Source organism: Chenopodium album, chromosome 9, assembly GCF_948465745.1.
Source record: "Chenopodium album chromosome 9, dcCheAlbu1.1, whole genome shotgun sequence".
Lineage (NCBI taxonomy): Eukaryota > Viridiplantae > Streptophyta > Magnoliopsida > Caryophyllales > Amaranthaceae > Chenopodium > Chenopodium album.
Genome location: NC_137842.1, coordinates 53,490,040 through 53,562,128, shown reverse-complemented (window position 1 = coordinate 53,562,128; position 72,089 = coordinate 53,490,040). Strand labels below are relative to the sequence as shown.

The 72,089-nt window shown below is 35.6% G+C and overlaps 3 protein-coding genes and 1 non-coding gene across 7 annotated transcripts; 2 read left to right on the top strand and 2 right to left on the bottom strand.

Annotated features, from left to right (window-relative positions):
* Window positions 1-34,790: 34,790 nt before the first annotated feature.
* Window positions 34,791-42,816, bottom strand: LOC145558572 (chaperone protein dnaJ C76, chloroplastic-like). The gene is made up of 9 exons (XM_081619855.1): window positions 42,458-42,816; window positions 42,022-42,150; window positions 41,782-41,911; window positions 41,527-41,647; window positions 41,291-41,372; window positions 40,595-40,645; window positions 40,334-40,372; window positions 40,063-40,162; window positions 34,791-35,107 (listed from the first exon to the last, which is right to left on the bottom strand). The coding sequence occupies exons 1-9, from the start codon at window positions 42,698-42,700 to the stop codon at window positions 34,977-34,979; spliced, it is 1,026 nt and encodes a 341-aa protein (XP_081475981.1). The 5' UTR covers window positions 42,701-42,816; the 3' UTR covers window positions 34,791-34,976.
* A 3,854-nt stretch (window positions 42,817-46,670) lies between these two features.
* LOC145558571 (large ribosomal subunit protein uL5z) lies at window positions 46,671-49,021 on the bottom strand. Its single transcript, XM_081619854.1, has 5 exons — window positions 48,876-49,021; window positions 48,397-48,504; window positions 48,258-48,300; window positions 47,447-47,642; window positions 46,671-47,004 (listed from the first exon to the last, which is right to left on the bottom strand). Exons 1-5 carry the CDS (start codon window positions 48,876-48,878, stop codon window positions 46,806-46,808), a joined length of 549 nt encoding a protein of 182 aa, XP_081475980.1. The 5' UTR covers window positions 48,879-49,021; the 3' UTR covers window positions 46,671-46,805.
* A 4,757-nt stretch (window positions 49,022-53,778) lies between these two features.
* LOC145561065 (small nucleolar RNA R71) lies at window positions 53,779-53,884 on the top strand. Its single transcript, XR_014093649.1, has one exon. It is a non-coding gene; the product is annotated as a small nucleolar RNA R71 (small nucleolar RNA).
* Window positions 53,885-59,813: 5,929 nt separating this feature from the next.
* Window positions 59,814-62,855, top strand: LOC145558570 (pentatricopeptide repeat-containing protein At5g46680-like). Of its 4 annotated transcripts, none has more exons than XM_081619853.1 (5): window positions 59,814-59,986; window positions 60,423-60,667; window positions 60,830-61,087; window positions 61,232-62,404; window positions 62,542-62,855. In XM_081619853.1, exons 2-4 carry the CDS (start codon window positions 60,454-60,456, stop codon window positions 61,822-61,824), a joined length of 1,065 nt encoding a protein of 354 aa, XP_081475979.1. In that variant the 5' UTR covers window positions 59,814-59,986; window positions 60,423-60,453; the 3' UTR covers window positions 61,825-62,404; window positions 62,542-62,855. The 4 variants fall into 4 exon arrangements, with proteins under 4 accessions (XP_081475979.1, XP_081475978.1, XP_081475977.1 ...); XM_081619852.1 differs by having other exon boundaries at window positions 61,226-62,404; window positions 62,542-62,854; XM_081619851.1 differs by having other exon boundaries at window positions 60,830-62,404; window positions 62,542-62,854.
* Window positions 62,856-72,089: the final 9,234 nt, after the last annotated feature.

Below are 72,089 nucleotides of genomic sequence, written 5' to 3'. Positions count from 1 at the left end.
TGGGATTCGTGAACCAGGATTCGAGGTGTTCCTCGATTGTGACTTCGTTGACGAAGACGAAGAGCTCTTCACAACCGAGAAGACAGCTAGCCTGAACTCTGATGATCTAGGAATTAACCTTCTTTTTAGAATGGAGAAAAATGAGTCCAAGACGGTCCGCAATGATAACTCCGAGCTCGTTCAAGCTGTCATAGCGAACAAGGATTTTGACCCCTCCGAGTTAATCGTCCAAGCTGACAACATTTCAAGAGGATGGCGTAAGACATTGAGGATCACTACGCCGAGTGGAGAGAAGTTGGAAATAACCGCTGGCGAGGGTCCTATGTTTGATGAGTCTGAGTCGTCTGGGTCCGAGTCCGAGTCTGAGTCTAAGTCTGTAGACGAGTCCTTAGAGTCTGAGGCCGACCCTCTTTCTGCTATAGAGTTCAACCCTAAGTCTCTTGTTGAGTCCTCTCTTTCTAGTCCTAATAATTCTGGTGAGGTCGCAGCCGACCTTGCCTCTCTTGATGTATTAGCCAGTGAATTCAATAAAATGAGTACCTTTGCTTACGATGTGTGCCATTCCCCTAGCCCTGATCAATATTGCTTTGCTAATGATAAAAATGACAAAGAAATAATAAAAGCAATGGAAGAACACGAAAATAAAACAGCAGTTATTGAAGATACAGAAACAGTTAACATTTCCAATGATACGACTGTTAAAGAAGTAAAAATTGGATTAACACTAAGTCAAGATGAACGCAAAGAGCTAATTAACTTGCTTAGTGAAATTGTTGATGTATTTGCTTGGTCATACCAAGATATACCAGGAATTGACAGGGATATAGCTCAGCATACGATACCACTCAATCCAGGTATGAAGCCTGTCAAACAAAAGCTGCGCCGAATGAAACCAGATGTGGCTCTCAAAATCAAGGAAGAAATCAGGAAACAATTGGCCGCAGGTTTAATCAAAGTATCCAAGTATCCGGAATGGATAGCAAATGTGGTTCCAGTTCCAAAGAAGGATGGAAGGGTCAGAATGTGTGTTGATTACAGGGATCTCAATAAAGCAAGCCCAAAAGATGGGTTCCCTCTACCTCACATTGACATTCTGGTCGATAATACAGCAAACCATGCACTCCTGTCATTCATGGATGGTTACGCCGGATATAATCAGGTATTGATGGCCGAAGAAGACATGGAGAAAACCACATTCATCACGCAATGGGGTACATATTGCTATACGGTAATGCCATTCGAGTTGAAAAACGCGGGTGCCACCTACCAAAGAGCAGCTACAGCATTGTTACATGACATGATGCACAAAGAGGTGGAGGTCTATGTCGATGATATGATCGTTAAGTCTAAAGATCGCCCAGGCCATATTATTGCCCTTCGCAAGTTTTTTGAAAGACTCCGCAAGTACAACATGAGATTAAATCCAGCAAAATGTGCATTCGGAGTCACGTTAGGCAAATTACTTGGATACGTGATCAGTTCTCGAGGGATTGAAATAGATCCTACAAAAGTAAAAGCGATCATGGCCATGCCACCACCTAAAAATGAAAAGGAGATTCCAGGCTTCATTGGAAGGTTGCAGTACATAAGTAGGTTCATATCAAAGCTCACAGCGATATGTGAACCTATATTCAAGAAGCTTAAGAAGAATGTCCCAGTCACATGGGATGATGACTACCAAAAGGCTTTCGACAAGATCAAAGAGTATTTAGCAAACCCACCCGTGCTAGCGCCAGAAATACCTTACTTTCCTCTTCGACTCTACCTTATGGTCACAAGAGAAACGATGGGGGCAATGCTAGCACAAGAAATCGAAAGCAAGGAGAATGCAATCTATTACTTGAGCAAGAAACTTCAAGGATATGAGACGCGATACACACCACTTGAGAAGTTGTGTCTCGCACTTGTATGGGCCGCACAGAAACTAAGACATTACATGCTCACTCATACAGTGCATGTCGTGTTCAAGATGGATCCTCTCAAATACTTGTTCGAGAAAGCAACACTCAACGGCAGATTATCAAGGTGGATAGTCAATCTGGCTCAATTTGACTTGAGAATTGTGCCACAAAAATCCATCAAAGGTTCTGCAATTTCCGACTTCTTAGCAGACTTTCCGCTAGAAGAAGCTGAAAAAGAAGAAGATGAGTACGATTTCCCTGACGAAGATTTACTCATGACCGAAGATGATAGCTGGACGCTCTATTTTGATGGAGCTTCAAACCAAAAGGGATGTGGTGTAGGAGTCTTGCTCGTATCACCCAATGAAGAGCACATCCCAATTTCCATGAAGCTCGACTTTGATGTCACCAACAATGCCGCAGAATATGAAGCATGCATTTTGGGGTTAGAAACAGCTGTCTCCTTGGGAATTAAGAAACTCAGAATCTACGGTGATTCTTCACTAATCATTAACCAAATCTCCAAGAGATGGAAAGTGAGAAGTGAAAGTTTCGCTACGTATCAAGCTCATTTAGAAACTCTCACGGAGCAACTAGATGAAGTGGAGTATACGTATTTGCCAAGAGAAGAAAACCAATTCGCCGACGCACTAGCTATATTAGCATCAATGGTGCGAATTCCAACTGATACAATCAGAATGCCACTGACCATAGAAAGAAGATATGAGCCGGCTTATGTTCATGCACTTGACGATGAACAAGAACCACAAGAAGAAGATGAAGAGCCATGGTATACGGACATCCTTAATTATGTGACAAGAGGAGAATACCCTCCTAATACTGATAAAAGGGCACGCCGTGCTTTGAGGCTCCTGGCCTCACAGTATGTGCTCATCAGGGGAGAACTCCACAAGAGAACTGCAATGGGAAGAAATCTCTTATGCATAGCCAAGAAAGAAGCACATAAAACCATGGAAAACCTTCATGCTGGTATATGTGGAACACACATGAATGCAAAGATGTTAGTCCAAAAGATTCAACGACAAGGTTACTATTGGACTACTATGGAGAGAGATTGTCACAAATACGTCAAGAAATGTATAAAGTGTCAAGTCTATGCAAACTTACAGCATGTTCCACCTTCGCTTCTCTACACGTATACTTCTCCATGGCCTTTCTCCACTTGGGGCATTGACATCATTGGAAAAATAACACCACCAGGACAAGGGGGGCATGAATTCATTCTCGTAGCAATCGACTACTTCACCAAATGGGTCGAGGCTGCCTCATTTGCCAAGCTGACGACAAAACACGTAGCTCAATTCATTGAGAAAAATATCATATGCCGCTATGGGGTACCACATGAGATGATCAGTGATAATGGAACACATTTCCAAGCCGAATGCGCGGAATTATTACAGAAATATCATATCAAGCATCACCGATCATCACCTTACAGACCACAAACAAACGGAGCAGTCGAATCGGCCAACAAAAATGTGAAAACTATCATCGAAAAGATGACAGAAAATTACAAGGATTGGCCAAGTAAGCTACATTTCTCCCTTTGGGGTTATCGAACCTCTGTTCGTACATCAACAGGGGCTACCCCTTTCTCTTTGGTCTATGGAGTTGAAGCTGTACAACCAATCGAGCTCGAAATCCCTTCTCTTCGAATCGCATTGGAAAGCCAACTAGATGAAGTCGACTGGATTAGAGCAAGATACGACGAACTGGTCTTGCTTGATGAAAAACGCTTGGCAGCTTTGCATCATGTCCAAACCTACCAACAGCGTATGGCACGACATTTTAATAAAAAAGTCAAGACCAGAATTATCAAAGAGGGTGACCTAGTGCTTAAGGCACTTCGTAAAAATGTGTTAGATCCAAGGGGAAAATTCAGACCGAACTGGTCAGGCCCGTACATTGTTAAAGCCATCCTGTCTGGCGGAGCGGCACAATTGGTAGACATGGACGGTAACGGCTTCCATAATTTAACCAACTTGGATCAACTCAAGAAATTCTATGCCTAGTCGCATGGGTTCATGACCCAATAGAGCTACGTTTGGCCTGATTCCTTTTTAGGATACGTAGGCAACTCCTCAAGGGGGCCCGACCACTTTAAAATAAAAAATCCTCCCTCTGTTGATCAAATATGCGCGTCAGTTCAGCATTGCGTCACGGCCAAAAAAAAAAAAAAAAAAAAGGAAAATTGCCGCGACACGGGACATCCCACCGTGTCACGGTACTGTTCTCCGTGACATGGTGGGCCTGAACGAAAAAAAAAGGAAGGGAAATTCCCGTGACACGGGATTTTATCCCGTCTGACGGGAGAAGTTCCCGTGCCACGTCACCTTTTGTCGGCCAAAAAAAAAAAAAAGGGAAAATTGCCGTGACTCGGGAATTTGTACCGTGTCACGGGACCCTTTCACCGTGACACGGTGGAATTTCAGTTTTTCCGTTTTATTTTTAGAATAGTGGCGCATTCGTTGCGGATTCATTGTTCGAGTTTTTATTTTCGTTCTTCCATTGCGTCCGACTCCTTGACTCGGATAAATAAATAATAAATAAAAGTCATTGTAATTTTTATTTTTAAGGCTGAAATAAATGTGCTATTATTATTAAAATAAATGCGACTACAAGTATTGGCATCATATGCCTTATTTTAAATAAAAATTAAATCATAAAAAGCAAAGCACTATTGATCTAATCTCTCTTCTCTTTAGGAACATCCTTCTCTTGGTCAATTAGGTCGGCCTTCACCATTAATGTGTCTTTCGTAGCCCGAACCGTCACACCCCTAGTCGAACTTTCACCCCTTTCACCTTTCTTGAATTTTTTCGGTTGTTTCTCCCTATAAACCATCTTTTCTTTACCCTTCCCTTTCACATAATTCTTCTTTCTTGGCATTATAGGAGTCTTAAACTCAATCCCTTGTGTTGTCGGACCTAGAAAATCTTTAGGAGGAGCTTTCTTATTTCCAAGACGACTCTTCACATCAGACTTGCGTGATCCGAATCGTTCCCTCCTACTTCTAGGGTTCAACCATGCCTTGTATGCACTAGATAAAGGAGGAGGAGCTTGGTCACTTGCAGAAACGGTCCACAAAGGTCTTCCAATCCAATAAGCCTCGTACTTGTGAACGTTACTTTCATGCAACGATACTTCACGAGGACTATCGTTATAGTGTGGAATTACTTGTTGAAGTCCATACTACCGCATCAGTCGAGAGGGACAATAAAAGGTCAGTTTGGAGATACTAGGAACACGACAATATGGAGTTTCATTCGTGCCAACCATCCTAGTAAGCCTCCACCAAGGCACCACCCAACGAATGGAAAATTCCCTCTTTGCAAAGAAATTTTTCCAATCTTCATACGACATGTTCGCAGAGTAATTCTTTTTCCTGCGGACTAGGTCGTTAGGGCCATATTTTTCAGTATCGTCGGGGGCTTCAAATAATTCCAAACATTCCATCAACCAAATCTGCCAAAAAAAAAAAAAATTGCAGATTCCCGTGACACGGCAGGGTTAACCGTGTCACAGCAAACACCCACCGTGACACGGTGCCTGTTTTGTGTCACGGGGGCTATTCGGAGCATGTTTTTACCTGCAGCAGTACCCGAGAGCCCTTCCTGATGGCTTTTCGGTCAGCTTTTGCCTCGTCAAGACCACGAAATGTTTCTCCAAGGCACGTCGGCATAGGAGATCTTCCGGATTCGACATGCTCAAGCACAGACGCTAGACAAGCATGTCCTACCCTACCGTTTGCAAATAGAAGCTTGCTAAACATGCAAAAAATATATGCCCTTCTACGATACACATGATAAGACTCAGAGATAGGGCGATTAAAATATAAATTAGCAAGTTTTTCTAAGTCTACTTCATTACCACAAACAATTCTATTTAAATCCGGATCTGTTAGATTCAGATGGCGTTCAAAATCTTGGTAATAATATTCACGTAGGGTAGGCATGGCAATAAGATTTCTAGCAGGAAATCCAAAGATTGCACCAAATTCCTCCGGCAGAGGACAGATTTCATCATAATCAAATTTAAAACAGTGTGTTTCTGGACTCCAATAATCTAATGCTGCCCTAAGAAAATCATGTTCAATAGCTACGTGTCGCAGGGCTAGCAAACCCCTGACATGAAATAATTCTAACTCTCTTTTTTCAGCATTGGTCAAAGAATAAGACCAATCGCGGAATGTATTATCAAAATTCTGAGACATGATTATTGAAATATGAAATTCTAAATTATTTTGTGTTTCGTAATTATGCATATCATGAATAAACTGGTCTTATTTTATAGTAAAAGCGCTCGAAACTGCCCAGAATTTATCTTTTCATACGCGTAAAACACACCGCTGAGTAATACGCGTCCCGTGACACGGGAAGTTCCACCGTGTTACGGGAACTTTTTCCGTGACACGGCAAGTTCTGCCGTGACACGGTACACAGTGCCGTGTCACGGCACTTCACGCGTTTTCTTTTTTCATCTTTTCCCGTATCTATCCGGATTTTTATAGTATTTTATCTTCACCGTCTATTTTTCAGTTTTTCTGAGAGTTTTATTTCTAATAAAATTCTCACTTTTTTTTTATCTATATTCTTGTTATTATTATTATCTTTATTTTATTTATTTATTTATTCATCACTTTAAGATTTTATTTCTTTATCACTTTATTTATTTTTTGTCTTTTTATTTCTTTTTATTTTGGGGAAGGTAATTTCATTTATTTTATTTCTTTATCATTTTATTTTTTGTCTTGGGGAAGGTAATTTCATTTATTTTATTTCTTTATCATTTTATTTTTATTTCTTTTTCTTTTGGGGAAGGTAATTTTATTTTGCTTGTCTTTTTATTTCTTTTTCTTTTGGGGAAGGTCGGTACCCTCCATTACTCCACTTATGTTTTTTCGTCGCGTCGTTAATAAATACACAATCACACACAAGGAGTTTCAATCACACACTAACACACAATAATAAATACATAAACTGTGTACAAAGAGTCGTAATAAATAAACATGTCAAGTGTCATCATAGTATGTACAAATAAAAACCCTCGGTCAAAAGTCTCTAGAGCCAGAGTCAGTATCATCTCCACCCTGCGCATATGGGAACGGTGAGCCGAAGAGTCCCTCCACCATCCGAGTACGGGGAGTAGTGTCCCTATTAGTCCCTGTAACCCCAGCAGTAGTCAAGCTCAAGGCAGGACCCGTCCAGCCGGAAAACGGTGTAGACTGGCCCAAAGACACTGGAATCGTCGGTGAAGGCATCGTCCCATACATCGGAACTGAGAACAAGCCCGACACCGGTGGAGGAATCCCGGACAATGGAGCTGAAAATGAACCAGGATACAAGGGAGTCAAAACAGACCCAAGCTCAGGCTGCGGAGGCTGTGAAAACGACTGTCGCTGCCCCTGACTCTGGCCCGGAAAGCGCTGGGAAGACTGAGGCTGCTGCCACTGAGCCTCCTGAAATGGTTGAGTAGTCTGAGGCTCTCGCTGAGAATGAGAACACCGGCGAATCTCAGGAGATCGTCTACCACGACCAAGCTCCTCCTCGTCCGAGCCTCTAGACCTCGAGCGCGAGCGGGACCTCCGTCACTCCTGAAAGATACAAAATCAAAAGGTGTCAACTGAAGGAGTTATGTCTTCGATAAGTGCAATTACTAGATATATCAAGGATCACTATTATGGAGATAATAAGTTCGTTCTCTTGGGGCGTCATCATCTGTTGCTAGACTATGAGAGATGATCTTTGGGCTAGTAAAATAGCCCAAAGCCCGCTAGAATGGATCCTATGAGGTCACACACAAAGGTATTGGGTTAAGCAAGTAAGAGGCCCATTATTGGGCCTTATGAGTATTTAACTAATCATGAATAGGATTGGGCTAGTGTAGTTTGATTGGGATTAGGAATTGGGTTTGGTCATGGACTCTTATTTATGGATATGATCTATAAATAAGATCTGTGCCTAGGATTGCATATACAAGAGTCACAATCAACTTACAGTGAATTGTGAATCAAGGCAACCAATCCCAATTCCCTCATCTCTCTCTCTCTCACGGCACCCCTCTCCCCCCCCCTTGGACTTGCGGCCGACAACCCCTGGTGGTGTTCGCGGTGGTTCGTGACTAGTTCGTTGCTCATACCTCTCCGTAGAAGGTCGATTGAAGAGTTCGATCGCGACTAACTAGCATTAGTGGAGGTCTTAACCTGTGCCTGTGGACCAAGTAGAGGAATCACGTTTGAGGTTCTTTGTCTCCCTTGTTCTTGCTCGATTGCTAGTGGAATCACGCTTCAAAGGTATAATTCTTACTCTTTATGTGTTATGCATGAGATCCTTGGTTAGGTGCTATATGAATATAATTCATGACTATTTCCGCTGCGTAGTACCTATAATCCCCTGCAGTGGTATCAGTTAGCCTCTTGCAATTACATATATTGAGTATTAAACCTTTGTTAATCCACAATTTTAATTCAATTAGGAGGGAGAATAATTTAATTATGGGTCAATTATTATATTAAATGTGATTTAACAATATAGAATCATTAAAGTTGTTTAATTTGCTCCATATTAGCCCTAATTTGATTCGAAGATTGCCCTATGAAGTTAAAAAAAAAAAAAATTCGAACCCCCCCTTTAATATTTCGAAATTTTCGAAATCATTAACCCTAATTTGTGAAATTTGTGTTTTTGATTTTGATTTAATTCGAAAGTTTTATGTTTAAAGAATTTAATCTAATTGATTTCATGATAAATTATGAATTTTTCATGATCAACCTATTTAATTTAAAAGTTAAATTGAATTGGGATTAAATTCATGAAGAACCCTAATTTTAAAATTGAATATGATTTAATTTTAAAATTGGATGGACCACACTAATTTTAATTTTAATAAAATTGTTTTGTTTTAAATTAAAAATCAAATAAAAAAAAATAATAATAAAGGGAATTTAGGTGCGGCAGCCACGGCGACTGCCGCACCGGTGGTGGTCCAGGAGGGAGGGCGGCTGGGCACGGGTCAGAACAGCAGCAACAGCAGCACCGTGCACCTGCAGCGCGGCACTGCTGCTGCTGCCCTGCGCCGCTGCACTGCAGCGTACACCTTGCGGTGTACGGCCACCGTGGCTGGCTTTGGCTGGCCACACCACGGTGGCTGGCGACAAGTTTTTCAAAAAAAAAAAAAAAAATTATTTTATTTATTTTGGATAAAATCAGTTTTCAAAATTAAAATTAAAAGATAAGTTTTGATTTTGAAAGGATAATTAACAAAATTAAAGTTGTTGATTTTGTTAAGATAGGATAATTATGGAGCAAAAGATTCTATTTGGATAATAATTGATTAAATAATATGATTATCTCATAATTATTTTAGGATATTAATTGATTTAAAATATGTGATTGGCAAGTAATTAGGATAGAATCTCCTAAAAGTTAGGATAATCATGGAAAATAAATATGATTTATCTTCCATAATTAAAATAAGATTTGATTCTATCTCATACCTAAATTAAAATATATGGTATTTTATAATTGGTCATGAATAATATATGACATTATCTAATTACAGTAATTAATTAATTAATTAAAATATGAGATATTTTAGGAGCCATGTTTCCTTTACTGTGAACATTCGATGTTGTAGTTTAGGAAAGCATGATGAGTGATTTATTACATGGCAATTTTATAATATATGATGTTATATATTGCTATATAGACTAGTATGGCCCATAGATTTTAAATACGATCTGCGCATCGTTTCGTATTTTTGTAATCTAAATACAGTATGCGTACCGTTAAGTATTTTTGTAATTTATTTTATTTTATTAAGTAGTAGATAGAATAGAATAAAATTACAGGTTGCAGTTAATCCAAGAATCCATGGAGTGGAGGCCCAAAGGAGCAAGGTGGATGAGATCCATGAAGATTCAAGTGGGAGCTTTTGCTTTATTAGTTTTCTTAGGATTAAGGGGCCATACTATGTCATGTTTTATTTATGCATTAGTAGATTATGCATGTTAGATTTTATTTATGTTGTTTGATGATGCGCTAGAGTTCACTAAACAATCACCACATAATGAATCTAGGTCCCAGTAATATTGAGGTTGCTTTCCCAATCAAAAACCCGATGAAACCTTTGATATTTATGATGGGTCATGCCAAAGCAGGGTGTCATATTATATCTTAGGGGAGTGGGGGTAAAACAAATTTTACACTTTTGATTGGTTATACTCAACAAGGTTACCTAAAGAGTTTAGAACCTTGAAGCTAAGGGTAATAATTAAACATGTGATGGTTGATTATTCAACCAAGAATTACAAAGAGTTGTAATCAGTAAAGAGTTTACTCACCTTGAAAATGTAATAGTTGATGGTAGGGCCAAAGTCCGGTCAATTATTGCACAATAAAGGATCTTGGAATCATTCTATTCAATAGGGATCAATTAAATATTGAATGAATGTTTTAAAGTTACCAAATTTTATAATCGTTCATGGTACTTTAATTTGAAATTAAACATAATTATTAAACTTTGCCTTATTTTGACATAGATGGGTAACCGTAATCACAGTGACAACAACGTTTACAACTTTCGGCCATTCCTTGAGAAGGATAGGTTGACAGGGGAGAAATTTTCCACTTGGGAAAGAATGCTAAGACTTGTTCTGAAATCTGAGGGTAAAGAGGATATTATTGATACCCCATTACCAGGACCTTTGCCAGAAAATCCAACTGCGGCAGAGATCAAGAAGCACAAGGAAGCTCATGACAGAGCTATACCTATCACTTGCTTGATGATTGCTACCATGGAGCCTAGTCTTCAAAAGCGTTTTGAGGACCAGGATGCCTACTCAATCATGCAAGAACTCAAAGCTTTGTTTAAGAAACAAGCTAGAGTTGAAAGGTATGAGCTCCATCGTGAAATTCTGGATTGTAGAATGGAGAAGGGAGCCACAGTTCATGATCATGTTTTCAAAATGATCGGCCTAATTCAAAGTATGGAAAAACTGGGGCACCCATACAGTGATGATTTGGCAACAGACATCATTCTCCATTCACTACCAGAAAGTTTTAACCAGTTTATCATGAATTTTAACATGACTGCCACTGCAAAGACTATGAATCAATTGCATGCAATGTTGGTTAGTGCTGAGAAACAAATCCCTAAGGAACCTAAGAAGGAAGTTCTTATGATTCAAAAGGGAAAGGGGTTCAAGAAGAAGGGGCAAAAGGCTAGTGCCAAGAGCAAGGGCAAGCAAGTTGCCAAGGCTCCTGAAAAGCCTAAGACGACTCCAAAGCCCAAGGCTGCAAGTGAAAGTGAATGCTTTTACTGCAAGAAGAAGGGGCATTGGAAGCGAAATTGCCAGAAATACCATGACTTCCTCAAGAAGAATGGAGCATCAACCTCAAGTATAATGTTATAAACATTTAACTTTCACTTAGGTATATGATACCAAGTTGCAGTGCTTAACATAGTGATGTTGCGCAGGAACTGCAAATAAGTGAAGCTAGCATGGAAATGGAGCTTAAAGGTTCACTAGAAGTATTTGAGTGGCCAGAGATAGCTTCATAGTTTTAAATTTTGATTAGTTTATCATGATTTTAGAACAGTTTCCAGTTTTGATGAGACAATATTTCGGTTTTCTTGTTTTGAATACTGAATTTGGTTTACTTGGCTTGGACAAGTGTTGATCCATGACCAAGGTAATAAATTGTTTTCATTTTGCTAGATATGAGTTAATTTTGTTTTATGACATTGATATAAGTAGATCACAAAATAATTTAGATGATTTGAAGTACACTTACTTATAACAAAGTAAGGTTGAGTCACATAAACCATTTGCACATCCAAAGTTTTGGATGGACTCTCATTCTTATATGATTATGAATCACTTGATAATTAGTAGTCATGCTTGATAAGTTAAGATTACCAAGTTGCCTTTTAGTAGAAAGGGTAAAAGAAGCTAGAATGACATTTTGGTACTCATACATATGATGTATGTGAATCAATAAGTTCAAAACTAGCAAAGGGATTTAACTATTTCATCGCTTTTACTAACGATTTAAGTAAATATTTCGATAATTACTTAATGAAGTAAAGCTTGGAATAATTGAAAAGTTCAAAATTTCCAAATGAAATGTAAAATAAATTTGAGATAAACAATTTAACACCACAATATGATTGTTGTGATAAATATTTAGCTCAAAAACGAATGATCATCTAAAGGGAATTGTTGAATTAATTCACAATCCTGAAACATTACAATTAAATTGTATGTTTATGAAGAAAATCAAACTTTGCTTGCCATTGTTCGATCCAAGATTTAATGATTTACAAATATCGTTTTGAGGATATGCATTAAAACAACAACAATTGCGAATACACTAAACAGGAAACTTAACCAAAGCAGTAGAAAAGATGTCATAAGAGTTATGATTTGGAAATGTTCCAAAAGTTATCTTTTCTAACAGGATTAAGGGTTATGAAATCAATGTAAAATGTTTACAACGACAACATAACACACCCTAAATCAGAAATGTAGTTCTTCATGGGTCTTCTCATGGAAACTAAGAGGTATTATTCCTACAATCGCGTAGAAACAAAGTGTTTGTTGCTCGCGATAGTGTCTTTATAGAAAGAATGTCTTCCTACAAATCCAAGTGGGAGTAAAGTTAGATCTCGATGAGATTCGAGACGAGCAACAAATGGATGTGGATAACACTACATCAGAGACGAAGGCATATGAAATCAGCTAATTTGATAAACCATGTGTCGAAGCAAGCTAATTCCACTAGCGAGGCTTCTGTCGTCCCACTAGAATTAAAGACTTCAAAGAGTTGAAGAGAATGATTCTATTGTTGCTCATACCTATCGTAGGTCACTTGGGATCAAAACAAACAGTTTGTTGAAATTCTGAGAAAAGGTGGATTCTAAAATTTTCCTATTGGAATGTTTAGAATCCATGGCCTACAAGCAAGCTTTGGATAAATTTCAACTCAGGAAATGGCTTAAAACCATGAAATCCAGTATGGACTCCATGTTTGCAAAGATGTGTTGGTCCATAATAGTCTTACAAATAGGGTCAAACCTATTAGTTGGGTAAGCCTATTCGGATTATTCTAGTTATGGATATCAAAATCACTTTCATGAAATGTTCTTGATGGTTAGAATGTATATGATACATCCTAAGAGTTTTGAAATTCAGAAATTCCTGGAAAGTTTTGCAAACTTCATAAATTCATTTATGGATTGAAGTAAGCATCAGGGAGTTGGAACATTCGTTTTGATTAGGCAATCAAACAGTTTGATTTCCTTAGTAGAACGAAAGAATTCTTATAGAAACAAGAAGTTTAATGGGAGCAATTGGTCTTTTAGTCTAGTATGTAGTTGACATACAGTTCATATGAAATGATATATCAATGCTTGAATAAGTCAAGCAGTGATTAGAAAGATTGTCTCAATATGATAGACTTAGAAGATGTTGAGTACACATTGGGAATTAAAATCCATGAAGTGAATCTTGAAGAATGGCTGGAATGAATCGAGAGACTTATGTTGATGAGGACCTTGACAGGTTCATGAAGCAAGACTCTAACATAGGATATCTTCCCATGTTTCATGGTAATACACTCAGTAAGACTCAGTGCCTTCAAAAGCTAATAGAGTGGAGTTGTATGGATAATGTACCTTATGCTTCTGCAAAAGGATTCATTATATGTGCCATGAAAAGTACAATACAAGATGTTGCATATGACTCGTGCATATGTAGCAGAATTCAAGCAAATTCAGAATAAGCATACAGAGAATTACCAAGAAAAGTCCTTGAGTGCTTGAGAAGCACTAAAAGGAATTCTAGTAATTTAAGCAAGTTGTCAAAAGGTTACACGAATGCAAGTTTTCCAAACAGGCAAGATGATTCTAGATGGTGATCTAAATGCATATTTGTGTCTGGATGGAAAAGGACAGTGAGCTTGAAGAGTTCAAAGCAGAGCACTGTTGCATACTCAATGTCAGAATTTGTGTATTAAACTATAGTAAGATAGTTAGAGGGTAAGTTTGGATTAAAATGTTATGTGACTAACAGGTCACCTTTGCCCAAAAACAAAGGAGCCAGAGTCACATCACAAATCCAAACAAAAGGATATGAAATATCACCTCAATTATGAGATCATTGACCTGCGGAAGGTCGTATTCTGCAAAGTTTAAATATGAGTGAGAAATCACTAAGCCCCTTCCATGGACTAAGATATGAGAGTCATATTAAAGTCCTAGGATTGAAGCAAGTTGTGTAATTTAAGTTGTATATGTTTTGAGAAAACATATTACATGAGAAATGCATCAATTTGCAGAATTATGTTTAATCAGAAATTTTATTATTTCTCTTATTTAATGATGGTTTTCAATATTAAATAAAATGTCCAAAATAATTATGGATTGATGGGCTCATCAGGTTGATGACCTGGTGAATGAAACCCCACAGGTGAACAAAATCCATGTATTATTTAAGTTCCTAGTTCAGAATCATTAAATTGGACATAAATGATTTCTAATAATGTACTAGCATGTAAGATTGATTGGATAGCGCAGTTTCATGGGCTATAGGAGCGTAGTAGCTCGGTCAATCACATGGATATGCATGAATGATGCATGATCGAACTATAGACCTACTTTGAAGTTCAAGTATAGAGCTTCCGGATATATTAGTGGATTCCTTTGACATGAGTGGAACATTGATTTAATTCAATGGATGTTATGGCTGTAGTACACTCAAACGTCTGCCCGTAACTGGAGATTATAAAGGGTGTTTCCCGGTTATTTCTGAAATTGAGTGGGAGCTTTGGTTGCCACAAGATTGGATTGAGTCTACCTATTTAATTAGGAATGTGTCATGGCCCCTTGAAGAGGGAGAATTCAGAAAATGCATGGCCGTGCTCAAATGGATTACACAGTAATCATTTGTTTTGTAATTCTCACTCAGTTTTCAAGAAAAGATTTGTGGACTAATATGATCACGACATGAGATGCAATCATATTATCAAATCGGCACACATTGACTTAAGGAATTTGAATATTGCGCACTTGTCTCAGACAACTGGGAGATTGAAGGAGTTATGTCTTCGATAAGTGCAATTACTAGATATATCAAGGATCACTATTATGGAGATAATAATTTCGTTCTCTTGGGGCGTCATCATCTGTTGCTAGACTATGAGAGATGATCTTTGGGCTAGTAAAATAGCCCAAAGCCCGCTAGAATGGATCCTATGAGGTCACACACAAAGGTATTGGGTTAAGCAAGTAAGAGGCCCATTATTGGGCCTTATGAGTATTTAACTAATCATGAATAGGATTGGGCTAGTGTAGTTTGATTGGGATTAGGAATTGGGTTTGGTCATGGACTCTTATTTATGGATATGATCTATAAATAAGATATGTGCCTAGGATTGCATATACAAGAGTCACAATCAACTTACAGTGAATTGTGAATCAAGGCAACCAATCCCAATTCCCTCATCTCTCTCTCTCTCACGGCACCCCTCTCCCCCCCCCCCCCTTGGACTTGCGGCCGACCACCCCTGGTGGTGTTCGCGGTGGTTCGTGACTAGTTCGTTGCTCATACCTCTCCGTAGAAGGTCGATTGAAGAGTTCGATCGCGACTAACTAGCATTAGTGGAGGTCTTAACCTGTGCCTGTGGACCAAGTAGAGGAATCACGTTTGAGGTTCTTTGTCTCCCTTGTTCTTGCTCGATTGCTAGTGGAATCACGCTTCAAAGGTATAATTCTTACTCTTTATGTGTTATGCATGAGATCCTTGGTTAGGTGCTATATGAATATAATTCATGACTATTTCCGCTGCGTAGTTCCTATAATCCCCTACATCAACAATGCAAAATAAAACAAATGGTAGAAGTGAAAAAATGAATGATACCTCAAGAACGTCGCTAGAGCTCCGACAACTCGCACTACGCCGAAGCTTGATGATGCAATACTTCAGGGCGTCAACCAGCTTCATGAATCCCATCATCTCCGGGCGGTTAGGCTGAGGATAAAACAAAGAAAAGTCAGTAACAAGCGGCGTTAAAAAGATGAATAACGCATCAAAGAAAACTCACCGGCTCAAAGACCTCGGGCAGAGACTCCTGCGCCTGTCTGTAACCCTCTGGCGCGTCAGCAATATGATCCTCGGTGATACCAATCGGCCCTGGATAGCGGACAGACTGAGGAGGAATCTCGATCCTCCCCACAGGGCGGATGGTCGTCTGAAAATATGATCGAATAATCAAGTTATTCGACTATTTAAAACAGAGACTAGTAAAGAAGATCCTCAAAAGAAATCATAACTTAGGAAGACGGGGTGGAGGAGCCAGAGAGGGAAGCAAGTCCCGCGCATAGTCACTCTCCATGTGAACAAGCTCCTGCCATGGAAAAGTATAGCGCTCTCCCCTGTTGATCAACTCTCTGATCAAGCGAGAGTCCAGCATCGACTCTGGTGGAGATGAGGGCACCAAAAAACGATCGCCGCTATGCTGACGGACGACTCGCTCCCCCAAATACCAGACAAAGCGTCCGGTACCAACCAAAATGGTACGGTACGCTGAAAGACGCAGGGCCTCAGGTAGATCAGTCATCCCGGCCCAAGGACGATACTGGACATCAATGGCAACCTGGAAACCATAAAAAGTTGGCATGAAACAACGGAAACAACGTCAGAAGGAAAAGCGCAACAAAACTAATCCTTACGCCAACAGAAGAGGTGCCTCGGCGTAGTAGCCCACGCAGTGCAGGGACGGACTCCACCCGCGACTCTCCTCGATCACGCCAGCTGGCCCCGACAGGGAAATCATGGACCGCTCCACGACGCCGGCGAGGAGCCAAGCCTGGGAAGTACTCGTAGAACCATAGCTGCAATGAAAAGTAATCTTTAGCACATGAGTCGAACAAGCTAAAGTGAAATAAAAAGGGAAAAGATCATCACCTCTACGACTCTCCACAGACCATGGACGGTGATGGGAGACTCGTCATTCAGCTGCCGACAGCCATGACGTAGCGATAAGAGGAGATCGGCGTATCCAAGGCTGGCCCAGCTATAGGATCCTATCTCATGGATCCTGACCAGAGCGGGGAGGTAGCAAAGGAGTACACGTGAACTCCTATCGGGAGAAAGGGTCATAGAGATCAGGATCAGGATGAAGATCCGCACTCGCTGCTCAGCCGTCGTATCCTCCATGTCGAAGCCACGAGCTAAAACTAAAGCCAGCTCCGATCGTCCGCTCCTAGGACCACCTCGAGACACTGGTCGGGTCCTGATGTGCTGAACGATCGGACCCAACAAATCAGCTGTCTCAGCCGATCCCCAAGACAGATCAGACATCTGAGCTACAGCCCGGTTGGTGAAGCGCAACCCGCTGATCATACTGAAGTCTAGGGGGGTCACCTTCATCTCCCCCCAAGCAAAATGAAAAGTGTTGGTAGTATCCCAGAAATACTCCAACAATGCGCGAACGACCGTCGCACCGCAACCCCGGGGGCTGCGAAACCCTACAACCGCCGTATAGAAATCTACTAAACCAACCGATTCCCATAGGGCGCTCGTAGCAGGACCCCTCGTAATGATCTGGTGAAGTCGAGGGATCAAATCACTGGCTCCAGAACCGTGGTGGCGAAGCGTGCCATCGACTATGCCGGAGAGTGGGCGATGAGAGACATGGTTTTCACGGCAGAAAACCAACTGGTCTGGAGTCCACGGAGATGGAACCCACCTACCTCTACTCGCGGATGCCCGAGGCTCGGACTCTAAGGCATCGTCGTCCATGCCCTCAGGAACGGTGGGAGTGTCCTCCCGAAAAGCCCGACGCCGGCCGTGGGTAGAAAGATCGCAATCTCGTCGCCTAGGCATGCTATTATAAAAATCTAAATGCTTAGCATCATTTCCTAAGACATTTAATTCAAGTTGCATATTTATAAAAATAAAAATCTAAATACTTAGCATCATTTCCTAAGTTATTTAGTTATTTATTGAATTATATGCTAAATTTTTACCTCCAGGCTAAAAATTGGCAAAATTATGGTATTTAGTTTCTCCATGACAAACTAATACTACAATTCTCCTAGCCGCATGATACTATGTTCTCCATGACAATATAGTACATATGCAAAATATGAATCAACACACCATTTCACAAGGTTCACCACCATTTTTTCACCATGAACATCATTTCACAAAGTAGTACCCAAAAATGTGATTTGCTCAATTCTCCATCAAATCATGTAATTTTTGTCTCAAATTTCTCACAAACACACATACATACATATACAAGTAAAATCATAGCAAGAATTTCACCATAAAACCTCAAAATTAAAAAATCCCCAAATTGATTTTTTTTTAAGGTTTTTTTCATGAAATTACTTGAAGCAAATTTGGGATAAAAAATTAAGAAGAACTTACATAGATCTTTGTAGAGGTTCGAAAATGTGGAATATGGCGAAAAATTGGAGCAAATTCAGTAGAAAATCGAGCAGCAAAAAGACTTAAAAAAATAAAAAAAAAACTCCGGCCACCAGCAAGACCGTCGCGACACGGTCAACTGAATCCGTGACACGGCGAGGCTGTCCCGTGTCACGGTGAGCTTCACAGGTGACGGAGCTCCGGTGACTCCGACGGCCGCTTCAGGCAGAAGACACCAACAGCAGCAGCAAAAATGAACAGCAGAAACCCGCAGCAAAAATATAAAAAAAAAAAAAGAAAAAAAAAAGAGAGAATGCAGGACCGCCGCGACACGGTGGTCGTAACCGGCCGACGGGAAGACAAGCCGAGCGCCGATGAGCAGTCGACGAGGCGCGGCAAACCAAGAAAATTTTTTTGAGCTTTTGAGTAAGAATCAGACGAGGAAGAGGATGGCCAAAATGAGAACAAATGTTGATATTTAAAGTCAAGAAATCCCGTGCAACGGACCCCGTTCCCACGTAACGGTCAGATTTTTGTGTGGTGCACAAGCTTTGACCGGTCAAAGATGCTCTTTTGACCGTTTTTCAGCCATTCGGTTCCCGTGACACGGGACCCCCTTGCCGTGTCACGGGAAGTAGCTCCGCGTGACGGGGGTCCCTGACCGTGTCACGGGAATATTTTCTTGTGACACGGCGATTTTTGTTCAAGTTATTTGCGAATATTCTGATGTTTTGACTGAAGTTGCACGATTTCTTGCATAAATCGAACAATTATTTTTCGCTGGAATTACGCGGAAAATTGTAATTGATACTTAAAGGGGACTAAAATTACCATTTTACCCCCGGCAAGCATCAAAGTCTATTTTTCGGCATTTTAAGCACTTAATATGGTCGGATAATCGGCTTAAAATTGTGAATCATCTGCGGCCCACGTTCAGGGATAATCGAACCATCATACACTTACAAATTTCAGCAATCGTCGGCTTTCCTCAGGCTTGGAAAGCGTTATCGGTGGATTTTTCTTCAAGTATAGAAAACCGCCAAGTCGGCTTTCCTCAAGCATGGAAAGCGTTATCGGTGTATTTTTGTTCAAGTATAGAAAACCGCCAAGTCGGCTTTCCTCAGGCTTGGAAAGCGTTATCGGTGGATTTTTCTTCAAGTATAGAAAACCGCCAAGTCGGCTTTCCTCAGGCTTGGAAAGCGTTATCGGTGGATTTTTCTTCAAGTATAGAAAACCGCCAAGTAGTCGGCTTTCCTCAAGCATGGAAGGCATTATCGGTAGAATTCTTCAAGCATAGAATGACACCAAATTCATACGTTGACTTTCCTCAAGCATGGAAAGTGTCATCCGGTAGGTTTCTTCAGGCTTAGAAAGCTACCAAACTCATCTGTCGGTTTTCCTCAAGCATGGAAAGCATTTCAACATACGTCATCCGGTGGATTCCTTCAAGCTTAGGAAGCTGCCAAATTCGTTTGTCACCGATACACTGGTGTCAGATACGTATTCTATCCCTTTACTCCTTTTATCTGTAGAACTAACATTTTTCTGCAGGTATCGGCGTATACAGAGTGATTTAGGATCGCAGAACGTCTTAAATCATTCTCCGTCTCTATCGGCTACTTTGACTATCGTTTTCGAAACTGATGTTTCTACAAACTCAGTCAAAGTGGGGGCTTCTGTAGACACCTAAAAATGTCTCCCCAAAACCAAACCCGATGATGAACAACCTTTCACCGCCACTATTGGTCGGGTTTAATATTTAATCCCGAGAGTGCTTAAAAATCGTATTTTATTAAATTAAATTCATATTTTTGAACAGTCCATGGATTAGTCTTGATGTTTGGTAAAAGCATAGTTTTAATTTCAGCCCAAACTTATTAATTAATTTTTAGCCCAAACCTTTTTTATTTTATTGTTTTATTATTTATTTTTGGCCCAAACCTTTTATTTATTTTTATTTTATTATTTTCTTATTTTAGCCCGAATAATAAAAGTCAGAAAAGGCCCGAAATTATCAATCGGCACTTAAAAAGCCGAAGGAAATTAGGGTTAAAAATGTATTTAGACGGCAAATGGACTGGAAATTCCCGCGCCACGGCAGACTGCCACCGTGTCACGGGAATCCTTCCCGTCTGACGGTGGGATTTCCCGTGACACGGGAGGTCTGCCGTGACACGGGACTTTCCGTGTCTTTTCCGCGTAAACCCTTGACGCGTTTTCTATCCCGTTTTCTGAAAATTTCCCGTGTCACGCCAAAAGTGTACCGTGTCACGGGAATGTGTGTCGTCTGACGGTGGGGCTTCCCGTGTCGCGGTACAGTTTGACCGTGTCACGGGATACTTTTTTAGGGTTTTTATCATTTTAGGGTTCCGTGTGCTCCCTCAACACATTTTCCCTATAAATACCCCCTCATTTCTGATGTACGGGGCACCGAGTAATTCTCTGATTTTATTTTCTCTCTTCTATGCTATTAGCCTAAACACTAGCCTACCCTTTTCACTTCAAAATTCCTTCTTCAAACTCTCAAAGGAGTCCATATTTTACTCGAGGTTCTGTCCTTAAACCAAGGCGTGAAAGGTAGAATTGTTTGAGGGTTTGGTCCCAAAATCAACTTTATTTTATTTAAATTAATTTAGTTATTGTTTTATTTATTTCCTTGAAGTTACTAACTCGTTTATTATTTTGTAGTTGCAAACAAACAAAATCAAAGTAAGGATCATGCTCCTTTTATTTTTATTATTTTTCTAATGATGTTATGTTGTTGGAATTGTGATTAAATTGGTTTTAATATTAATGTTGTTTTATTATTTTGATCACCACATTGCATGTTTAAAGGGAATATGTAATTGAAAATCACGCCTAATAAGATAATTTGGACAACCGGTTTAGGATCCTTTTTAATCTTATTATTAATTGAAGTGATCACCAATATTTTAGAATTATGTGTGCATTAATCTTAAACCAATTTAGTTAAATAATAGTTTGGAGCGAATTGAATTATTGTTTGTATGCCTTTGAGATCGCAGGAATCACTTTTCACTATAAGAATCGAGTAGAGGCCAATGCGGGCGAATGTGGCTCCATGACTCAATTCGTACCATCACCCCCGATCCTCCTTTCGTGGTTCCGAACCATATGGAGTTAGTAATCTCATGGATTATGAATGGGGTGTAACCTTCACGGGTCAATCGTTGTTGCCTATCGTTGTCCCTTTATCATGGTTGCCTTTTATGATCCGTGAACGGTTTACAAGTTCCTTAAAAAACTTGTTGGCGGCTCCCTACTTTCTTTGTCCCTAATCGTAATGTCAATTCCCACTTCCTATGAGTGCCAAGCATATTCACAACATGCTTTTAACGTAGGCGCACTTCGAGCGACGCCTACAAGTAGAAATAAGTTTTAATCGGATAAAATAATTGTAGTCTAGTAAATATGCTTTTAGTTCAGTAAAATAATGTAAGTTCAATAAAAAATAGTTTCAAGTCAATAATAATAATATATATTATTTTTTTTAAAAAAAAAGAAACACACTTTTATATTATATAAATGAGTGTTATAATATCGTATGTCTAAGTATCCTGCATTATCCAAAAGGAATATACAATTTTATTTAATATTCAAGTCAAAAAGTTTATACTAAAATTTTATCGACCATATAGACATCGCCCTGGCACAAAACCAGTAAATGATATAATGCTACATATCTTTGGAATATGACAAAGATTTAATATTCTGATTTAAAAGAAATGACAATATACCACATTTTAAATTTAAGGGTAAAATACCAAAATTTTAATTTAAGAGTTATGTTACTACTTGACGTTGGTTTAGAATAAAAGAAGAATGCATGGAGTATTTTTATTTTGTATTTTATTCCGTTGAGCAATACTCCATAATTAAATTATATCACATATTCATACAAACTACAAGCCAGTGTAGCATAACTGTTAAGGTCTTCTGATTCAGAGAAATTAAATTCAATAAGGGACAGAAAAGGACTGTTGCTTCTCAAATCTCATCAGATATCAGTTTGCAATGAATTACTTGAGAAGAATTTTGGCCCCAATTTGCAAACTACACCCTCAGTCCTTAAACTAGATTTATATTTTATTTTAATAAAAAGGATCTTATAATGAGAAAAATTTTTGACCGTATAAAAAAATCCAACAATTCACATTTCACCTATGCAAAATTGATACAAATACTATGCACATTTAATTCAGAAATTATGCTCAATTATTTTTCACTTTAATTTCCCTCTAGTGACAAATTTTATCTCTCATTCTCTCTCCTTCTTTCAAAAATTGTAGCTATGAACAACTTGCAATTCCAATAATAAGGATTAGATAATTGGTCAAAGTTTAGATCATAAATAGAATCTGATAAAGAATATAAAACATATTCTCGGCCTTAACTGTCAATTTAAGTTTTTGGTTAAGTTGGTCCACTATTCTGCCTGAAAGTCCATATTTTTATAAGATTGTGTACTCCTTGATTATCTATTCCTTAACTATTTATCTAATAATAAATTTTTAAAGCCATTGTTAATCAGACATATTTTTTTGGAGGTATAAAACCAAAGAACTTTTGTATAGGTTATCCTAACCATTATTCAATTATACTTATGCTTGTCATGTACTACGAGGCACAAGGGAATTTTAGAATTTGATTAATTGTGTTAATTACATACTTGTATAACTAATTAAGATCTCCAAAATAATTAAGCACTTTCTGTTGAATACTTATCCAATGATGTAACTGGTAGGAAAACGAAAACCACAGTATTCTTTCTGACCAAAAGCATCTTTGCTTACTTAAACCATTAAAATAAAACGACAACTAATACTAATTCGTGGTTGGTCAGAAATTTTTTTATTTGTTGTATCATTATTTGTTATATCATATGTTATATGTATATGTATGTGACAGTGAACTGATTCCTTAGCAAGACCTATTCTCTTGAATTAAGAAAGAGATAAATTTAAATTAAATATTTTGAATGACTTATTCTCATGTTTTCACGACAAGGATGATTCGTAAGAATTGTTAAGATGATCACAAATCTTGATGAAAATGATTTATACCCATTTTTTGCTGAATTAATTTTGATGTGTGAAAATTGAAATGGTCTTATTATAGAGATTTGTAATTAGATTGATTTAGAAGTGGCAATATCTTGATTGTTTGGATTAAATTTGGTTCAAATGAATTCAATTTGGATGATGAATTCTCAACTTAGGCCATATACAAATCTATTATCACTTATTGTATAGGTTTATTTAGTTTATTATATTAGATCATGAAATTTTGAACATTTTTTGTTTTTTTTTTTTTTTTTCAGCAAACGTTAGGGGATTTTATATCATCAAAGTAAATTGTAGGGAATAATTTCAAGCATTAATCCCTTAACTTGAACCCCACTGTGATCATACACTAAAGTACGGTGGCGTCCAAAAGGGAAGAAGATAGAGCAAAAGAGTCGCCAACAAGTTTTACGAACTTGTAAACCGTTCACAGGGTGAAGGTAACACCCCTTAACGATCCAAGAGATCGTCAACTCCATAAGGTTTTGAACCAAATAAGGGTTCGGGGATAAAGGTACAAATCCAACCTAAAAGAGATTGAACCTGCCCTAATAATAGGCCTCTACTTTATTCTGATCGTATTCATGTGCGCTTTCTGATTAACATGCAATCAATAGGATTAACCCTAAACCTGTTTAATCTATGTTGGTTGAATTTAATGCACAAATAAACTATTATTGGCGATCACTTGAATTATAATTAAATTAACCCTAAACAAGATTATTAATTATCTTATTAAGCGTGATTACAAGTACCAAATTCCCTTTAAGCATGCATAAAAGGCGTGATCAAGCAATAAATATAAATAATCAAGCAACATAATAATAATCAAAAATCATAACAATAGTTATAACAATTATAATCATGAATCATAAAGTATAATCATAATAATAATCAAAACAATAATCATCATAATAACAATCATATTAATAATCATGTTAAAGCATAGCAAGATCCTAGGCATGATACTAACAAGATTAATAACAAACCTTAGCATGTCACTAAGCAATAAAAATCAAATCTTTAACCTTACATGATACTAACATGAATATTAGAAAAGAAAATAGGAAGCATCGCAGGAATCATAATTATCATATTTGATATTATAACCTTTTCCCTAAACATAATACTAGGAATTATTGTTGTCATTCAAAACATCAAGCATCCTAACATGATACTAGGAATCATAATAACAACCTAAGCATAATAATATAAATTAAACAATTAAAGCACTTACTTGGATGCCTCGTATCTCTTTCTAATAACAAAATACACACGTTAGTAGCTTCAAGGAAAATAATAATCAAAACAATTAAATTAAATAATGGAAAGAGAGATTTGGGACCAAACCCTCAGAAATTAAAACCTTTCACGTCTAGGGCGAAGGCAACTTCGAATATGGCTAGGTGTTTCTAGATCTAATGAATGCGGAATTTTGTATTTGAGAGAAGCTAGTTTAGAAAGGAGAGAGAGAGAATAATCAAGAGAATCTTGATGAGAGTTGGTAGATGATTATTGAAGAGAATGAGAGAGAAGTGATGATTGTGAATGAATATTGGTTGTAAGTGAATCAAAACGGAGTTTTTACGACGTTATTTATAAAGAAAATCAGTTAAAAAGATAAAAATATCAAAACAGAGTCTGGCGCACGTAAAACGAGATTAGCGCCAACGCTGGCCATTGGCGCCAGGCACGTTAGCGCCAGGCGCCAACGTTAGCGCCAGGCGCCAAGCGTAGCGCCAGGCGTTTGGCGCTGATCTGGAATTTCACGTGTTTTCTTAAAATCAGATAAAAATTTCCGTACAGGAGGATAAAATCGTATTTCCCTCAAAAATGCTCTTTGATTTTAATTAAAACTCTGAAAAGTCAACAAAAGTCAATTTATCAATGCTAATTGAATTAGGAATGAAAAGAACCTTCTAGAAGAATCTAGAAGACTAAAACCTTTCCTAATTGCATTAGGAATGATAAATCTATATTAGGCCCTCCCCTAGATCATTGGGCCGCATATAAGGCTCAAAACGGGCCCAGTTTAGTAAATTGGCCATAATTTCCTCAATATTCATCGGAATTGGGCTTATAATATATCGTTGGAAAGCTCTTGTCAAGCCCCATCCAACTACACTACTATTGGACTCATATCATGGACCAACCAAACTGGATTGGCTATTTTATTAAAATAAGTTTTCAAAAACAGGGAGAAGATAAAAGAAATTAACACTACGTGAAAAAACGCATTTGGCACCGGTTCAAACCCAGCCTAAGGCACCGGTTTGAACTCGTGCCTATGTGGGGGGTGCCAAATACCCCCCTTTTTGGCACCAGTTCAAAACCGGTGCCATAAACCGGTTTTGGCACCGGTTAACCGGTGCCTTAACTAATTCCGCGAAATAAATTTTTTTGGTGGAAGCTCTTTTAGGCACCGGTTAACCGGTGCCTTTTTGGTATTATTATTATTATTATTATTATTATTATTATTATTATTATTATTATTTTACTTTTTTCTTGCAATAATAATAAAAATAATATACAAACAAGTTAATAAACATCAGAAATACGAACCAAACAAAATGGTAAAATACGGAGTCTTGATCGAAATTGTTATAACATCAAAACAATTGTAAATCACATTATATTCAAGTAAATTGTTATTGTACAATACAAAAAAAAAATTAAAAAGTTACAATAAATTATAATGAAATTCAACTCAGAAATTGAAATTGTAAAACAATAAAAAAAAAAAATTACAACATCAAAACAATATTCCAAAAAAAAAGTCTTGAATCCTTGAATTGTAGCATGAATTAACACCTGCATCAATAATAACCCAGAAATTATTAAAACTCAAAAAAATAAAAAAATAAAAACAAGAAATATAGAAAACCCAGAAAACTCATGCATGCAAGAGAAAGAGAAAGAGAAAATCAATATAGAAAACCCAGAAAACCGCACAAACATTGAATTAACCCCAAAACTTTCGAAAATCAATTAACCCCAAAACTTTCGAAAATCAATTAATCCAGAAACTTTCGAAAATCAATTAACCAAGAACAACAATTAACCCCAAAACTTTCAAAAATCAATTAATCCCAGAAATTTCGAAAAATCAATTAAGTGCAAATTTAAAAAAATTAAGGCAATGAATTATAATTACACCAATAAATTTTGAACAATATTACAACAATCAAACCCAAAAAAATTAAGGCATATAACATAAATAATTAAACCCAGAAATCCTTACCAATTAAACCCAGAAACATGCACTAACCTCAAATTTGACCAGAAAATAAGTTGTATCAGTGGTGGTGGTGGTTAGTGGCGTCGGTGGTGGTGGGCAGAAGACAGAAGAGAGGTGGGAGATCTAGACAGAAGAGGACAGAGAAGGGAGAGAGGACAGAGAAGAGAGGTCGGAGAGAGAATGAGGGGAGGAGAGGAACGCCGGCGATCTAGATCAGAGGAGGAAGAAGATAAGGGGATCGTGATTAGAGGAGAGAGAAGGAGAAGCGCCGAGGGAGAGAGAATGAGGAGAGAGAAGGAGGTAGCTAGGTTAGGTTATATTAGGGTGTATTTATATAAAGGAAAGGCCGGGTTTTTTTTTTTTTTGGAGCAACGGTTCAGTGGCACCGGTTCAAACCAGTGGCCATTTTATTTTTGGCACCGGTTTGAGCTGAACCGGTGCCATTGTTCTTGGTCTAATTCCCCGCCCAATTGTAGGCCGGTTTTTGGCACCGGTTTGGCCCGGTGCCAATTGGGGGTTGCCTTTTTGTATTTTTCTACTAGTGTAAAACTATCCGCAACACTAAACTTTCCACACTTTCACTTCATTCGATTATGATTCGACGTGAAAGGTACTCATCACTGGGTTTGGTTTTGGGGAGACACAAATGGGTGTCTACAGAAGCCCCCACTTTGACTGAGTTTGGAGAAACGCAAGTCTTGAAAACAAAAGTCAAAGTATCGATAGGGACGGAGAATGATTCTGAACGTTCTGCGATCCTAAATCACTCTTGTAACGCCGATACCTGCAAAACTAGCGTTAGTCAAACAGATAAAAGAGTTAAGAAACGCGTATCTTGCACCGTCGAGCACACGTCTCTAAAAGTAACCGATTTGTTGTGAAGATCTTCCGCAAGCTAGAGAATACCGCCTGAAGACTGCTACGCATGTAACTGCCTACAATTTTCGCTGTGATAGTCTTCGATCTCAATTCCGATGTCATAAACGGCCTTGAAAGTATTCAGATTGTGTTGATATTTCAAATGCTTCGAATACTTCTCTTGGATATTCTTGATAAACATCCTCACATATTCTTTTTCAGTGGGCACCTCAATCATCTTAGCGAAAGTTTCCCTCCATTTATTAAAGAAAGAAGTAAAGCCTTCATTCTCTTTTTGTCTTAGCATCTCAAGTTGTCTATGGTCGGTTTCAACTTGAATATTGCACTTGTACCTATCAATGAAAGCGTTTACTATCGATTCCCAGGTAGAGGTTTTCTCTTTGTCAAGGGAGAAGAACCATTGTTGGCAAACGGTTTCAAGAGATAGTGAGAACATAGAGGGGAAAACCTTCTTATCGATACCCTTAATGTTTATTATGGTTTCGAAAGCTCTTAAATGAAAGTAAGGGTTATCTGTAGCCTTGAATTTTGGGATGTCAGTGGCGTTAAACTTATGCGGAAGAAGTTCCTTATCCAGCGAGACCCCTTGTGAACTCATGCCCTGAAATTTATAGTCACTAGATAGCTTCCTCAAGCTTTCTTGCATGAGGTTCATTTGTTGTTGCTTCACAGGGTCATCAATTTTGAGAGTTAAAGCCTTTAACACCTCAGTCACGTCATTCAATTGACTCCTAAGTTCATTGACTTCTTCTTGACTTGTCATTATCTTTTTAGCTTTCCTCTTTTGACGAATTGGTTTATCAAAAAGTGAAACTTGAATAAAGAGGTTGTCCTTGATTAATCGCCCTTCTCTCCTCGACCAAGTACTGTGGAAAAGGAATTTGGGGATATTCATTATTAATTATTTGACTCAAACTTTATTCAACATAGAAAGTGGGAATTGACATATACGATTTGGGACAAGGAAAGTAGGGAGCCGCCAACAAGTTTTTAAGGAACTTGTAAACCGTTCACGGATCATTAAAGGCAACCACGATTAAGGGACAACGATAGGCAACAAAGATTGACCCGTGAAGGTTACACCCCATTCATAATCCATGAGATTACTAACTCCATATGGTTCGGAACCACGAAAGGAGGATCGGGGATGATGGTACGAAGTGAGTCATGGAGTCACATTCGCCCGTATTGGCCTCTACTCGATTCTTATAGTGAAAAGTGATTCCTGCGATCTCAAAGGCATACAAACAAAATATTCAATTTGCTCCAAACTATTATTATGTTAAATTGGTTTAATATTAATGCAACACAATATTTTAAAATATTTGTGATCACTTGATTAAACAACAAGATTAAAAGGAACCTAAACCGGTTGTCCAAATTATCTTATTAGGCGTGATTTTCAATTATATATTCCCTTTAAACATGCAATATGGTGATCATAATAACAATAATAGAATAAACATTAATATTGGAAGCATTTTAACAATAATAGCATTAGTCAAATCAAATATAAATAAACCTAATCATGATACTAGCAATATAAAATAAAATAAGAGTAATTAAATAAATTAATTACTCACATTCCGCGTGTTCCTTAAAATTGCTACATCATGAATAAATTGTTAGTAACTTCAATAAAAAAAATATAAATTAAATGATAATTAAATTAAATAAATGTAGAGTTGATTTGGTCCAAACCCTCAGTTATTTGTACCTTTCACGCCTTGGTTTAAGGACGGAACCTCGGGTTAAGTATGGACTTCTTGGAGTGCTTAAGGGAAGAATGGTGTAATTAGGAATATAGGTTTAAGGCTTAGAATATGGGAGAGAGAGAATAGAATGATTTTTGGTGTAAAAGAGAGGAAGAGAGAATGATTTGATGCTCCGAACTGCAGAAAGGAAGGGGTATTTATAGGGAAAATGAGTAGAGGGAACACACGGAACCCTAAAAAGATAAAAATAAAATAAAAAAAAATAAAAAAAAATAAAAAAAAAAACCCTAAAAAATTAACACCGCAACACGGCAGAGAACACCGTGACACGGTGCCAGGCACCGTCAGACGGGACATATTTGACCTACAGGAAGTGAAAGCGCGTGAAGGGTTTACGCGGAAAAGACACGAGAAAATTCCGTGACACGGCACACGTACCGTGACACGGCAGTGTCCACCGTGTCACGGTACAGTACACCGTGTCACGGTATAAGGGAAACGCGGAAATTACACGGAAAAAGCACCGTGTCACGGTATAAGGGAAACGCGGAAATTACACGGAAAAAGCACCGTGACACGGTGAGAAATACCGTGTCATGGCAGCAGGTACTGTGTCACGGCAACAGGTACCGTGCCACGGTGGAATTTGACGCGAAAAAGCTTCGAAAATAGCACCGTGACAAGATGTAAAGCACCGTGTCACGGCACCAGGCACCGTGCCACGTCATCAGGCGCCGTGACACGGTGCTTTTGCACTATGCGTGGTAATTCCAGTTTTTTACCCATTTTTAAAATTGCAATAACTTTTGATCCGTAACTTGGAATAAGGCATATAATATATCATTGGAAAGATTATAAAGTCTACCCAATTAGAATCAAGTCAAAATAATTTGTATATTTTAAGATATGGTCGTTTTAGTGGAAGGGTGTCGGTTTTGGGCCGAGTTTAGTGTTTTGCTCATGTCTTTTTCGTTATATCTCGGAATTGGGCTTATGATATATGGTTGGAAAGCTTATTTCAAGGCCTATCCAACATAATAATAATTGGATCAAAATCATATAGCCATAAAATCAGTTCAGCTCGGTTTTGTGATGTGGACACGAAAAGTGGATAATAGGTTATGGTTTAGGGAAATGAACTAGAAATTGGATTGATTAATGAAATATATTGGATAAAACATGGATTTAAGCACTCCAAAGATTAAATACTCAACCCGACAAATAATGGCGGTGAAAGGTGTTCATCTTCGAGTTTGGTTTTGGGGAGACATTTTTAGGTGTCTACAGTAATATCATAAATAATCAAAGCAATAAACACATCATATACTTATAGAAACTGGCATGATTCGCTCTTCACTCATGCTCATTCATGAATATGCTTCATCATCTGAAAAGCTTATCTCTACTTGTTTCCACTACTCTCTATTAAAAATGGGTTATCATAGGGCCAAGACAAAGAAAAGGCTAACAAACACACAATCAGCAAAGCTGAGTACATAAGCGTAATTAACACACTAGCATACAATTCCCTATTAACATACAACTTACCTCGTTGCACTTGTTTTTCAAGCATACAATATTCAATAAAAGTTCTCACTATACACTACGTAATTTATTTAATGTTGACTACGCATCGAACGGGTTTCCCCACTAACCTCCCCCAATAAGTTGAGGTTACTGACACGGGAGCTAACCGTGTCAGCATCAATAATCACTCGTAAGTGGCGGAATTCCTGCGCATAATAAAAATAAAAGGAATGTATAGTATCCTGTACTCCAGTAGAAGTTATGGTTAAATTTAAAACCCCATAACTCCCTCCATATGTTCATACTCAAGGTATATACGTTCCAAGAGTTTTGGTGTGTAATCTCTTTCACTTTACGTTATTTATATATTATTAAACTTGGTGATGACTCTCAAACCATAATCATTCAATCAACAATAATTATTTAAACAATCAAACATACCAATTTAATTCTTGAATAATTAGTGACTACATAATATTTAATGTTGAACCCTTTTTAATTCTACCTCGGTGCCAATGACACCTTGAACGCATAACGTGCCACAAATCCCATCCCTCGGTGTTAAAAACACCTTAAGTGCACTAAGGCACCAACATACAATTTATTCCTTGTGTACATAGACACTTATATAGCTCTTTTCTCATGCTTATAGCATCAATAAAAATTATATGAACCATAATAAAATTCCTTTTCAATATTCCAAACCAAATTAAACATTTGGTTTAATTAAACATGCTCTCTAACATGCCACAAATAAATATGTGGTTCATAAACAATACTCCAAACTATAATTTTCCAACAAATAATCCATCACAAATAAATCATGCCTCGTTATTCAATCACCAACAACAACCAATTCATAAATTCCATTCCATATCTAGCATGATCCTACTTGTAATCAATTAAGTACATTTAGCATGCTGCTACATCAATAAAATCATGCTAAGTACGCGAACGTACCTTGTATATGATCTTAAAATCGCCTTGACTAATAGAACTCGCTTACTTCAAAGTCTCCTACAATCTAATATATATGTATAAAGGGGAGTTTTTTCCCGAGTTTTTAGAGAGCCATGTAGGATTTAATTTTCTTAGAGCACCACGTAGGTTTATAAATTTTTGTTGTAGCCAATCAAATAAGAGATTATTAAAGTCTTTTATAATTAAATAATTCAAATGCCATGTAAACAAAATTGGCGAATGAAATTTTTAAGTTTAAACTAATTAAATATTAAATATTATTTTTGGATATTAAGAATTTTATCCAAATATATAACAAATTTTAGCACATTAATACAAAAAAAAAATTAAAAAAATAAAAAAAAAAATTCAAACAAACCGTGCATCGCACGGGCTTCATCTAGTTAGAAGAGTATTAAAATCCTCTCTACACAAATTTCCAGCAATATATACTACTATAAAACCCTCATAATTAAATTAAAATAAGCTAAAATTATATTTAAAACATCATACTTTAATCCCAATTAATGGGTAATTAAAATTCCTTAAAGAAACTTGATTTAGGGTTTCAAAAATTAGGGCTTTTCAATTTAAATTATAACCTGTAAATTAATTAACATAATACTCATAATTAATAATTAGATCTAGGATTAAATTGATTTTTAAAACAAAGTTTTAATTTTTTTTTCAAAAGAAGAGGTGGCAGCGGCAACCACCACGCCTGGCCAGCTGCCAGCGCCGGTGGCTGCCTGTTGTCGGCGGCTGACACTGCTGGCGGCCGGCGACCACTTGCTGTTGGTGGTCGGCGATGAGGGAGGGTGGTGCCGAGAAGGGGGAAGGGGAAAGGTGAAAGAAAATAAAGAGAAAAGGGAGGGAAATTTACCTTGGGTTTTTTCCACTCTAGGCAAAATTTGATTTGCCTCAAGTGTTGAATATTTATACCCCTTTTCTAGAAACCCTTCTCCCTAAACTTTCCTCTTTTAATTTTCCTAATCCCTTCCCTAATAAAACTTTACTAAAATAAAACTTTTTTTAAATTAAACCCCAACTTAAATAAAATAATTAATTAAATAAACTTTCCTTTTATAAAATATTCCCAAACTTATTTAAAATAAATAATTAAAATACTTTAAATAAAACAATTCCATTTAATTAAATACTTCTCAAAATACTTATTTTAATTAAAATACGTATAAAATTACGAGGTATTACATTATTACTTCCCGTTAAAAAAAAATAGTCTTTTTTTTATTTCTTTAGGCTAATTATTTTATGCTACTAAACATAAAGTTAATATAGTTTTAAAATCTTTTAATACTTGATTTGTATTAGAATATTGTGAGCTTTACAAATTGGGAAAATTTTCTAGTTAGCTTTGAAGGAAAAAGGTTATACTTGTACAATATTTTGTAGAATTATGTAGTCGTACTAATATAATTAATTTACAATATTTTAGTTGATGTAGATGTCAATTCTCTATATCCATTAGAGCATCTTCAATGGCAAGCTACAATACTTGCTTTCCCACATAAATTTATGCTACAACACCTTTTAGCAACAAAATGTTCCAATGGTAAACTACAACATCTTTTAGTTTGCAAAAAATAAAATTTAAAAAACTAAATAAATAAATATACACATGTTACAATATGAGATGAGTTTATTTGTCTTTTTTTCAATCAAGCATGTTGTTTGTTTGGGCTACAGTAGATTGCATGTCGCTCAATTTTTTGTTCTTCAATGGTAAGCATGTAGCTAGGAATATTGCAAGCAAGTCTTTACTATTAAACCATTGGAGATGTTCTTATCATCTCAAGGAGTAGTTGAGGTTGAAATGATCCCAAAATAAATCAGAGCTCAATATAACAAATCCTTGCTTAAAGAACCTCTAATTTTCTCTATTAATACCAGAATGAATGATTTTGAAAGACACGAAATAAATGATTTTGACTTAAAATATTTTAGGAAAGGTTAGAAATGATCAAGGCTAAAGGAAAAATCAAGAGACTCTTCAACTCTTCACCTAACTAAATAATCAAAGATGTAAAAGGTACTCATCGCTGGGTTTGGTTTTTGGGGAGACACAATCAGGTGTCTACAGATATCCTTAACCTCACTAAACTGCAAGTGTTCAATCAACAATAATAATCAAATAAACCATGAGAGTTGCGATCTAGCCGGGGTCCGATTGTACTCTTCCGATTCTAACCCTTAAAAAACTAAATGAAGAACGCATGCTACACGAGGCCAAGATAGTAATAATAAACAAGTTTAACATATTAATTGCCCAGCATATATGTGACAACAAAATTGACAGTTTCCACGAGTGTTTTTAAACTTAGAGTAAGCATAGCAAGCAGCCTAGCATTATAGAATTTATAGTTCATCCTTGATTAATTTATCTATCTACTGATTCTACTAGTATATTATTAATTAGTTATTTAATTAATATTATTAATGTAATAATAAAGACCGGCTCTTGCTGCGCCATCCGCGGAGAAAACGTTCTTGCAAATGGCCGAATTGAGAGATCTCCTGAAAACATATTCTGATATATATTTTTATTTTTTTTTTTAAAAAAAATTAATTTTCTATAATTTTAATATTCCCTTTTACATGTTGGATCAGGATCACTTTCACAATAAAATTACTGTAGAATTTTATTTATGCAATCAATAATAGTTAATTGAACAAGAGTTGATCTGACGTACAATAGAATTGGTCACCCCAAACTACAGATTCATATCTGTATTAATGTTCTTTGGAATATGTAAGCATGTACATGCAGTACTTACAAGATTGAGCCTCCTCGATATTTTTGATAAAATGGGTAAACCCGAACTAATTATAGTAACTAGTTCAATTAAATAGGTCTAAATTAAACCGAGACCAGTTTAATTAGATACGATATGTTAATGGTTGATATGTGCATTGTGCATATTCCTTCAGTTGCAATGAGAACAGTTCAAATTTATGTGGTATTATTATACTTCGTACGTGAAACTTAAGAAATGATCCTGCTTGTCCAACTTTTCTGCATCAAAATACTTGCATGATATTAGATTCTAGTTTGAATTCTGATTACATGATTTAATTGAAATGAGGATCATTGATATATGCAAAATATAAACTATACATTTGTAAGATGAATTATATGGTAAATCCCAAAGGAAAGAAAAAAAAAAAAGGTTATATATATGCATTGTTGGATGGTGATCACTCAGACACTTCCACTGCCGCCTCAGGAAGTTTATAAGTGGGAGGTTTATCAGCACCTCTCCTTGAGTATTCTCGCCATCTACGAGCTGCTGCAGCTGCTCGGTTTGCTCGCTCTTTTACTTCCTCCTCTGCATAACAATTGAATAAATTAATATAAAGACCATGTCTAGAGCTTCAATAATTTAATCAATAAAAAGAGAAACAAAAGATGATGGTTTACAAAGAAAGTTCAATGGAAATAGCCATTTGTTGTTTATATCGTTCCATGAACAATGCAAATCAATTGAATACTAAGCAATTTAAACACTAGTAACAAAAGCCCATCCAACAGATTGGCCTAAGCAAGCTGTTTTCTCTGTGAATATTAACATGGAAGAAATACCTAAGAGATTCAACATCGTTGCTTAGAAAATACAAAGCGATTTCATATGGTGAATGGCCCAAGATGCGCAAACCATGTAAAGGATGTGGAATTTAAATAAAATGGGAGTGTTGGGTCAAAAAGCTTCACTTCCGACATGGATATGGGAGGCTTAGACTGAATTAGGTTGAAACTTGGAAGTAAGAATGTTTTCAATGATATTAGCTTTCCCATTTTCCCCTATTTTGATTACTTCGGGGTGAGAAATTTTCTATAAGTTAGAAAATAACCATTTTTCATAAAGGATGGCACATTTTCTCACCTTCTTTCACTTATTGAGTTATTTCCTCCTCTTCATTACCTGCTCATCCATTTTTCCTTTTCTCTCTATCTTTTCCAGATATATTAGACAGTAAAATGAAGCTTGAGACAATATTTTCAAGGAAAATTAACTTCATATCATAAAGACAATTACATTCTTATTGTTTTCCATTATGTCTAACACAACTCTTTTAGCTTGTAAAGTGGAGAAAGAGTAAGTTCAATTTCAAAAAAAAAAAAAAAAAAAGGTTTCTTGGATAGGTAATTCTTCAACTTTTATACAGCAATGGACTAATATATATTTGGAAAAATTACTTCTAATACACCAACCTTTGCCCGGTTCTCCCAAAATACACCAACCTTTTGATTATTCTAGAATAAACCAACCTTTATACCCCTTCTTCCCAAAATGAACCCAAATGACTAAGGATGGCAATTTTATATGGATATCCAGTAATCCGCTCTACCCGCTCTAATTAAATGGATGAAAACCCGACTTATACGGATGAAAGGCGGGTGGTGGATGAAACGGATGACGGATCGGGTCGGATTCGGGTGGAACTTTTAGTCATCCGTCACCCGATCCGTCACCCGTTTATCATCCACCCGTTTAATTTTTATAATAATAAAAAAAAAATATGCCCTGAAATTAAATAAACCCTAATCTAAATTTCAAGCAGCCACCTTCTTTCATTTTCAATCTCTCTCTACAGTCTACTCCCTCTACCTTTCATTTTTCAGGCTCCACCTTCACCGACGACTCCACCCTCACCGGCGGCGACTCTACCCTCACCGGCGGCGACTCTACCCTCACCGGCGACTCCACCTCCACCTGCGACTCCATCTCACCTTAGTCACCTACGACGTCCAGCGATTAAGGTATAATTTCATACCCTTTTTTTTTTAATTTCCCTATTTTAATTTGTTCTTTTGACACACCATCTATAAATCTATAATCCAAGAATCGATTCTATGTTTGTGTGTTTCGATTTAACCATTTTTTTATTAAAGATTGTTAGTTTTTTGATATGTATTTAATTTGTACATAGTTGCATTCAAAATTTTCAAATAAGTAGTAGCTCTGAAATTTGTTTTATTTTTTCTTCTGTATTAACATTTCTGATGTTTTCAACTTTAGATCTAAAAACTTCAACTTTTATGCCTAATTTTAAATTTGTATAGCATTGTAAATAATAAAAGATAATTAAAAAAGTTGGTGAGATTATATTTTTTGTACTCTTGTAGGATGATGACGATTTCATGGATATTTGAAGAAAAAAAGGGACTTGATGACAAATCTCACCTCTTTGGCTCATTGCAAGTTCATTGCTAATTTGCTACTGTAATTGTGTTCTAGTCATTAGTTCATTTTTATGTTATTGACATATTTGAGTAATTTGACACCTAGTTGGTGTACTACTGTAATATTATACATTTATTGAAGGTTGTAGTGCTTTTGCTTTTCGACAATAAATTATGATTTCGGTAAATTATAATTTCATTGCAAGTTTAATAGCTTTCATCCATTTAGCATCCGATCCACCCGTTTCACCCGCGGATGATGGGTGGATCGGATATGGATGATGGGGTAAGCGGGTGGTGGGTGGAGCGGATGGAGCGGATGGCGGGTGCGGATGGATGCGGGTGAAGGTCCATCCGATCCAAATCCGACCCGTTGCCATCCCTACAAATGACTGGTTAACTAAACAACCGGTCATCCCTTTCTCTCTCCTTCCTCCCACCGTTTGCCATCATCTTCAGCCATTACCACCACCCCAAGCTCCACCTCCATTTTATCTTCCCCTTATTTCTTTTGAAGTCACCACTCATCCCACCACCACCTTCACCGGACCGCCCCTAACCCAACTGAGCCAGCCCCCTTGCCCGCCCTCCCTACACAAGCCCTCTCCCACATGAAAGCAGCCCCATTTCAGATTTTTTTTTTTAAAAAAAACGACCACTTCGAAATCATCATTAGATCTAATTTTTTTTTTTTTTTTTTTTTTTTTTAAAAAAAAAAAAAAAAAAAAAAAAAAAAAAAAAAAAAAAAATTGAGGGTAGAGAGGAGATATGGACAGCAGCGGCAACAAGATTGAAGCAAAGGGCGGTGGTTATGTGGGGTTTTAAGGTTTGTGGTGGTGAGGATGGGGTGGCTCACGCATGCCTAGGTGGTGGAAGGGGTGGTTTTAAACGGCATGGATTGTGAGGTTTGTGCTTAGTTATTAGTTGTTATGGAGGTGGTGGCTAGAGATTCATGGTGGCTAGATAGACGTGGTGGCTGGAGGTGTGTTTGGTGGTGGTTGGAGGTTTGTGGTGGCTGAAGGTGTTGGTGGTGGTGGCTAGAGGTGTTGTTGGTGGGTAAGTTAAAGGGGAAGTTAAAGGGGAGGTGAAGGGGAGGTGAAGTGGCCTGGTAATGGAGGAAGGCCATGGAAGGGGAAGGGGAAGGAGAGAGAAAGAAGGATGGTGGTGGCTGGTGGGTCTGCTGAGTGGTGACTATGGTGATTTTTTTTAAAAGGTAAATTTAAAAAATTATAAAAAAAAAAAATATATAAAAAAAAAAAAAAGCAAAAAACCAATCATGAAGTGCCACATAGCACATGTAACTGGTTGTACTGGATGGGTGACCTGCTAGGTTCATTTTGGGAAAAAGGGGTATAAAGGTTGGTTTATTTTAGAATAATCAAAAGGTTGGTGTATTTTGGGAGAATCGGGCAAAGGTTGGTGTATTAGAAGTAATTTTTCCGATACATTTCAACAAGCTTCCAAGTACTAGGCTGATTGATGGCCTTGAATAGCCTCTAATTATAGAAGTGTAATAATAAGCTCACTGGCAGAGAGCCTTCTTTCCTTTTGAGACAAACAGGCTATGTGGTCTGCACTCGTAAATGTTGGGTATGTTGGGTATCAAGATAATTGATTCATTAGATAAGCTTGTATAACATCGGAAGTTCAAGGGTGTAGCATAAAGTTCTAATTGTGAGTACAAAAGTTAATACCCCACTATAAATATAATGTTTTTGTGTGCACATAGATAATTACAAGTGACAATCAGTGGCGGATCTATGAAGGCACAAGGGGTAGCATAGCACATGCACCCCTGAAGAAAAAAATAAATAATAAATAAAAAAAGAAGAAGAAGTTCAAATAGACCTGTTATCTAAAATAACTGGTCTCTTAGAGTCTGCTATAATAAATTAAACAGGTCTCTTAGGTTCTAACCTTTTTTGTTTATGATTTCCTTGTTAAAAGAAAAGAAACCTGTTTATATAAAACAGGTTTCTTAGATTGATTTTTTTTTTTCTTTTTAGAAACAAATTAACTATAGTTGTATCTGTACATAATATTTCCTTCAAAAAAAATAAATAAATAAATAAATAATTTGTACATAATATAATTAAGATTTTAAATTATAAAATATATATACTTATACTTTAATTATTTTAATCACCATACATAATACTAAATATAATAATAATACAATATTATTCTTCCTGTAAAAAAAAAATATTATTCTTAAAAACTCTTTCTTTGATAAAACTTCTTCCCATTTTTGTTGCACTTTTCAATGCACACATTTATTTGGCAAGTAATTCATATATTTACTATTTAGTTTCATTTGAGTAAATCAATAATTTATTTTAAATAAAATAATTTTATAGTTTTATATTTACTTTAGGATAGTAAATTCAAAGGAATACATACAAAAATATACTATTAAACATACTTTTTTAATTTGATCATATTCATAAGTAGAATATAATTTATTCCATATTCGTTAAATGAAAATTCATTTCATTCATCAACAAAAATGAATTTTTAAAATCTAAAGGCTAATGATAATGCTAGTATGTAACATAGAGCTTTTTTTAATTTTCATTTTTTTCCCCTTATTATTCTATGTTACCCCTAATTAGAATTTCTGGATCCGCCACTAGTGACAATCCTCTAAATTGTCAAACAACTGAACTGAATTGAATTGAACTGATTGGGGCTTAACTGAAATGAAATGAAATGAATTATTTATGAGAGAATTAGGAGATGAACTGAAGTGAACTGATCGGAGTTAAGCTGAACTAAACTGAATTGAAATTAAGTTGAACAAAACAAGCCCTAAGTATAAAAAAGAAAAGAAAAGAAAAGAAAAGAAAGAAAAAAAAAAACTGGTGATATAAGGCCATCTAGTGATACTGACTTTTATGGGGTTTACAAGGGCTCTCTTAGGTGGATGCATGAAAATAAATCTATATTATTCCAAAGAAGAGAATTTAATCTTCATCTTTATTGAGGATTGAAACTAATCTGAAAAGAGGAGACATTTGATTGAACTCGACACCAATTTGATAAGCAACACATCAACTTTAAATTCAGTAATAACTCTATTAATTGGCAAACTCTAGGTACCTGTACTCTGGTATTCTCTCTGTTTTCCCCAGAGGTTATCCCAGTATGAGTCGGCAGCACCAGGGCCTTTCTCCTTCATCATTCTCAATCTAGCTTTTTCCTGAAACAGATGAAACCTCAAATGTTTAAGGTATGTTGATCAAAGCAATTTAGTGCAAGTATTTTTGTAAAGAGGCTGACATCAAATGAGTTCTCAAGAGGATCAAGACAAAAAGCAGGTACTATGCATAAAGGTTTCACCAAATAGAACACACAATTAGAGTGCTCTTACCAGAAGTTTTGACTGTCGCTTCTCCCAGCGAGAATTGGCCTACAAAATTTGGAAGGCTCAAAAAATTAGTAATAACAGATGGAAAAGGAAGTATTGTTTTTGAATTTTGAGAACTAATTTTCAGACTTTGAATTAAATGTTTCACTTTTTAGTGGTAGAAGTAGTATTCATGGGATCATACAATCAACAGTCGATTTAAATGATGTGCACATGATTCTGGTGAACCAGATTCAAATGGGGAAAAAAGTACATAGTAGTTACCATTCTAAATACATCTGATGATGATCCCATGCCGGCTAGCATCAGTGCAACCTGTTCATTTTTTCAAACATTATGAATACTGTTCAGTCCAAATAACAGAAAGAAAAGAGATTCAAATAAGTTCTGGGGATCCAGGAGTTGTGCATGCTTCAGATCAGATAACAAATCGGTTGTGTTTTTATACTTTAGTCCAGCTTATTATTCTAAGCGCCATGTCATATTTATGTCTAAGAGGATAAGAAACCTGTTCCTAGTGGGAATGAGTTTGACAAACAGACACTCCTATTAGTCCTATATACTGTCCAGATCAATAAAAACAAAAAAGTGAAGGAAGAAAGGAAACAACAAATTCATGATAATGCAGAGATCTACATTACTTAGATTCGGCTTTAGGTATCTGTAACTGAAACATGTCTAAGACTTGGCTATTTTATAAACATTTCAAAGCTTCGGTCCAACATGAAGGGTAAGTGTTCATAATAAAGTCAGTGTACTGCTGAAGGTCCATCAAAGGTACTTGAGGTTGAAATGAAGTATTTGGCCAAAATAGGAACAAACACATTTTCAAGATCCAGAATAAGGTACTAAGCAAAAGGCTGTTTATGTTTGTTCAATCACTGCAGGCCTAAATAATAACCTAGTAATTAATCAGAAGCTTCAAAGAAACAACAGAAAACAAAGAGACTTTCTACTTACATTTACTCGTTCCACTCTCCGCATCTCATCTTCAAGCAAAGATAGTTGTGCAGCAGAAGTCCAATGAATACAATCAACTGGGCTGTAATCGGACATCTAGTCAATTGAAAGAAAACAGGACTCTATTTTTAATGCCTATAACAAGTAAATACAAAATACATATATGAAAACTCCTATCTTATAACTAGAATATCATTTCGATCACTACACCAAGACCATTGTAACAGTGTTCATACCAGCTCTCAATCGCTTGTTCAACAAGGTCAGACATCCCACATTGTTTGTAGGCTCGAGCCCTCCCAAAGTCTTCCTCGATTTGAAAAACATCCGGTGCCACATTTGCACAGTTTTTACATCCTGTGATGGATTATCCAACATGTTTGTGAAATTGTGATGATGTTTGACATTCTAAATGACACTCGGACTATAATATATTAAAAGATCATCCGTTTCAAAGTTGTGCATCTACATTACATACACAAATGACACACCTATGCAGCTGAATTCATCAACAAACACGTGATCCCTAGGGCTCGCTTCATCCATAAACGGATTAGTCGCTGTCAAAGAATAGCCATGAATCTCATCATACACCATTCGTTGCACTGGATCGCTAAGCACCTATAAGACGCGAATTTTACAGTTTCATTCAGATTATATGACAGTTATTACCTATGAGACTAACAGCTCAAAATCAAGCAGAAGAACTTATTGTTTGCTATAAATCATACCCCATAAACTTCATTGATGAACATGCAAAAGTTTGTAGTCTCAGGATCATCACCACTCAAATCCGGATGACAAGCTTTCATACAATTGTAATAAGCTTTTCTAATTTGCTGTGGTGTAGCATCTGGTGTCTGACAAATTTGAAACTCAATGTTATTCAAACATAACTAAAAATTTATAATCATTGCTAAAACATAGCTAATTATGATCATTGCCAATTTCTCTAATAACAAAATTGCAGAACAAATAAACTTTAAACAATTTGACAGTTTTCCTCTCAATTTAAACCATGTCTTTTCAATCAAATAACAAGCCCACAAAAATTAACTTCCCAAATTATTTATTTTGAGCCAAAAATTAATCAATTACAAGTACATGCTATAAGTTACCAATAATAACACCAAAAAAAATGCCAAAAAATAAATTAGAGAATATTACCAGACCCAAAACAGCATAATAATCATCAGCAAATGCATCTACAACTCCAGCTGAATCATCAGCAACTGCTTTAACTCGAGTCGAACCCCTACTTCCATTCTGACCCATCACGCGCCATTTATAGCGGCGCGTAGAATGCACGCTCCACCTACTTCTACTAGAATTTGCGTTACTCGTAAAATTATGTACTGGGTTTTGTAATTTGAATGGATCTGCACATACTGGGGTTAACAATTGAGCCATTTTTACAGTTTTCAGGAGCTTTTTCTAGTTTTCTTGTATAAAAAATAATAATTCAGATTAATGGCAAAGATTTTTTTTGATTGTTTTATTTAATGACTTTTAATTGGAAGAAATAAAAATTATGAGGATGAGAATAATAATTTTAATTTATAGTGAAAAATGTAAGTGATGAAGTGGCAAAGTGAGCACCAATTGTTTCATAAGAATCGGGAGGAATTTGGAAGAATCTGAGAGTGGTAGTTTAACTTCTAACTTCAGCTTGATTATTACTTGCACGTGTCAAAGTGTGGATATATTGTTGCTTGCTCACTTGCCCAATGATTTTGGTCTTTCTTTCTCTCTTTGGAGTAAGAATTTTCTCACATCTTCGTCCAATTGGTATTTTCTTTTGTAATGTTCATTTATTTATTTATTTTTTGCAACGGTAATGCTTATTAGCCAAATTGGATAAGAAAAAAGAAAAATAATAACTTGAAATAAAGACTAATGACATTAATTGACGTGTGATTTTGTGTATATTATCAAATTAATACTACGTACTATTTTAGAAAATATCTTAAAGGGTTATCCAATACCATGAAGACACTCCGCTTTCATTTGCAAGATCTTATTTTTTTATACACACGGAGTTTATTTTACACTCTTACATTTCTCATGTTGGGTACATCACAACACAAACTAATGAATGTTGTGTTCAATTGATGTTGTGCGAGGTTTTAGACACAAATTTAACCAATATATATTTTTTAGAGGAATTCAACCCATGGTTCAAAAATGCAGTTTCGGTTTCAATCACGGGAACGGTTGCGGTGTCGCGGGAACGCTTATGATGCCTTGATCGCGGACCATGTCACGGTTGTCTCGATGCAAATTTGATTTCAAGATAGTAGAGGATTAGAGCCATTAGTGAGGTGATATGGGGGCATAATAAAATATTTGAGTCATTAGTGGTGAGATATGGGGGAATCTTTCACTATATCTTTGAATAGAAAGTAACTTTTGTGTGAAATAATAGATGTAAATTTCAATGCGAGGTGCTTTAGGGTTGAAATGTTTGATTCGGACAAAATCGCGGGGTTTTTTAATACCCCTTGTTAATGCGGACAATCTCGGTTCGGTCAATTGAATTTCCTTTGATTCAACCAATATACTTATTCTTTTATAAGTAAAATCTATGCTTAAAAAAGTTATAGAGAGAAAAAACTACTAATATCAAGATTTTACGTGATTATGTTAACCTATTTGAGTAGTAGTATATTCTTAAAGTAAATATTGCCCTAAGAGACATCCAGACTTATATGGGTCTCAAGATATGGCCAGCCCAAACAATTATGCTAGATCTAGAGGCGCTTGGGGAGCCTTTTTAAGATAGTTCAAAGTACATTAGTTCATAAGCCACAGGGCGGCATTCAATTTGGACCGTATTCAATTTGGACCGTATTCATTTTGGGTCGATCCTGGTTGATATTTTCTAGTCATAGTTAGGACTCACGGCTTGTAGTGTATACATATACGGTGTGGTTCTCTTTCATTCTTTTATTTTTGGTGTTACACCCGGTTCACCCTTTGGGCTAATCCGGATTCGGAGATCAGTTTTAAGTGGTTAGCTTCCAGTCCCCTCCCAATTGTTGTTGTGGGGGATCGAACACGGGTCCTCCCTACCAAGTATAGTCTCAATCATCGCTGCGCCACCAACCAATTGTAGAAGGTAACCCACATTTAGCTAAATCCATAAACTGATCTCTGCACAATAGTTTCTATCTTCAGCCCTTTCTTTAGGAAATGTTGATGATTATAGCAAAGTTCAGACACTTCTCTTTAGACTTTAGTGTTACCTTGCCCTCCTGGGTAATGGAGGTTTGAATTTCCCATGACATGTACTACCAACTTACACTTAAGAATTCAAGATCATCTTTAAAATACAAAGCTTATTTTTCATTTTTAGAGGAATTAAAATACTAAGATTAAGCTACTGAGTATTGGCCAACGATGAAAAACATAAATACTACTACTTTGTATACATTAAGAGCATGTTTGCTTGGAGTGTTTTTTGATTGGAAACATATTCAAATAAACCATTAACGTTACCAAGTGTTTAGTTTGAAGGTTTGGGTAACAATTACCCTTAGGTAATGGTTTCCACCATTTGTTACCTCTCTAAAACCTAAGGTAATAATTATCCTTATGGGGTGTTTGGCAAATGGGAATTGAGGGTGGGATTGGGAATTTTAATCTCAATTGAAAAAATAAGTCTTGTTTGTTTGGTGGGAATGGGAATAAAAAGGGATTTGAGAATGGGATTATTTAGGAGTAATTCCCACCATTTTATTACCTAGGGAGGGTAGGTAATAAATGGATAGGAATGGGAATAAGGGAAAAATGACATTTTTGCCATTAATGAAAAGATGAAATAATAATCTTAGTAAGGATATTTTGGTAAAATTGTTATTTACTCCTTATATATTCTCACCCACTATCCAAACAAGGTATTGGCATATTTTCATGTACTCCCATCAATTAATTCCCAATCCCATTCCCACATTTTAATCCTCAAACTCTCATTCCTACAGTCCAAACGCCCCATTACTCTACTCAAACAAAAATAAAGGAAGATAGGTTTAAATGATTCATTTCCATGATTAAACCAAACAAATGGAAAGGTAAGAGTTAAATGATTCCTTTTTTTCCCACTTATTTGTTTCTTTTCCACTTCATTTTCATTAGTCATACCAAACGCCCGCTAAGTAGTAGAACCACTTTAGTTATCTAAGACTAAATGTTTTATAACGGCATATACTAGCAGTAGGTAAGATGGATAACAAGATGACTTATAATGGGAGGAGAGACTGACTCTGTCAGGTTGGTGTTGGTAATAGAGCAATGACAAAAGTGATGAAAAGCGATATGCTTCAAACAGGTGAAAGGGAAATGAGACTTGGATCTGTGAGACAACTTAATGGGGATGAAACATATGATGTGTGACGAGTTCTTTTGCTAGGGAGAGCTATCTTGCTGCTAAGGAAGACGTTCAGGGAAAGCTTCATCTTGCACCTTTCCTTGCTGGACATGACTGCAAGATTCCTACTCCGCCTCTTCCTCTAACTGCACCTCGCAAGGGCAATGGCAATGGCAAGGGCAAGGGCAAGGCACACCCTTCCTTTGCAAAACCTTAGAAGCTTCAACACTTCCTGGCATCCCATTGCTTTCAATCCCAGCTGATCTAGAAAGGTTTTTAAGCAGACCACTGCTGAATATTTAGCTACTAGTGGGAGCCTTCCGGCTTTTCGTCTCAGACATTTTTGTGCTACTAGCTTCTTTATCATTTCATTTGGGCTGATACCTAAAATGTTTTGTATGTTTGGATACTTAAAGCTGCAATCTATTTTTTAAATTCTGGACGAAATCCAGTTGCTGTATGTTCTTTTACAAAAATAGAGTAAAAAACAAACCAATGATCCAAGACGACTAAAGCCTTCAATTATATCAACCATCTACTAAAAGACTGAGACTGACTTGTGATATCAGAGTTAACATAGTTTCAGTCTTGGACAACAAGAGTCAGCACAATGCACCAACATTTAACATGGAAGACATACAGCATGCACGAGATTGACAATTTCCAGTCCCAAATATACTCTGAAACAAGAGACTGAGCAATACAGACTGATTCCCCCATAGAATCAAAACAAAGCCAGAACAACAAGAGCAATGATACAAGCTAAAATAACTTTCAAATTCAAATAAAACATAGACAAAGGCATTGAAATTTAAAGGTATGGTAAGTTGGACAAATTAGGGTGGAACATCTTTGCCCATCCCACAATCTCAGAAGATTGCAGAGCCATAAATCAATGAAAGAGTGGATCAAACTAGCAACACTTGATTGATGTAAACAGAAGTACGATGGGGTATTCATGGTTATGACAACTGTAAAACCTTCAAGCATAGAACAAAAACTCTAGAACCAATGTGACCCAACAGTACAAAGAACACTAATAAATCGTCAAAAAAAGCTCTTTTTCACTACAAAATCCAATTTAACCCTAGCGGGATAACAACTATTAAGATAGACAAAGGTTTAGCATTAACGAAAAAAAACAAAGGTTTAAGCAGATAGATTTTGGGCCTTGTTGAGGATAACTCCCTCATATTTGACCTGGAACCACTTCATGGCATCATCCTTGGTAACTCTGTGCTGGATTCCAACACGGGCCTTGCACCTTCTGCGACGAGCAACACGGTAACCAGGACGCTCTAGGACAACATAGAAGTCCATACCATAAATACCAGTAGAGGGATCATACCTGAAAGGGGAAAAATCAGGAACTAAGTTCAACTTAATCTATATCAATAAAGGCCCTTTCATAAGAAAGAATTGCTTTAGCCTTACGATATCCATTTTTAAGGCGAACCTTGCATAATGAACAGCAAAAATACATACAAAAAAAAAGACAGCCGCATGACTAAACTACAATGGTAACATTACATATTTACGTTTTATATCAGGGTCAAGTAGCTGCGGCAAAATCAAACATTTTGAAGATAGTAATAGAATACTAAATTCTAACCAACCAAGACAACAACTTGAAACAGCAACACTGCCAAGGATGACAATATAACAAAGCTAAAAGACAAGTTACTAATTACGTGTATGTATCCATAAAGGCCTACGTAACAATGTGCAACGACAGTACGACACTAACAACAGATGATCGAATAACAAATCAAATAGTCATGATCACTTACTTGATTCCAAGATCAATGTGCTCTTGAATACCAAAACCAAAGCATCCAGTCTCACTGAAGTTTCTCCTCAACAACTCGTATTCCTTAACCTTCAAACCACTTTCAAGCAACTGCATTGCCTTGTCACCTCTAACAGTCACGTGACAAGCAATCTTTTCATTACGTCTGATTCCAAAAGATCGGACAGTGTATCTGGCTGTTAATCATAAACAAACAACTATGAACAAAATCCACCACTAATCTTTTCAACAAAATCATTAAAATTATCATGAAACAGTGAAACACTCTTAGAAATAATGTTTTAATATGATCAACTATAATTAAAACAACAAAAGACATCAAGACACACATGCATTACTCTGTAAATTAACACAAAATATTTATGGTATAAAACCAACATCTCTTAGAAATCTACTACAACTAACACGTTCAACAGCATGTAAACCAACATATTTCCATTACAAACACTCCTACAAAGTTTATAATATTTAGTAGTGATCTAAGCTGACAAACACAAAACCCAAAAATAAAAGACATTCATAAAATACAATTGGAAATTAAAAATCCTAAATTGCACATTAAAACAATTCACTAGCACAACCTAACAGAAATTTCATTATATTTTCACGCAAATTATAAACAATCAGAAAGTAATTATAAATCTACAACATTTATCAATACAAATAGCACTTGAAGCACAGAAATACAATACAAAGTATTAACCAAAAATCAAAATCACAATACACAACCACAACAGTCAAACAATCATATAACATTACAAAAACAACTAATTAAACCTTATAATTTATACCTTTGGAGTAAACTGGGGTTTGACCGCTGAGTTGTTCCAACACCTAGAAAAACAACAATGATATAGGATTCAAAACATATTCATAATTATCGGCATTATTCAAACTAAATATATAGAAACAAAATTTGGCTTATTATACCTTAGCAGCTCTGGTAAGACGATCACCACTTTCACCAACAGAGATGTTGAGAACAAGCTTTTGGACCTTGATGTCCCTCATGGGGTTCGATAACTTCTTCTCCGGCGCCTGAATTTGATTAAATTAAACATAAATAAAACCCTAAATCCAATTTATAACAATGCTTAAAACCCTAGGTTTTGTCAAAATAAAAGCTTGAAAGCCCTTGAACCCACTTAAATCAGAGATTCATAAACCTAAATCAACCATGATTTGAGCTTTTAAAACCCTGAAATCCATTAACAACAAAGATTTAAACCCTAGATTTTATCAAATTCAGAGATTAAAACGCCAAGAACCCACTTAAATCAGAGCTTAAAAACTTAAATCCATCAAAGCTAGAGCAAAAAAAAACTGCATAATCCACAAAATTCATAGAATACATTGAAATCGACAGAATAGAGCGAGATAGTGAAATGAGAGAGGAGAGAGAAAATCACCATTAGAGAAAAACTGGAGCAGCAGCCGACGGATGGAGAGAGAGGAAGCGTTAGAGTGAAATGTGGGAATGAAATAAAAACCCTAAAATAGAGCGGAGGCCAAGCTAGGGTTTTTATGTTGATGATGTCTATGTTTGATGGGTTTTTAATCTTATGATGGACTGGGCTTATATCATTGAATTTTCTTTTTTAGAGGTTGGGTTTTGGTTATTAGCGGCCCAATTCGTTTGTAGATTTTTTATTTTTTTTTCCCGAAAGAAACTCATTGTACTTTTTTTTTTTTTTTTGGGGTAGGTTGACTAAGGGCCTATTTTGATTAAAGTAGATGCCTATTCGTAGATGACTAAGAGCCTATTTTGGTTAATTGAACTTACTTGAGCTTATTGATCGTATGTTAGTCAAACAGCGCACATAAATATAAGAAAAATAAAGTAGATGCCTATTTTTAGGGCAGGTGCAATCTCCTTTAGGTTAGATTTGTACTTTCATTCCCGAATATTCAGTCATGATTGCAAAACACTATGGAGTTAACAATCTCATAGATCGTGAATGGGTGTAACCTTCACCTTGTGAACGGTTTACAAGTTCCTAAAACTTGTTGGCGACTCTTTTGCTCTAGTTTCCTTCCCTTTGGACGCCACCATACTTAAGTCTATGATCACAGTGAGGCTCAAGTGTGAGATGCTTGAAATAATTCAATACATTACTGTATAATTTTTTCTTGTTGTTTTTAAAAAAAATTATTTTATTTGTAAATTATTTTGTTTAATGGATTGTAATTTTGTATAATGAATTTTTATAAAGTTAAGCAATGAAACTCACGTGAAAGTGATTAAACTATGAAAGACGACAAGATTATGTAGAAACAAAAGAGTTGGTAAATTAATAATCCGGGTACCCTATGACCCGACACAAGAAATTTGGGGTACCAAAAATTGGGTACCCGATGTTCTTGGGTCGGGACATAGTGATTTTCAAACTACCCAAAGATTTGGGTATCCGAAAACTCGGGTACCCTAATATAAACACCCCTACCGACAACACTACCTAACCGCCACCAAAACTACCACACAACCCAACCACATCCAAAAATTGCCCACTCCCACCCAAAAAAACCCACCCACACCCAAAACGACTAGACCCACCACAAAATCTATCCAAAAAAACCCACCCTTAAAATCACCATACCCACCACAAAAACCATCCAAAAAACCCTAAACCCCTAAACATCCCATAAATAAACCCCCAAACATTTTTTTTTTTAAAACAAGCAATTAGATCTAAAAAAATATAAAGAAAGAGAGAGAGAAGATAATCGGCAGCGGCGACAGAGGGGAGGAGTTGCAGCCCAGGCAAAAGAAGGCGAAGGAATCTTGGGGGCCAAATTGGTGGTGGCAAGGAGAAGGGCAAGAATGAAGGGGTAGTGGTGGTTGTAGAAGAGCCCAAGGGGGTAGTGGTGAGTAAGGTTGTTTTATTTTCTAAGTAAAACAAACAACTATGCAAAAATAAGGGATTGAATTTCCCTTCTCTTTCTTTTCCTTTGTTGATTTTATTTTCTGGGTTGATTTAAATTTTCGTGATTTTATGGGTTTAATTTTCGTGATTTCTGGGTTTTTTATTATTATTATTATTATTTCCTGGGTTGATTTTATTTTTCGTGATTTTCGGGGTTTTTTTTCGTGATTTATGGGTTTTTTTTTTAGTTCGTGAAACATGGAGGTTTTTTAGTTTATTGTGAGTTTTATTAATTTCGGTGTTTTAATTGATGCAGGTGAAGAATCAAGGTGTTGATTTTGGAATTTTAATTTTGATGTTGTAATTTTTTTTCTTTGATGTTGTAATTTTTATTTTTGATTTTGATGTTGTAATTTATTTTATTTTTTTGTATTGTAAAATAACAATTTAATGATGAATATATTTCTGATTATATTTCATATTCAATTATTCTTTTTAATGGTGTTTTGCTTATATTTTTTGAGATAAAGCCGTGAATTCTCTGATTATATGTCAAGTGGAATAAGCAAACTAAATACATGAAATGGCACCGGTTAACCGGTGCCAATTGACTTTAATACAAAAAAAAAAATTAGTTATGGCACCGGTTTAACCGGTGCCAAAAATCAATTATAGCATCAGTTAACCGATGCCAATATTAGATATTGCCATCGGTTTTGAACCGGTGGCATTTGTTGGATGAATTGGCACTCCCAAATTGTCAACGGTTCAAAACTGGTGCCTTAGGGGGGTTTTGAACCGGTGTCAAATTGAGTTTTTCTACTAGTGAATACTTCAATCTCTTTTCAAGCATCTCGGATAAAATAGAATCCATGCATCGTTGAATAGGTGAAGCAGCATTGCATAACCCGAATGGCATTCTTCGGTATGCAAATGTTCCATATGGACATGTGAAAGTTGTTTTCTCTTGGTCACTTGGATGGATAGGGATTTGGAAAAATCCTGAGTACCCATCCAAGAAACAAAAGAAAGCATGGTGAGAAAGTCTTTCCAACATTTGGTTCATGAATGGGAGAGGAAAATGGTCCTTCATTGTATTTTTGTTCAATCTCCTATAATCAATACGCATTCTCCCCCCGGTCACCGTCCGGGTGGAGATTTCCTCTCCTCCTTCATTTTTGATGATGGTTATTCCATCCTTTTTGGGAACTACATGAACCGAACTAACCCACCACTTGCTATCGGAGATAGCATAAATGATGCCCATTTCACGTAGTTTCAAAATCTCTTTTTTGACAACCTCTTGGAGGTTGGGGTTCAACCTCCTTTGAGGTTTAATGGAGGTGGATTGATCACCTTCAAGACGAATACGATGCATGCACAAATAAGGGCTAATACCCTTGATTTCATCAATGCTATACCCTATCACATCTTTATATTTTCTCAAAAAATCAAGCAATTTTTCCAAATGAAGTCCATCAAGGGTAGCATTGACAATAATAGGGTATTTTCCCTCATTATCAAGATAAGCATATTTCAAAGAAGGGGGAAGGGGCTTGAGGTCTACTTTGGGAGGAGGCTTAGAACTCTCCTCTAATTTCTCCTCTTTATGCTCAAGCTCGATCTCCACTTGTTGTTCAACCTCTTCCTCCTTTGAGGTTTCTTTCATAGCCATGACAAACTCTCTTGCCTCTTGAGAGTGGAACTCTTCCTTGCATATAAAAGCTTCAATCATTGGATACTGAGGCCTCATTATTACCCTCCCCAAGCGATCTAAATCCTCATTAACAACATCAACTCAATATCATTTCTCAACCATGGGGGTCTTGAGTTACTTGGAGAACTCAAAGACAATCTTCTCATCGGCCACCTCACATGTAATAGTATTGTTCTTGCAATTGATGACCGTCCCCAAGGTTTTAAGAGCTTCACGACCCAAGATCAAAGGAGTATCAACATCTTCCTCGATATCCATCACTACAAAATCACATGGCACATATATATGCCCAACTTGAATAGAAACATCTTCAAGTTTACCACAAGGAAGTTTGACCGAGCGGTCGGCTAGTTGAATTGTTTTTCTCGTGGGAATCATTTCAATATTGAGTTTCTGTGCAATGGAGAGGGGAATTAAGCTAACACTCGCTCCTCAATCCGCCAAGGCACCCCTAGGTTCCATGTTACCGATCTTAATCGGTAAAGTAAAGCTTCCCGGGTCCTTCACTTTCTTTGGCATCTTGTGTTGAAAGAGTGCACTAACTTGATGAGGGAGGGTAATGAGCTCATCATTGAGATTTCTCTTGTTGGTTAAGATGTCCTTGAGAAATTTGGAGTAAGAAGGCATTTGGGTAACAACCTCGATGAAAGGGAGACTTATGTGTAAGTTCTTCATTACACTAAGGAATTTTGCGAATTTATAATTCAACTTTCTCTCCGCAAGCCTCCTGGGAAAAGGAACCGGCTCATCTAGATTCCTAGTCTCACTAGGTCTTAAAGTTGTTTTCTCATCATTAGGCTTCTTCTTCTCCACATTCTCTTCTTTCCCAACAACCTTGTCTTCTTTAACTCTTTTCTCCACCCTCACACCTTCTTCTACTCCTTCTTTAGTCCCTTCATAGGATGTGCCCGGTCTCAATGTAATTGCATTGCAAGAATCGGGTTTTAGTTGTGAGAGGGGTTAGGTTGTGGTTGCTCGGGTAAAGTAGAAGGTGAGTTGAAATGTACTCTCTCGGCCAATTGGGCTAATTGTGACTCAACCATCTTGTTATTAGCTTTGACCTCTTGCATTTGTTGATTCATGGCTTGGAGTTGATGAAGAATTTGGGTTTGTGTGGAATCGGATTGAGATACTTGATCTTGATTTCTTTGAGACCCTTGATTTTGGTTGTTGTATTGGTTTTGGTTGTTTCTTGGGTAGTTACCCCTTGGGTTTTGGTTTTGAGGTGGAGGTGGGTTTTGATATTAAGGGTTAGAATTGTATGATGGTTGAGCTTGTTGCCCCCAATGTTGCGGTTAAGGTGCAAATCCGGGTAGTTGTTGTCTCCAAGCTACTCCTCTGCCACTTCCCCTAAATACATCTTGCCTTGTGTTATAAGCCGCAACGTGTTTGCGTGGTTTATACCACCACAATTTTGACATGAGAAAAAATTGACTTGAGAAGAGCTTGCCCCACTATTAACACTTGTGTTCAACTTTGCAAGCCCCTTGGTCAAAGCTCAATTTGATGTTGCAATTAATCAACCTTCTCTAATTCATACATCCCACCTTTCTTCGGTGCATTCCTCCTTCTACTACCCCAAGAGTAGTTCTTCGCCACTTCTTCGATTGTCGCTTCAACTTGGTTTTGGGGGATCTTAATCAATTGTCCACCCGCCCCTGCATCCCCAAGTTAGCTCTAGACATAGGTTCCAATCCATCATAGAAGAATCGCATGAGCAAGCTTTGATTGTATTCATGATGAGGACATGCTTGTACCAATTCCTTGAACCTTTCCCAAGCTTCACTAAGACTCTTACCGTTTCTTGTTCAAACGATACAATCTTCCTCCTCATATCAACGGTCTTTTCCTCGAAAATGAACCTCTTCAAGAATGTCTTGACTATCTCTCTCCATGTTGTGAAAGACTTTGGCCTCACTTGCTTGAGCCACTTCTTAACTCTACTCGAAAGAGATTGTCAAAATAGATGCATTCGGATGTACTCTTAAGACACTTGATTGGTTTGAATCATGGCACATAGCTCAAGGAATCTATCAAGGTGCTCAATGAGATCTTCACTTTGAAAACTCGACCATTTCTCCCCTTGTATCATCCTTGTGTATTGGGGATGAATGGTTTGAATGTATTTTGAATTAACTATCAACATTTGAAATTTATAATTGATTATCAGCATTTGAAATTCCAAAATTGAGATGAAGCATTTAGAATTCTATGTGTTGTTTGGTAACAATGGTCTATCATTTGGCAAGCTGACACTTACCCCAAGATTAGAGCTTTTCTTTGGCAGCTAGCCTATGATAGACTCCCCACCAAATCAAACCTCCACCTGAGAAGATTATCAACCTCAAATTCTTGCCCTTTTTGCCCAAACACACCAGAAAACTCCTTTCATCTCTTTATTTCTTGCCCAAGAGCCCATGAACTGTGGCAGCTCCTGGATGCTCCTAACCATTGCCTATACACTCACCCCTCCCCATTCCAAGATTGGATGGAAAAAAACTTATCTGCAAAGCTCCCTGTCCAAAATGGTGTACCTTGGAAGATTATTTTTACCTTTGCCCTATGGGGCATTTGGATGAGAAGAAATAAATGGATTTTCAGCAACCTAAACCTCCCATCTCAAAAGTCTAAAACCCAATGCCTATGGGTTGCCTCTGAATGGTTTTACTCAACAAAAAACCACCAGACTACAAAGCCTGTTGCAAAAGCTTGAGTTCCTCCCCCCTTCTTTTCTCAAGACGAATGTTGATGCATCTTTTATCCTATCATCAAACCAGACTGGGTGTGCTGGAGTGTGTAGAGACCAATATGGCCAATGGAAAGGAGGCTTCCTATGGAAGGGCTACACCCCCCTCTCCTAAGGAAGCTGAAGTGAAAGCTATAAGCCTTGGGCTAGAATGGATTACAGAGAAAGGCTGGGAAAAAATCATAATCCAATCTGATAATAAAGAGGCAGTGGAAGACATTTCTCAGTCAATCCCCCCTAACTTAGTCACTCCTTCAATTGTGCATTGCAGGCAGCTGTTGTCACAGGTTTCTGAAGGAAGGATTATCTGGACAAGACCAAAGTTGCTGACATCCTTGCAAAGCATGCTAGAGGAGTTTGTAATCAAATGTATCAATTATGTAATTTAGACAACCCTCCCCCTGTCTGTATAAATGAATTAAGCATAGACTTTGCGTCTTTTGGACACCTTTTGCATCACAGAATGTAACTATGCTATTTCCTGTGAGCAGTGAACTGAATGATGTAAACTCTAATTTAACAGCTAATTAATACCTATCCTCTTTTCAAAAAAAAAAAAAAACAATGAAATATCAACTTCAGTATTAATAGAACTGTTTTTAACATTATGGAGGCTCAAGGCAAAATAATAATTATAAAAAACATTTATTTTTATAAGGGAAATTCTCAATGGTACTCATCAGGTTTTTATTTTTCTCAATGGTAAACAATAAAATATCAAATTATCGTTGGTAATCTATAATTTGTAAAACTAATTCAGTGGTAACATTAGTTTAGCATTTTAAGAAAATATTAACCATGGTTAATGTTTCAAAAGGGAGGGCAATGAGAAATGCCTAAAATACCCCTATTTTATAAAAAAAATCCCACCCAATTATTCCCTCTCCCCCACCCAGCATAGCCTAGCCCAGCCCCTGCGGCCCTGCCTACCCACGATCCCGGTGCCGGCGTTGACCCCACCATTCATTTTCTCTTTTTTTACGGTGCCACCACTTCTATCACCACCTTAACCACCACCCATAAAAACACTAAGAAATCGCAAGATCGTCAAAGATCGATCGCTAGTACCAGAAAACGAACTCCCACCTATTCCGGCGATATTTAGCAGAGTTTGAGGAAGGGATGTCGGGTTTCAAGGTAGCGAAAGGCTCATAGCGGCACTCGAATGCGGAAAAAACCTTAGCGTAGCAGCTACTGGAAACTGCCATTGAAGGAGATTGAAGGTTTTTTGAGGGTTTTTCTCTCTCCTCGAGTTTTGTGTTGGTGTAGTTTGGTTTGGGTGAGTAGCTAGCTGTTAATCCGGGGGAACAAGAGGGAACCAGGCAAGGAGAGCTGATATAATTGGGGAAGGTCGTCGACGTCAAAGGAAGGTCGTTGCCATGGACAGGGTTGCCGGCGCTAGGGGGAAGGAAAGTATAGGGGGTCGCGCCGGTTGCCGCTGACAGAGGAGGGGGGCTCTGACAGTGGGTTGGGATTGGGGTGGTAGGGTTTTTTTAATTTAATTTATAGGGTTATATTAGTAATTATGCCTTTAATTAACTAGGGTTAGCTTATAATTGCATACTTATATTATTAATGTCACCATTGAATTAGAAATGTTAATTAGTGAGTACCAAAGATAATTTCATAAAACTTTGTTCACCATTGAGAATTTTATAAAATTGGAGAGTACCATTGAGAATTTCCCTTTTTATAATTGTTATATAGTTAGGGCATGTTCTCATTAACTGAACTCAGCTGAAATGAATATTTTATAAGAGAAGGAAATTAGGAGCTGAACTGAACTGAATTTCAACGTATGAGAACAAACCCTTATATAGTTATATAATTTGTTAATTCGTAAATAATTTTATATAATTTGTTAAATACTTTCTCCCTTTATTAATTGCACCATTTTCATTTATACTTATATTTTGACCTTCTTTTGTGATTTATCTATTAGAAAAAAAATATATAATTAAATATCATATTTTTATATTTATTTAAATAAATAACTAGTAATCATCAATAAATAATAACCAATCAATAATATATAAGTATATATTTCAATAACTACATACTTAATGATGCACTAAAAAAAAATCATGTTGATTTTTGGTGTGATTATGCACTATTATTTTTTTTTTGCCTTTTTTGTAATTATAGTATGGAAAATATTTATGTAAAATATGAATGCATATATAGATGATTAGTAAAAGAAAAGTCTAATATAATAAAATAATAAAAAAATAACCACAATAAGTTAAACTCTAGGTAATCTTCCAATATTAAGTCAACTTTAATTAATTAAAAATTAAGTCTAACATGATCTATATTTCATAAGTAATTTAAATACTAGATTTTACTTGTGATCGATCAAACAAGTCATCAATTGACTTATACTATAATTAACTCTCAATTAAATAATAACTGACACAATTAAAAACAAAATATAGCTTAATATTAATTTTAAATACAAAAAATAATTTTTAATTTTAATTGTAATAAATAATTTTTTTTAAAAGATTAGGGTATCGGGTTTGGTGTGAAGGGCCGGGTAGTCATAGGTTCATGCCGATTAGGGTGGGGTGAGAGTTGCGTGGGTTCGATCGATTGGCTAGGTTGGGGCTAGGTGGGAGTTCATCGTATAAGTGTGGGTTGAGAGTAAGGGTTGGGGTTTGATAGGAGTTCGCCAAATAAGTGGGGTTCGAGAGTAATAGTTAGGATTTGGGTGGGTGTTTGCCGGATTGGTTGGAACACTAGGGTGCAAAGTAAAAAAGTATCTAATAAAAGGAACAACAGATGGATTATTAAAGCAATTCCAATAGTAAGCTAATTAGCAAATTATTATTTTATGCCACATAAGATTTTAAAGCTAATTTTTTTATAGCTAGTTTGTGCCCTAGCTACTAACTTGTGGTGTTTGCCAGAGTGAAGACAATATGTCATGCATGCATTAAAAGATTGCAATTTAGCCCGAGCAATTTGGAGTAAGTGCAATTATTTTATGGTTTTGTCTCACTCTCTTTGCAGTATGGGTGACTGGTGGGAGCACTGTTTTGGTAATTTTAGAGAGGATATAGTGAGTTTAATTACCATGTGTTGGGCTATGTGGAGCGCAAGGAACAAATGGATGATTGAGGGTGAAAATGCGAATGTTGAGCAAATTGTTGCCCATGCTTTGAAGATTAATATGAAAGGGCATGAGGTGGTAAAATTGAATAACATGGGGAATGGAGGGGTGGAAATAGTGTCTTTATAGGCGGGTCTCCTTCGGCATCTATTGTGGTTTAAAATTATTATTGATGTTGGTGTTTTGGGGGAGGTGGGGACGGGGTTGGGTGTAGTCTACAGGAATAGTGAAGGGGTGGTGCTTTCGGGAGCTACGGTGTAGTGGAGTGAAAAATGAGATACTAAGATTGCAAAGGTGAAAGCGGTATTTTGGGGCATGAAGATTGCGAGACACAAGGGTATGAGCTGCATTGGGATCAAGAGTGATAATCCGGTGGTGACTGAGGCAACGAGGAAGCGTTTGTATGGCTCTAGTTCCTTTCATCTGATTATAAAGGATATTCTTTTTTTTTTTCTTCTAATTTTACTAGTGATTCATGGTCTTTTGTAAAGCGAGGCCAGGGTAATAATGTAACGTACTAATTGACTTACTTTCAACTATGGGAGTTTGGCCAATGAGTGTGGAGTGATGTAATCCATCCTCGTATTTTGGAATTTTCTTCGCTTGATCTAGATGGTTTTTTTATTAAAAAAAAAAAGTATTAAAGTTTTCACTTCCAAAGTTATTCACTAATAAATTTTTGTTTTACACATATCACTAACCAACTCATACAATTAACTATCTCATACAATTTTACACTTACTCTGCAACTGCATTTATAATAAAATATAGGTGACCTTCAGCTGATGTTAAAACCGCAAAGGTGACACTACCTATACAATTGCATAGTTCACACTTCACATGACACAATTAGATGTTTATAACAATCTCCACGTGTCAGATAAGCTCCCTTCACTACGCCATGTCACCCATGCAGCTACTCATAACGCCACGTCACCCATGCAACTACTCATAACGCCATGTGGCTCTCCCTTCCATTTGTCTTCATTATATGTCATTCCTTATAATAATAATAAAAAAAAAATTCACCATAAGATTTGAACTCACAACCTTTAATCATCAATCAATCAATACTATATATTAAAGTAATCACCAGAACTATTACAGAAATACATGTGTCGCGTCCATATTAAAAAATTTCCCGCCAAAAACCTTTTATTTTTTATTTTATTTTTTTCTTTTAAAATATAAGAAAATTGATTAAAAAAAATATACAACCTAAATAATACGGAGTAGAACAATAACAAATTTAAATAAAATAAAATATTAAATGTATACAAAATCTATAAACAAATACAAATTTATAGTAATATGAAAATATAATTTTTTTTCTTATGAATATCCGAGCATTGCTCGGGCAAAAAACTAGTTCTACAACTAGTGTCTTACCATCGAGCTATGTGATATTTTATGTAATCATTTGAATACAAAACATTAATATGTAGCAAATGACAATATGAACAACAAATTTAATTACGAGAAAAATAAATCATAAATTACAACATATATTAATGACCAGTTCCATGTAAAAATCAGGGGCATCGCCCGGGTCCACAAACTAGTTTAAGACATAATAACTTGTAATTGGCTTATGTTACCATACGTTCTTTCGTTTGTTGTAAACTCAGTTTAATTAATGTAATTTCATTCGTTTTCAATTTTTTTTTTTAAAAAAATCCAAAAATATAGTATTTGAGAAATGGAAGTGTAAAAATAAACTTTTTAGAACATATTTACTCTAAACCCTTAAAAGGTCTACCCTTCGATTTTACTATCTCCGTTACATATTACTCCGTATGTGTAACGATTAACCATTTTTCCTCTTTACTTTATATCAAATCGTTGCAAATAATATATATAACGGAAGTAGCATAAACTATGAAGACAGCCATTTATTTATTCGACAGATCTAACCCATTAATAACTATGGCGGGTCATGGGTCAAGGCTTTTGATAGGGGTCCAAGGCGTCCAATCCATTGAATTGCTTTATTGAAGCGCATTCAACGTTCTCCATTGAAGCGCAGTTGGTGTTCTCCGTTGAATCCAGTTCTTGTATCCCCCATTGAAGCAGTTTCTGAGGTAAGTTTGTATTTTTTTTTTTTTTTTTTTTTTGAAACCTTGTTTGTATTGCCATCATCATATCAAATTCCCCTAAAATTATGAATCAATTATCCCTAATATTATGAGATATTTGACTCAAATTAGGATTCAACTATTGAAATGAGCATTTATTTTGAAACTGGCAAATCTAGAGGATTTGGGGTTTCAACTTGGAGATCAACGATGTGTCTAATGCTGCTATTGAAGGAATGAACGGCAGTCTTGCAGTGTTGGGGGTGTTGGTTGTGAAGGTGTTTAAAATGTAGAAATGATATATGAAAAATGGACATTCTGTTTATTTTTTGTTATTTTGGAGGGGGGTTTACTTTCAAGAAATTGGATACTCCGAAATAATTTGTTCAATTCCTTTGTATCTAAATCTGAGTTGCATGACCTAAATGTCATAATTGTGTAGGTTGGGTTTGTCGATGGTGTTCGTGTGAAGCATGTGCAGCATATTGTCAACTAGACTGTTGAATATATGCATATCTTCATTCTGTAAATTACAAAGATTGGACAAAGCAGAAGCAGTTATAATTGATGGTATAAGGCTAGGGGTTCTCCCAAACGTAGTGACTTACAACTCCCTTGTTGACGCCTACTGCCGGTTTGTTGGCATTGAAGCAGCTTATGCTGTTGTTCGCAGGATGCAAGTTGCAGGTATTACGCCTAACGTAATTACTTACAATTCATTGCTAGCAGGTGCCAGTAGGCAATGCCAGCTATCACTTTCCCTTGATATATTTGAGGAAATGCTGAATTTGGGTATTTCACCAGATTTATGGAGTTATAATACATTGATGCATTGCTTCTTTAAATTAGGAAAACCAGATGAAGCGTATAGAGTTTTCCAGGATATTATTCTTAATAATCTCAGTCCTGATAGAACTAGTTTCAACACGTTGCTCAATGGCCTATGCAGGAATGGGTATACTGATAATGCCCTAATGTTGTATAGGAACCTAAAGCGCCATGGCTGCGAACTTGAGCTGATAACTTATAATATTCTTATTGATGGGCTATGCAAAGCGGGTAGATTAAAGGCAGCTAGGTGGATTCTCAAAGAGCTTGAAAATTCAGGTTACATACCTAATGCTATTACTTATACTACAGTTTTGAAATGTTGCTTTAAGTCCAGAAAATTTGAAGAAGGCTTAGAAATTTTTTGGGAAATGAAGAGTAAAGGTTTTACATATGATGCCTTTGCATATTGCACAGTTGCAGGAGCTTTTGCTAAGAGAGGCATGCTAAAAGAGGCAAATGATTGCATGGAAGCAATGTTGAAAAGTGGGATTTCACCTGACATTGTGTGCTATAACACTTTAATGAATCTTTACTGTAAAGAGGGGAAGTTTGAGGCTGCTTATAAATTGTTGGATGCGATGGAGGACGAAGGCTTTGAATATGACAACTATACTCATGCCATTTTAATCGATGGATTGTGCAAGGCAGGGAATGTTGAGGAGGCTCAGAGACATATGAAATTAATTAGTTCAACGGGGTCTATTACAAATCTGCCGGCCTTCAATAGTTTGCTTGATGGGGTTTATAAAGCTGGCCATGCCGAGTTTGCAATGAAACTTTTCAAGTTGTCGAAGATGAAGGATGAATTTACTTATTCCTCCATGGTGCACAATCTTTGCAAGGAAAGGAAATTCAGGAGTGCATCCAAACTCTTATTGTCTTGTCTAAAGAATGGGATGAACATACTTAAGTCTGCAGAGAGGGCAGTTATTAGAGGTTTTCGTGGTTCAGGATTCAGGAGAGGTGCGAGGGAACTCCAATCAAAGATCAGAATGGTGAAATTCCTACGTTAGTTTTGCAGGGCATTCTCTTGGTGGAAAACCTCACTTTAAAGTGTTATGCCCATGGCTGCCTCATTTTTTGTGTAGAATATGAGACCGTTGACCATGAAATGCTTAGTGAGTCCTGGTTAAAGCAGATTGCTACCCCTTTCTTGTGACATGGCCCATGAAATGCTTAGAGAGTCCTGGTTTAAGCAGATTGCTACCCCTTTCTTGTGACATGGCCCATGGAACATTCATTCCCTTGGTCATGTACAACGCCTTTATGTAGATCAGAAAGAACAAAGGTGTTTGCTGCTGCCTATTGCTGCTTACTTAGGAATAAATTACAATCTCACAGGTAAATTGACAAGACAACTATGGATGGATCAGCTCACGAGCGAAGTATGATTATGTTCTTGCCTTTTTGGTCATGAATTTTGCTTGTGCACTCCTGAACTCCCTTGATTAAAGTGCTTTATTGAGGCAGCTGTAACATCCTGTAATCCAAGCATTTTGGATGGAAATTTGAAACCTAATACATCACGCTGATTGACGTGGCTGTGAGGCCTGTGACTGCTGCCATTAAACTGTTTGGATTTGATATTTGCAGGTAAATTTGATGATCTGGTTTATTTTATGCGTTTATGGCTGAAAAAAGTGTATATACTCTTGGGAAATTTTGGTATTTGAGGTAAACTTTTGTAGCTGAGCTGATGATTTATCCAATTTTTGCTTGTGATTTTTCAGGTTATTGTCAAATTCTTTCAGACAATTAATACTAAAGACAATGATGAAATTGAAACTTGTGACTGGTATGTCTTTCACAAAATTACCACGAAAAATGCAGCATTTGGATGAGTTGGGTTCCCAAAGTGAAATTCATGTAAAGCTCCTTGAAGGATTGAGGACTAATGGACTACTAACATCTGAATGAGCTACAAGTTTTAGCTGTATTCAGGCTTAGCAATGTAGCATACTATACACATATCAGATATATATGAGTATAAATTGTTGTAACATGTAAATACAATCTACATAAGAATAAATTGTTAAATGTGTACTTTAGTTTGAAATATTTGTCGCGCTTAATCTTTGGTTCAAACTTCAACATTTCATTGCAAAACCCGATACTTCACCTGCGTTCATAGCAGCGAAGTTCTGCTAGGATCAGGCATTCAATTGTTTTGTTGTGGCAAAGATGTTCATGGCTGAAGAGTTGAAGGTAACCATGACATTAAACTTGTATAAATTCATAGGTACAAATATACTGCATTATATACATGATTTCAGGCTTTCAACCACGAATAATTTCATGAGCCAGATGAATAAAGAATATACTGAAACAACCTACTTGATTTTTAAAAATCACTACCTAATACCAATTTTGTGGCAACAGGCTGGGGCATGCCGTGTTGGCGGTTGTGCTTAGCAAGGTCCATATCCGCGCCCCATGTCTAGCGTTGATATACCTGTAATACTCTTCTCTCAGGCTCTCCTGGATCAATCACTCACACATAGTAGTCACAAACTATACAATCATAGTACCAAAAATAATGAAGTAATTGAATCTTTTAGACCTCTGCTCGATAAAATATTAAACGAAAGGTAATTTTTGTCATAATATTCTGCTAGGCCGAATTGCCCATGGCAGGACAAACGCTAGCACCACGGCTACTAGTAAGAATCTAGACAAGGATGTGCTGCATCGGTGGTCCGTCGGGTATGAACCATGGCTCATTGCAATTTCTGTCGTAATGATGCCAATATCTGTACCGTAGGCTCGGAATCCTGTATCATCTATCCCTGCTATATTCTTTGCTGGTTTACCACATATCTCACAAGTCCTATAATAAAATAAATATAACTTAGAATTTAGAAATGCTTAAACCAATACCAAATGTTAATTTATACAAACGTTCAAATATTATTTTCTAAATCTTGATCGTAATGAATTGAAACAACAATCTTAATTATATGATGGTTAAAGATTGATACAACTCGATCTCAAATTTTCAATAACATCAAGTTTGATAGACTGAAAAATGTGCTCCATATATGGCTGTGAAGGAGCCAGGAACAGACTATAATGTTCAAGTAGTTAAAAGTTTAAAGATGCTAAAATTTAATACGAAGTATTATTTTTTTCCTTTGAAGTTATGTTGGACTATCATGAAAATTTTAACAGATTTATGTTAATTTTCCAACGCATAGAATACAAAGACAAGCCAGTATGCCACTTTACAAAGTTATTCATTCAAGGGTATTGATTTTTTTTTTTTTTTTGCCCCGGGTTATTATATATATTACAGTAATTGTACATGGTATTTAGTTTATTCATGATTCAAAACTTGTATTTTAAAATTGTGCCTGACATTCATGATTCAATTTTATTTTTATAGATTTTTGTTTATTATGCTGTCATATACGAAGTACAATTTTGCTTGCTTTTACAAACTCATATTAAGACAAGGTTTAGTGGTTAAATTTTTACTCTGTATTACTTAACCTTGAGATTAAAAGTTTAAATCTTATATAAATTATATTTTTATTTTTTAAATGACTCATGGAAGAGTGTCATGTAGACTTGATTCGTAATGTCTTTTTATATATATATATATATATATATATATATATATATATAAATATATAATACGGAGTATAATATAAATGTTTTTATTGATGAATTGAAAATGCATCATCAATTAAAATTATAAGTAAAAAATGATAATGGATTTAATTTCCTTAAAAACAAAATGAAGAATTTGAAACTAAAAAAAATAAACAAACATTCTAGTTTTCTTTACTTCATAAAAGAACATGTTAGAAGTAAAACTAGTTTTAACTTAATATACGACGTTTATAGTATACAATAACTTTATACATACTACCTCCGTTGCATATTATTAAATTTGCAATGATTAGACATTTTTCCTCTCTATTTTATGTCAAATCGTTGCAAATAATATATAACGGAGACACTATAAAGAGAAGTAAGTGCATTATGTGTTTGACATTTTTTTTTATTTTATTTTTTTTTATTTTTTTTTACACAATCACCGTTAAAATGGAATGAACTTTTAAACACGAAAGAACTAACTTATCCGCATTGAATTATCAAATTGCACTATTAACCCGATAATTCAATTCATACATAAGGTAAGAAAATATAGCAAGCGGACTAGGTGCATAGTTGTTCATACACAAATTGTCAAATTGATATAAGAAAATTATTATCCAATTTCTTCATTTAATAAAAAATAAAAAATACAAATTAAAAAACAGAAAAAAATAAAGAAATGACTGAGGGTAAAATTGGAAACCTGTTTCCCTTCTGCTGAAACCAAAGAAGAGCACAATGGTAATGTGAGATACCAAGTTCACCTCTACAAGCACAACCAAGGCATACCAGATTAACATCCCCTGCACCTGCAGGTAGATGATCAGTGCTCAATAATTGACATATTCTGCATACTTTCTCATCATTTTTATTTTCTTTTCCTTTTTCTTCCTCATTTCTTACATCTATTACACACACATGATCCTCTGAACCCATCTCATCAACCTTATGTTGCAACCCTTCTTTGTTGATAGACTTCTGATCATTTAGATCACTCGAAATCGATATCGAAGATTGCATTATTATTGTCTCTGAAGAGGTTTCTTGTTGTACTACCTCTAATGGGGATGGTCTAATTTGGTTTTGTAGATTTGATGATGAAGAAGTTTTGATCATTTTGGTTAGATATTTTTTGTGTAATATCCTAAGAAGTTTTGTTTTTGGTCTTAAAATTGGATATGAAATAAAAGAAACAGCTGCTTGGATTTGATTTTATCTTGAATGCAGTGAATAGTGCAAAGTTTTTTTTGGTAAAGAAACAACACTTGTTATTAATTGCCTTTTAGAGGAGGTTAGATTGGATTTTTAGGAAGATCAAATTGGTTTAGTAGGACTTGGTTTTTTGGGGGTGCTACCTCTTTGTACTCTTGAAAAAGCAAAGGACAAAGGAAGGATTACATACCATTATCAGAAAAATAAATAATATTAAATTACCGCATTTCATCTATATTATACTTAGTATTTAAAAACTCTAATTAATGTAGACATATGTCTCCATCCTATTACACTTCTCTAACCCAAATGTTACATGTCTTCTTGAGCATTCCCAACAATGAGCAAAAATTGGTTTCCTCATTCTCTCTCTACCCACTTTCTCTCTCTTTCAACCCATGAGCATTTTTGTGATCATATTTTTATCCCACCAATGATCAAAAAAAAAAATTTCTTCTCCATTCTCTCTTTAGTACATCTTCTCTCTTACTTTTACTAATACCCTCTTATATTTCTCTCTACTATATTATTTTTAATTTTTTTTTTTAACTTGCATTATGGACTCCACATGATTACTATTCATCTTAAAAAATACTCATCCTATGAGCAATTTTCATTTTGCTCATGAGCATTTTTCAATATGCTCATTGATGGGGAACATCTTCTACTATTTTTGCTCACCATTTTTGCTCATGAGCAAAAAAATCTCATTGATGGGGATGCTATTATTAATTTTTTTTTTATTACACTATTTTTCTTTAATCTATATCTATATATATACTTTTATATATTAAAAAGCGTTTCTATAAATGTCATTAAATGAAGACCAACTTATTACCATCCAAGCTATAAGCTAATATTGTTCTATCTATGCACATAAATATATAAATACATAATAGAAATAAAAGCAAAATTATTCAAAACTATTTATTATTGTTATTGTAATATAATAATTTTGGTCAATAAAAAAAATTCTTTCAAGATCTTTAATAATAATAATGATAAAAATATTCAAAGTAACACCCGCAGCAACGCACGGGCCAAACACTAGTTCTTTTATTAAATTTATACTTTATCTTGCATGCATGTTTATCTTCATCTTCCCCCTATTCAATTCAACCTTTTCTTTTTCTCTTTAATTTTAACCTTCCACCTTCTTTTTAATTAATCCTCATTTTCAATAAAAGTTCTAAAATTTAATCATGTTTCCGACTACACATTATAACCATAATAACTTATTGATATTTACTCATCATTTATCTTCCAATGCAGTTTTTTATGAATATCCGTGCATTGCATAGGACAGAGGCTAGTTACATATAATAGCAATTACCAAAGAAGGAAGTTCGCTACATTCACAATTCTCTCTTCCAAAAAGTTCTTACTTTTCAAAATTAGTTTTTTTTTTTCTTTTTTTATTTTATTTTATTTTTTTGGCTCAAACAACACTTCCAATCCTCTCTTTACTAATTACTCAACACTCTCATTAGATATTTAATTTTGCCTCAACTCATATCTTTTTTCCCCAAACCCTTTTCAAGTAAACATTCCTAAACCTTAGAAAAAACCTTATTAGAGACTTAATTTTGAAGTGATACATCTATTAGAATGGTTGGAGTACCTTTTTTTTTTTAACACAAATTATACCAATGGGAAATAATGGCATAATGCTGATTTGGTAATTGTGTACAAGAAAAAAGTAATACAGTGATAAGAAAGATGATTTTCAATTAACAATGATTTTGCTAAAATATGTTTAAATTTCCCAAAATAACCCCAGGCCATATCTTGAACGGACAACATAAGATAAAGCAGCTAAATGATGATGTTGGAACTACTTGGAACTAATGTTGTACACTTGTACTTGAGATTTCAGTAATCGTTATTCTTTGAATAAAAGAGAAAGTTAATGATCTAGAATAATTTAATTAATCAAGCAAAGCAAAAAGGTTACCAAACCAAAGTTTTGGCACAAATCCTTTGAGTCAATGGTCCGTAAAGAATATGAGAAATGGTCCTGTCCAAAAAAAAAAAAAGAAATGGGCCGAATTGGCTTATTTCTTGAGGTAAAGAAATTTTTTGTCATTTTTCTCTATTAGTTAAAGAAAATTAATCAATCAATCAATCTATACTTACTTCAATAACTAATACTAAAGTAGCAACTGCTGATGTCATCTTTTTTCAAAGTTATACACGTGGCACTATTTTATGAAAAGATTTCCCGCTTAAATGTTTTTTTTTTGAAACAAAATGCTAATTAATTTTAAACTAATAATAGCTATTATTTAGGTAATTAATTTAAAATAAGTACTTATTACTTTGGTGATTATGTTGATATTAGGTTGTTGGAGTCTTTATAGGAGGTGTTAGCATAGTTGAGGTCAATTCAATTGAAGTTATGAACATTTTGAACTCAAAAAAATATATACAAAAATCCCAAAAAAAAAAAAAAATTACTGATAAATTCGTGCATCGCACAGGTGCTAACCTGGTCTATATGTACTAAAATAACAACCGTTGATATCATCATTGCCTACATGTCACTATTTTATTTAATGTTTTTCTTCCCAAGCGCAAGGATGATGTCATATATTTTTTTTTTCCTTTTTAAGCTACTCTATTTAACATAGCTTTGAAATGCTTTCTCCTTTTGGGAGGAATTTTTCTCCCTCGAAAGAAAGAGTTTCTGACCTCCTTCGAAAGACAAGGGTTTTTCGACCTCCTTCGAAAGACAAGGTTTATCTCCTCTTTTCGGGGGAGAAATTTCTTAGTTTTGAATCAATGATGTTAGATCTAATGGATTGTCGTGAAATTATTTCATTGGTAAAAAAGTTATCAAGTTTTCGAATGCAGACAGTTGAATCAGAAAAAAACAAAAAAACATCCTCACAGCTACAAAGGATCGTTAGATTGTCTCTCCAACAAGTCTATATTTTCCAGCGATATAAACGGGAGATGTTCCACAGTGCAGGAACTACTCGACGATCGTAGTTTTTATGAAAGAAAATTTAATTTGATTCAATATCTTATGTATTTGTTAACGTCGAATCTATGTTGTAGATGTCGTATGAATTTTAATTAACGAAATATTTTTGCTATTCAAAAAAAAAAAAAAAAAGCGTTGAAAATATATTCCATTTGAATTTTTAAATTTAAAATTTTGGGTTTTCTACACATATTATGCTATTTATTTGTTTACGAGTTGTTAACAATAGTTAATAATATAATTAAAATGAAATTTCTTAATTAAATATAAAAATTATGCACTTTTGGGAAATGTATATTCATATTTAATTAGAAATTAGTTAGGAAAAATGAGGAATTTATTTTCTTTCAGTACGTGTTAAAAGTCTATAATTCAATTTTTATTTTAAAATCGTGCATCGCACGGGGTTAATCTATTATATACTAAAGTAATCCCCATAGTTATCCCCCTAATTACACGTGCCATCACCTCATAAAAAAATGTTCCCGCCAAAAAAAATTGTTACTTTTTTTTAATTATTGTTAAAAGAAGTCTGTTACTATATCTCAGGGAAAAGTTTTGGAATATTTAGGGAGTGATACCAAACAATAAGAATTTAAATAAAATTTAAAAATATAGTGTTAAATATAAGAAATGTTACGCAATAATATAAAATACTACTTAGGATATTATCAAAAAGTGTTATTATTATTATTTTTCCTCCTTCCATCTCACAATAACTATATTACAAATTTAGACATTAAGATTAATCTTATGTACAACACAATGTTTATTAAACCTTTTTTTTTTTTTTTAAGGTTTTTAATTCTAATGATTTTGTTTTGTAACATTTCTAATAAATGAATAATGAAATACTATTGTAAAACCGTGCATAGCACGGATTTTGAACTAGTACTATGTACTAAAAGACACACAAGCAATGACACATTTCATCTTCTGGTGTGTCCTTAAATATATATTTTTTTTATTTTCTTTTATTTTCTTTGAGAAAATATTTTTTTAGGTAAAGTTTAATGAGGTAAAAAAAAGTTGACTAAAATGTAAATATTCTTAATTGTAAAAAAATAATTATTATTTAGATTATTAATTATAGAAAGTATAAATACAATAGCTTCTTTTGGAAAAATATCACATACATTGTAGATTATCAACATAAGATTTTTATTACTACCTCCGGTCCAATTTACTCGCAACAAGGGAATATTTTTTGTCTCACAAAGAATACCCCTTTGTTGCGAGTAAATTGGACCGGAGGTAGTACTTATTTTTGTTAAGTAAATTACCTCGATAATTACTATTTACGTAAGAACATCAATCAATAACTATATAATTTATTGATTGATAATTATTAATTATTATATAAAATATTACCAAAATATATTTTAAAATATATTGATATCTAATTAAAATTCATATCCGGAGAAAAGTTGAATAAGAAATAATATGTTGTCGGAATGATATACAATAATATTATTATAGGTTGCACAATTTTGATTAAAATAATAGAGTGATTTTAACAGTGTGTACAAAAACAATTTATTCGCAAGATTAGTACTAACTTTAAAAATTTTCATTTAGTTAACAAGAAAAATAACACTTTAACAATACCACAGCGAAGTACATGAAATAAACATATGCTCAAATGCTTAACTTTAAAGTACATATTTAGCTAATCGGTTTTTTAATGACTATATTTCATTTGAGTAAATGTTTGGTAGATTAATTCACACTAATTTTTGACAATTTTTTTCATTGATTGATAATAACACTGAATATTTTCGGCCGTTTTTAAATACTTGTTCCATTTTCTTATTTAGAAATCTTTTACAATATTTAATTCGTTTCTCTCACCTAGTGGACCTAACATAGATCATATTTTATTAATTTCATATTCTCTCTCCTTCAATTCTCTTCACCACTTTTTTTTTTTTTTTTTTTTTTTTTTTACAATTTTTTATTCTTTCACCTACCCCACTACTTCCATGTTTTATTACTTTCTCTAAATTCTCCTAAAACTCCGCGCATGGAGAAATGGAGCAAGTATTTAAAAACGGTAGGAACATTTGAGTAGAGAAATTTGCTCATCATTTATGGTGGCTTCGGAAGTCATTTTGGCCATAAAGCTCCATTTTGGGTAAGGGCTACACATAAACTTGGTTTGTGTGAGCCAGACATAAACCAATGATGTGGCATAATGCAATTGGTATTTGCTTTAATTAGGGACCCAAAAAAATTAGTATTTTAAAATATTTCTTTCAGATTTGAAAATTTTAAATGAAATTTCAAATCTGAAAAATATCTTCGAAATAATGTACCACAATTTCCAACCACCCTATTCTCTCTCCTCTCATTTTTTTTTTTTTTTTTTTTTTTTTTTTTTTTTGTGAATTTTCTCTTTTCTCCGAGTCTCTTTCTTCTAATGTTCTTGAGTTCATCATGCTCTTGAATTCTAATTTTTTTTTTTCAAATTTTTAGTATAATTTAATTTATATACATTATATATAATGTTTCAAGAATAAAACTTTATTTATCTATCTAATTCAAGAATAATTCTTCTCTAGTTTTTTTTCGGATGAAGTTTTTGGTGGTTGATTTTTTTCCTTTTATCTATTTTCTAATGTTTTTCATTTTCTTATATTAATTTTTTTTTCTTCAAAATTTTCTATAATTTTTTATGTTTAATGTTTCACGAATTGTGATACTGAAAAAATTTCCTCTCATTTTTTTTTGGTTGAAAATTTTAATGGTCCAATTGTTGTAAAATAAGGGGGAAAGATGAGAGATTGAGAGAGAATTAATCTGTTCATATTATTTCATATGATAGGGGTATATATATACATAGAATATTATAAATAGGGTTTGCTTAGATAAGAATAAACCCTAGATCTAGAATATTCTGGAAACATACAAAGAGGATAATGGATATCTACACAATATTTTCATAACACTCCCCCTTGGATGTCCATTATCGAAGATTGTGCCTCGTTAAAACTTTATTAGGAAAAACCCTGTGGGATAAAAACCTAATGAAGGAAAAAGAGTACAACATTCTTCGTAATACGCTCGAAATGTTGCCTCGTTAAAAACCTTACCAGGAAAACCCAATATGGGACAAAACCATGGTTAAGGGAAAAAGAGTGCAGCGTGTAATTTCTCCCCCTGATGAATACATAATTTGAGCTTCTAATGCAATGAATCCAATATAGTTGAGAGTCTTCTCACATCACGCAAAATAGCATCATTCCTTGATTTTCGATCCTCCCAAATCCTCAAACCTTTAAGCGAACAAGTGAGTCTTCATATACCACCAAACCTATAACAATAATACATGTGTTTGTCCACATTTCATTTGAAATCTCTGCTTAAAGTTGTCTTAACCATTATACTTATGCCTTCTTCTGGAGGGCGTGAATAATAGAAATTGATGATATTATTATTTGATTAAATATTCCATCATAATAATATGGCAACACATGATAT

Bases quoted from the DNA above. Each gene is read 5' to 3' on its own strand.
- LOC145558570 (XM_081619849.1), top strand. From the start codon at position 60,454: ATGTGCAGCATATTGTCAACTAGACTGTTGAATATATGCATATCTTCA.
- LOC145558572 (XM_081619855.1), bottom strand. From the start codon at position 42,700: ATGGCTCAATTGTTAACCCCAGTATGTGCAGATCCATTCAAATTACAA. The intron at 41,912-42,021 runs GTATGATTTATA...CGCGTCTTATAG, and splicing joins TCATCAATGAAGTTTATGGG to GTGCTTAGCGATCCAGTGCA. The intron at 40,646-41,290 runs GTAAGTAGAAAG...AAAAATGAACAG, and splicing joins GGAGAGTGGAACGAGTAAAT to GTTGCACTGATGCTAGCCGG.
- LOC145558571 (XM_081619854.1), bottom strand. The intron at 48,301-48,396 runs GTATAATAAGCC...TTGTTTTTCTAG, and splicing joins GTCTTACCAGAGCTGCTAAG to GTGTTGGAACAACTCAGCGG. The intron at 47,005-47,446 runs GTAAGTGATCAT...TTCCCCTTTCAG, and splicing joins CACATTGATCTTGGAATCAA to GTATGATCCCTCTACTGGTA.